Source organism: Mugil cephalus, chromosome 4, assembly GCF_022458985.1.
Source record: "Mugil cephalus isolate CIBA_MC_2020 chromosome 4, CIBA_Mcephalus_1.1, whole genome shotgun sequence".
Taxonomy (NCBI): Eukaryota; Metazoa; Chordata; class Actinopteri; order Mugiliformes; family Mugilidae; genus Mugil; species Mugil cephalus.
In genome coordinates this window covers 2645275-2703311 of record NC_061773.1, presented here as the reverse complement: position 1 = coordinate 2703311, position 58037 = coordinate 2645275, and the positions used below count along the sequence as shown (strand labels likewise).

The window sequence follows — 58037 nt, the reverse complement described above, 5'->3', positions numbered from 1 at the left end:
GACACCCTGTCGTGTTTAATTATGAGGAATCAGAATCAGCTTTATTGGCCCAGTATGTGGGCACAAACAAGGAATTTAACTCCGGTCACTTTGCTCACTTGTACAAATACACAGAACTTAGATAGGCATAAAAAAATAAAGCATCAGAAATAAGACTGTTCAGCTTAAAATAGAAATGAAAAATCAAGTGAAGAGCGTGTGTGTGAGTGTGTGTGTGTGTGCGCGCAGGGCTCTGGCAGGTACAGCATGAGCTGGATTTCCGCCATCATTAAGGAGCAGAGAGACCGCCCCATGTGAAAGCCACACTTCCTGGATCCTACACCGCAGAGAGCAGCAGCCTTTCAAGAAACCAGCCAAGTGTTGAGACCGACAGAGGCCGAGGGACACCGATACTGTCCCCACTAGCTGGTCCCCACCGTGTCCTACCTGCTGTGAAGGAAAGCCGTTCGTCAGGTATGTCATTGTTTTTGTTTCTCTTCTCTCTCTCTCTTTCTCTTTCTCTCTCCCCCTCTGTTTTTTCTCTGTTCACGTGTGGGCGTAATGTTGTCTTCAGTCTGGTCGGAGTTACCGTAAGCGAAGTAGTTCAGCCGACGATTATTACTATTACTGTTACTGTTATTATTTTGACGCCACATTGCGCAGGGTGAACGCAGCCGGTTTAACTTGTAGAGGCTTCACGTCGGGAACAGCTGACTGAGATGGCTCAGCGAGCATTTTTTGCACCGTAGGTCTTAAATGATATTTAGTCAAGTCTTAAATCCTTGCTTCCATTTACCGCTTCATTCGCGTTTTGTTCAGTGCGTTAGTGGCGTTCACGGTTAGTTCATTATAACTGTCAGTTCGCAGAAAAAGACTACAAAGACCTGGAAGGGGAACTTCCTACATAACAAGGTTATTAAAAGAAATCTCACCTCAAACGTCTCGGGGCAATTTGTCCAGAATAAATTTAGTTATCTTGAAAGGAACTCTGAGTCTCTGATTTTCCTTATTTTTTTTTTGTACTTTGTGCAGATGATAAATTTAACCACAATGGTTTTAAAAAGGGCTTAAAAAGTCTTAAATTTTACTTGTTGAAGATTCTTCTCAACACAATAAATCTCCCTTTCCCTCACTTCCAGCATGTCAGGGATGACAGCCAGCACCACAAACTACCTGTGGTCCCTACACGATGTCCTGGGTCAAGGGGCCACGGCCAGTGTCTACAAGGCCCGCAATAAGGTGACAAACAAGAAAACACACCTCGCATGTTTTTTCCAGCTCCACCGAGGCTCCAGGAAGTGTGACGAGAAAGTGCTGTGGCTGCAGTGATGTGGGCAGCTGTTGACGTTCACACAGCCCTGTGATGTACGGTGTTGTGAATGTGTGTGTCTGTTGGCAGAGGTCGGGCGAACTGGTTGCCGTCAAGGTGTTCAACGTGGTGAGCTACAACCGGCCCCATGAGGTCCAGATGAGAGAGTTTGAGATGCTCAGGAAGCTCAACCACAGCAATATTGTCAGGCTCTTCACTGTGGAGGAGGTAAGACAACCAAGAGAATATGAAAAACGCAAGGTCAGATGCCATTTGAGTCCATGGACAACGTTTCTTCAAATCCACTGAAGCCATTCCCATCACAGATTTCAAATTCTCAGCTGTTAAAAATTAAGAATAATAAATACAAAAATCAAATATGTTTAGATTTTGATGTGTGCTGGGTTCAAGTCAATTCAATTTTATTTATATAGCGTCAACAACCATACAAATTGCTTTACAAAAACTGTCCTGAAACCTCCAGATCAAGCCCGATGGTGGCAAGGAAACTCCCTTTTAACAGGAAACAAACCTGAGCAGAACCCAGCTCATATGGAGGGACCCGTCTGCCGGGTAGAAACAGAGAAGAGAAAGAAACACGATAAACAAACCTCTGTCATAGATACATACATCTGACTGAGATTATAAGGGGAATCATGGGCAGGTTGGACAATTGTTTATCCAGGCAGGAGTGGACAACTGCAGGCAGTGAAGACTGGGCAGGTTGATGAGACCACGACAGCAGGTTCTGTGGGAAATTTAACAGAGAAAGGAGAAGTTTTATGCATGCATGGGACGGGTAATCAACAGAGCAGCAGCACCTTTGAGTAATTTTCGTCTTTCAAACCTGAGTGGAATGATGGGATATCCACCCGATGAAAAGTCATGATTTATGAAAAGTGTGTACCTGAGCATCAGTGGCTATAAATAAATAGACGATATCGCTCCAGCTCCATTGAAATAGTTCTGATTAGAAAGGTTTATAAGACAAGAAGACATATAGCTTTACCTGTGTGTTTTCTTGCCTCAATCATAATATATACAGTCATTATATATATGGTTACATGAGGCATTGTTATTTTAATGATATAATGTTGGCGTTGTGGAAAAGAAGTTCCACTCACTGATCTGTCGTTTTCCAGCTCCCCTCTAAACAGAAGGTGCTGGTGATGGAGTATTGTTCAGGAGGAAGCCTGCTCAGCCTGCTCGAGGAGCCAGAAAACGCCTTTGGTCTGCCTGAAACAGAGTTCCTCACTGTATTGCAGTGCATAGGTGAGTATACTGTGATACGTGTGATGCTGTTCTGGAGTTCCATGGACCTACTTTTGAAATATGCTGACGTTGTTCTCTTCAGTGCAGGGTATGAACCACCTGCGAGAAAATGGAGTGGTACACCGGGACATTAAGCCAGGGAACATCATGCGGCAGGTTGGGGAGGACAGCAAGTCTGTTTACAAGCTGACAGACTTTGGAGCAGCAAGACAGCTGGAAGATGATGAGAAGTTCATGTCCATTTATGGAACAGAAGAGTATTTGGTAAGATAACGGCCTTACGAACAAACCCAGTATGTCTGAGAATATGTAGTGATGACTTTTTTGAATAATGTATGTAACAGTGTGGAATGCAAGATTGTCAGATTGTCACAAATCAACTTATGTAAAGTAGGTTTAATTCTATACATATTTTTCCTACTTGAGCGGGAATCAGGTTACCAATACCAAGGGCCCAACGGAGTTAAAATAGATGCAAAAACATCATACACAGTAGTGTGACATTATAAACTATTTCAGTTGTTTTCTAACATCTTTTCTACAGTTTATCATTTTCATATTCTATTTCACATTTCACAATTGTATGAAAGAGTGGGATCGGTTGGAAAGGATTTCTGTCCACTTGGTAACATTTATTTGCAGCTTTCCTGCAAGGATCTTTTAGTCATAATGAAATCAGGGGTGCAGTCAGCATGGTTTATTCATTCCACTAATCCAGTTGGTTCCTCTTATACCCAAGTTGTGTTCTCCCAGCCTTCATCTTGCTAAATAGTTTTGCTTTGCTTAATTTCCCCATGGAGTTTACTCAGTAAACTCTGACGTACATGTTACATGTGAGCGGAAGTTTATTATTCACTGCACGTGAATCTGTTCCAGGTTGATGGGAAAATCCTGTAAACAGGTCAGATTTCATAACAAAGACAACTCAACCGACATGGTATGAGAAATTCCAAGTCTTAATGCAACTTGCTTCATCGGGACTGGGTGGCCCTCTAGTGGTCAAATGGGTGAAAATTAAAACTGAACATTGAAATGTTCATGCAAACCTGGAGTGGGCTCACAGACCTAAACATATTTGTTTATGAAGCACACAGCAGCGAAATGATCAACATAATCAACACATGGTTAGGTACTATAAATATATCCTTCTTTATATTGTTTCTTGTGCTTTCTGTTCTTATTTTGTGTGTGCATTTCTTTGTGTGTTTAGCACCCAGACATGTATGAACGTGCTGTGATGCGTAAGCCTCATCAAAAATCCTATGGAGTGAGCGTTGATCTGTGGAGTATTGGTGTGACCTTATATCATTCTGCCACGGGGAGTCTTCCCTTCACGCCATACGAAGGACCCCGCAGGAACAAACCCACCATGTAAGCTGATACATTAAGTGCCAAACCAAAACATAAATCCAAACCAAAACCAAAACATAAATCATGGCACCAGTTGCATCTATTGCTGCCGTTTTAGACGATTAAACATGTCGACTTCGTAGCGGAACAAGTTGGAGGGAGATCACTCTGATTGGCTGATCAACCTGGAGAACCAGTACCGAGAAGGAGAAGTAGCTACTTAAATAAACAAAAATTTCAAAGTGCACAGAGAAGATTTTATCGTTTCATCTCTTTATCTATTCTGAATATTCAAAACTACTAATAGTTTCGAAACGACATCATGATTTAGAACAGAGTTATCACAAATCATACGGGCCATGAGCCGAAAACCGCCCCATCAGAGGGTCCACTCTGGCCTGTGGGATGAATTGGCAACGTGTGAAAATTACATAGAAGACCTGTAACTGCAATTAAAAAATAAATAAATAAAAGTAAATAAATGCTATTCTTATGTTATCCACTCAGGGTTGCACTGTTTTAGTGACCATTAAGGACATAACACAACACTGAGTTCCACAACTAAACAGCAGATGGCAGCATTGTGCCAAAATTGCACTTATTTTTCTGAGGAAATTTCAAGTTGTTTGGAAAATGTTTAGTAAAAGGATAGTTCAACAAATTATTATTAACAAGCCAGCAAGAGCTGCTATTAGCTAATAACATTTCCACTAAAACAAAGAGAGAGAATTGAAGTTGTCTTACTGATCTTGCTGGTCAAGTCCACTTGTGGACACCTCTGATTTAGAACGAATACACTACAGACCAACTGATCAACATGAACCAGGAGGGGCAGCTCTGTGCAATGCTTTCTAGCCTCCTAACTTCCCAGCAAATAGTAGATCTTCCAGTTTCCTAGCTAGCAACAGCATAGTTACTTTATTTCTTTAGTCTCAGACTGCCTCGGTCCACATCATTAAATCTGAACTCGGGCAGGACATGTTATATTTCATCCATAAAATGATCTGTCTGTGTTTTCTTGTGTAGGTTCAAAATAACTACCGAGAAGCCTATGGGGGCGATAGCTGGAATACAGCGGGTGGAGAGTGGACCTATTGAGTGGAGCTACCACCTACCTCACAGCTGCCAACTGTCACAGTATGTCCCTCAATGCAAATATTTTGAGCATCTGTCTATGTGATTTGTTAATGAGAACATATGATTTACTAGTTTCCATCTCTCCTTTTCCATTCCTTTGCATCACTTTCTTTCTTTTCCTATCCGTGCCTCTGGCTGTAGGGGTCTGAGGGTGCAGCTGGTCCCAGTCCTGGCAGGTATACTGGAGGCTGACCAGGAGAGGTGCTGGGGTTTTGACCAGTTCTTCAAAGCCACCACAGATGTATTGCAGCGACAACCGGTTCACCTCTTTTCTCTGCAGCAGGCTATAGCGCACTGTATCTACATACACCACTACAACACGTAAGACTGTCTCACTGATTATTAACAGCGATCTAAAATGATGCCGATTACACTAATGTTTGAACCATTGGTTACACATTTGCAGATTCCTCATCTGTCTTTCATGTATGACAGACTTGGGTACAGGAGTCATTAAACGTCATAGAAAGCAGAGCACAACTGGCTCATATGTATTTGTTTTTCAGCGTCCAGATATCACCTTTGAAACAATGTCGATGCCACAACTTGAAACAAGAGCAACTGGATTCCAGCTCAGTATTTAATTATGGTTGGCATTTGGTTTACTTTACAACATGCCACAGGAGTGGGAGGACACGTAGGTAGAACAAAGTGGATCAGTGTGAATGAAGCAGGGCAGAGTGGGATGTTGGCATTTTGATGAGAGGCTAAATTAATCATTAACAACATGACTTATTCATCTACTTAATCCGCCAACGTCCATTACACTTCATGATGTTTATACAAGAAATGTGAGACAGTTGCAAAATAATAATAAGTTATTTGTTTTAAACTTAAATGTGATGACGATGCTTTTAGAGTTTGTACTAGAGCTCTAGATTATACCATGCAACCCCAGATTGATTATATAAAGACTTTCTTAATTAACTTCCAGCAGCAGAGTGTGGAAATGCAGAGTGGATATGTGTGCTACATTTGCAAATTCTGTTTTGAGGATATGGATTTTGTGTGAGCTGAAAAAAAAAAAAAAAAAAAAAAAAAAAAAAAACCCAAGTCAAAATGTCAAGGAGTGGTGGTGATCTATCTCTCCATCGATTAATGTTTTACTGCTACATGCATCCTGCTGGGGATGGCTGCTGCCATCAAGGAGTGTCATCACTATGGGGTGGGGGTGTCTGGTCTGGTCTAGGTGGGTGCTACATGTCTAAGTAACATCCACATGATTGAATACCAGGTCCAAAAGTTTCCCAGCAGAACATTGTCAACATGGGCAATGTTACCTACTTCTCCTCAATGGTTTTAATGTTGTGGCCGATCAGTGTATTAGTAATCTTTGCACGTAGGGACTTTAAATTTAAACAAATTACAATTTCACATTATTAAATAAAATGTCCCTTCTCTCAACCAGCGTGTCAGTCTTCTATGAGGAGGTGGCGTCTCAGACCGGCATAGGGGTACAGCATCAACACCTGATGTACCTGGGTCATGAGCTCCTCCTGGAAGGCAACATGAAGATGGTCAACCTTCCACGTACCTCACCTTCTCAGCCCCTCATTCTGCTCAGCTACGCTCCTGAAGCAAACACTAGCCTGCCCTTCAGAGAACGTAAGACAGACAGAGACACGCACATCTTTCATATGAATCTGTTACATTTGGGGCTTTTTCTTCATTGCTTTGTCCCTCGGGGCATATGAAAATATGTCTAGCATCACACTAACAGCGCAGAAATGTTTCAGTTTTATTTAATACTATTTTTATTTGTCATCCACAATAGTGCTTAATAACGTATAAATGATGCATGCATAATGAAGTCATGTTGAAAATGGTGTGTGGGTTTATAATTACGTGCCGCATTTACTTGGACATTCTACTAACAATCAGACTAATAGCTTCATCATAATGAAAGTAAAAGGAACCGATCTGGCCTGATGGATTGAGAGCGATAATGCAACCGTTTTTCAGCCCAGTAATAGCCATGCAAATGCGCTATACAGTTGCTTCTCTGTCTTTATTCTTTGTGCTCATGTTTTCCCCATGTGGTAAAGATCAGCTGACGTTTCTAAGAGGAACAGAAACACGGTGGCATGGTTATTCCTACTATTGTTCCAGGAATCGATGTGGGCAGCGTTGCTGGGTCTGACTCATGCAAAAAGTCTTAAAAAACTGTTTTGCAAAATAATAATATTTAATAATGCTAATTTAGACTTTAGATTTTATTTAATATTGTCCTTGTAAATGTAGATTCCCAGACCCTACTATAAATCATAGATTTTTATTCTTGTGTTTGTAGCAGAGACACCTATCATTCCATCCAGATTTGACATCTTGGCAGACTACAGTTTCTCAAAGGTACTTGAACTCATTTTCTCTTCACACTTACTCTCCTACAGATGTCTTATGGTTCACGTTTCATGAATTTTATGTGTCACGAATGCCAATTGATCCCCTTTTATCTCTAGGTAATAGTTGGAGTGGTCCACCAGTATCTAAGGATAGTACAGTTACTGCACACTCACCGAGAGCTGCTGCTGCAGGGATACTACAGCTACATGTGAGACACAATACAAATCAAATAAATATCATTTGTTACCCCTACACTGACTTATGGATCTCTTGGCTTGTATCTTAGGATGAAATTGCGCAGTGAGTGTGGAGAAGCCATGCAGAATATAGCGATGATCACCATTAGATTACAGTCCTGCCTCGGTGCTGAACACAGGATTAACACATTGTGAGTACAAACTATTACAGGAAACGAATGAATAAATTTGCACGTTTTAGCATGTCAGTCAATATGAAATGACACTAGCATTAGGGGACCTGTACCTGAGTCATAAGATTGACTAATAAGGCTTGACCTTTTGTATAAATATAGTACATTGAGATCGAGAATATATTGACCACACCGTACTAATCTCACCTGTAAAATACCTCCTCTCCTTTCACTCCTCAGAGGCCCTTTCTCTTCAGAAAATCAAGGTCCAGGTGACAGTCATAGGCTACAGCTGGTGAGTACTGTCTGTAAGCAAGATACAAGAGATCCAGACTTAAAGCTTATGGCTCCTAATACACTGGCAAAAATGTAGTTGGAAAGAAACACCTTGAGTAAAAGACTGAAGAAAACATAATATAGACTCAGTAAGAAAGTGGCAACACCTGCTTTGAAGGCCACTGAGCACACCTGAACCCTGACTGTATGTCCTTGAGGGGGACACTGAATCACTACCTGGATTACAAGGTGCTGCGTTGTTGCTCAGATTGAGTTAGTTGGTAAATCGAGGTTTATTCAAATAAATGGTTGCATAGGTTTAGAAATATGGAATTTTGTTTAACATTGTTGTAGAGTGATCAGTTCCCTTGCAATTGTCTCCTCTTAAAGTGAAAATCACAGTGTCACGAGAAACTGGAAACGGTAGAGTAGACAACATAGCTGTGAACAGATCCTACCTTAAAATGAAGCTAGTGATTTTTTGATTAGAACTTGAAAGTTAAATATTAAAACTGCGCTCAGACATATCAAGTTTTGATCAAAACCAACTAAATTATAATACATTCCCTTACCATCCACTGAAAAATGAACTTCCACAGCTAGAGACACATCCCAACGTCAACTGCTTTCAATACTGTGAATACCATAAGGCTGGATTACTCATATATAGTCTTATTGTGAATAAGGTAACACAACCCCATCTCAAATGACCAAGGAGCACCTTATTTTGTAACCAGCCCTGAACACTGAAGTGGGAACGGCCTCTCTCTTCTGTATACTGCTTGTTAGAAGTATTAGAAGGAATGCAGACTCTGTGGCTGCTGTCTCGTCAGGTCCATGAACACCTGCCTGTGTACACTGCTGGTATCCAGGAGTTTCAGAAGCGACTGGACCTCCTGCAGATAGAACAGGCCAAACTAGCAGAGAATCTGGCTAATGACAAAAGGTACTGTGGGATTCAAAGCTTCAGGGTGACCAACACTTTTTCGGTATTTAAACTTTGGCCTGTTGTCTCCCACAGCTGTCAGAAGATGGAGATGCTTCTGCAGAAGATAATGGCAATTCATCAGCATTATCGTAAAGACCGGCTGACTGGCAGTAGGCATACGTTTCCAACTCTATATACTGTATTACTGTAGTGTATTAGATTGTTTACCTGATTATATTGTTATTGTTACCACAGAGCTGGGATATAACGATGAGCAAATCCACAAGTTTGAGAAGTGAGTGTGCGTCTTTTATTTTGAACTTGTCTGTCCACACAGCTGGTGTCCCAGCCTGTGAGGTATCTGAGCTCACCTGTAATCCTCTTGTCACTCCTTGGCAGAATCCACCTGTCGAACCACATTAAGCGAGTGAAATCTCTCTTCAGGGAGGACTGCGTGCAGAGATACAAAGAGCTTTTGGCCTCAACAAGAACGTGGAGCAGGTCAGAGCAACTAGTTAAGTGTAGAGACAGAAACTTTGGACCATTACTGGTATTCCATCTGTTTGGTGTGACAGCCAGTCAGACAGATGATGGAAGCTTAAACGAAAAGGATTAATACAGTAAAGTAGGACACTGGTGTTCTGCAGTGCTCTATTAATCCTCTCTTCAGTTTTGTATTATTTGTTATTTATGTTAGGCTTTACATTTTGTGATAAAGAACGAATACAAAAGCCTTTGTCTTCCCCCACTGGCAGTGAGAGTAGTTACACCAACACTGTGGACCTACATGTATGTCTACAGTCTCTTGACCTGTGTGTCAAGGCTCTGCAAAAGTTTGTCCTCACTATTGAATTCTTTCCTTTTTCCTCTTCTCTGAAACCATAGTTTCTCTTTCATCTGGAGCAAAGGATTTTTTTTCATGGACAGTTACTCAAGTCTCCTTTTATACTGACCACCAGAGATAATGAATTCATAAAACCTTAGTTACATTCATAACGCTTGTTGTTTTGTCATAGTCATCCATTCTGGGGGCTCTTTGCCCTCTAATTCAATTCAATTCAATTCAATTCAATTCAATTCAATTCAATTCAATTCAATTAATTCAATTCAGTTTTATTCATATAGCGCCAATAACAATACAAATGGTCTCAAGAAGCTTCACAAAAACCAGCCTGAAACCTCCAGAGCAGCCTGAGTGGCAGGAAAAACTCCCTTTTAACAGGAAGAAACCTGAGCAGAACCCAGCTCATATGGAAGGACCCATCTGCTGAAAGCCAGCCAGAGAGGCAAACAGGAGAAACAAGATAAACAAACTTCTGTCATAGATACATATATCAAGCTGAAGGAAACACGTAGAATCTAATAACGTAACACATAGCTGCTGATCTCATGTGACAGTTTGTGAATATAACAGGAATCATGGGCAGGTTGGTGAATTGTTCAACGAGGTAGGAGTGGACAACTAGAGGAGGACATGATGACTGGGACAGCAACTGATCCCTTCTTCAGTCATTTTTGGCTGACGTTAAGTGCATCACTAACAGAGGAAATGTCAGTGCCAACAGCAGATTTAAAACAGAAGTATATTGTGAAAATACAGAGAGATTTGCCTTCCACTGATCAGATTAATCTGCACAACTTAAATCTAACAGTGGTTCATTTATGAGTGAAAGTTCTGCACTATAGCTTTAAGTGACTGGATGTCTGCATTTTAGTTGGCCTTGCTCATTTATCTATTTATTTCATGCTGACAGTCAAAGGTAATGGGTACTTCACATTGACACCCAGGTCAGATGGAAATGTGGGCGTAGAGTTACCTATCCATGAATGTCCAGGATCATGCTGAAGATTCACAACAGAGAACCTTATTTAATTAATAGAATTTAAGATGATAATTTACAATTGAGTAGAATTAACACATTTATAAGTGACGATAGCAGGTTTAGTGTCTAATTAATCTGTATTCCATATCAACCCTCTGCCTCTTTTCATCAGTGTTCTGTCTTTGTCAAAAAAAAAACAAACAAACAAAACCAGTAGCTTTAAGGTATTCTGGGGTGTTTCCTGTTGAATTTGCAGTGTCACACTTGAGATGCAGACCCGACTGCAGGACTTCAGTTCTTTCTCCACAGGCTTGCTGGCAGACTTGGAGATGAACGTGCAGCGCCAGAATAAGGTCAGCATCTCACTTCTCATGCCTGGCTGGAAGCTGGGAGCTGTAGGCTTTCTGTCTGTGGGAAAGTCAAGACCCTGCCTCCATGTTATATTCACTGTTTAAACAGCCATTGTGCTCTCCAGTTTTGTTATTTTTGTTTTCATGGATCAATATACAGCCGGTAAAATAAGTATTGACCTCATCACAATTGTTCATAGTAAACATACTTCTAAAGGTGCTATTGACATGAAAATTTCCACCAGGTGTTGGTAACAACCCAAGTAATCCATACATAGGAAGAAACCAAAACAAATAAGTTCAGAAATGAAGTAATGTGTAATAATGTAAAATAACACAGGGAGGTGGAAAAAGGCATGGAAAGCCAAGACACCAGCTGAAATCTATCAGTGATCAGAAAGTCATATCAGCTGGTTCAGTCCAAACTGATGGCCTATAAAAAGGTGTGTCATTACCAAGGTGTCACACAAGGAACATCTTATGATGAGTAAAAGCAAAGAACTCTCTAAAGACCTTCACAACCTTTCTTTCAAAGTTTTGGTTTCTTTCTATCTATTACTTGGGTTGTCACCAACACCTAGTGAAATTTCATGTCAATAGCACCTTTAGAAATATGTTTACTATGAAAAATTGTGATGTGTTCAACACTTATTTTACCCGCTGTATCTTATCTGTCCTCCTTAGGTCTTGGACAGGATCCTTTATAATTTGCAGTCTCAGAGAGCAGGTCAACAGCAAGGAATTGCGCCAAAGGACAAGGACCAGATGGTCTCCAGGTGTGTATTGGTTTGTGTGTGTACAAGGTAAAGACGGTTACGCCATTGCCCTGACACCACCTCCTGCTTATATTATAGGATGCACCATTTAAAGGAGGAAATGGAGATTTTGGTGAGAGAGCTGCAGTGTAACAACAGCATTATTGAGAGGTCAGTAGAGTCTCCAACTTCCTGCCCATCAACCCATCTGTCAAAACTCTTACACACCATGATTTTGATGGTTTTTCTTTGGGTCCTGTAGCCTGGGAGCAGTGAACCCAACACCCTCTCTGGAGCCCGGTCTAGCCAGGCCCTCGACGCTGTGACCAAAGTGGAGCATCTTTGGACTTTAACTCAGAAATTCGCATGCAAAGAGAAAAACCTCAGTTGCCAAATGCCAAAACCTCAGTTTAACTGCCGTTAATGAACTGTGAAGAGAATCTTCTTTCAAGGAAATGTGAATTTTAGTTTAGAGATGACATGGCAGGTACCATAAGCAGATCTGAGTCTGTCTGTGTATATATGTGTGTGTGTGTGAGTGCCAACTGAGTACAGCAGTTCAATACAAACATCATTAATGTATTAAGTGTTATTGTATTTTTTAATAGGTTGCCATAGTGATTGACTGTCAGGATAAAGCACAATGAATGTCACGACAGCTACTAGAGTGTTTTTGTTTCTCTGAATCTAGAGAACCCTCAAAGATGCATTGAACCAAACATTAGTGCGTTTACATGTGTACTAGCATCACAGCTTCAAGTTGTATACATGTCCTGATCATATTTAATATAAGATGTGGACATGGATGAGGTAAGACATCTGGTCAAAGCAGTCAGCCATAACATTATAACCAGCACTGGTCAAGCGAGTAACGTGTCTTATTATCATGGCACGTGTCAGTGAGTGGGATGTATTAGGCAGCAAGTCAACCTTTTGTCTTCAAATTAGATGTTATAAGCAAGGAAACTGGGCAAGTAGGAAGGATTTGAGAGACTTATGAAGGGGCCAAATTTTGATGGCAGCTGTCGTGGCGTGCCCCCGGTCTGTAGTGTTTAGTACCTCTTAAAAGTGGTGAACCATCAAGGGGGTCATGGGTGACCACAGCTCATTGATTGTTGCATGTAGGGAGTGATGGGTTGCCCCTGTGGGTGGTCCAATCCTACAGCTACTGTATCTCACACCAGACCAGTTAGGGTGTCCATGCTGACTCCTGTCTACCCACCAAATCGTCTGCAACTGATGCATAAGATCACAAATGGCCATGGAACCACAGAAGAAAGTGGCAGCGGGCAGACGTCTATGCGTCACTTAACTGGGGGACACATGGGATCAAGCTGAAAGGAGTTACTGTATTCTAGGTGGTGAATCCCAGGACCCAGGTTTAATTACATTGTGATGAAGTTATCTGTTATTCACTTAAGGTTTGTGGTCGTAATGTTGATGTTGGCTGATCAATGTATACATGATCAGAATCATTATCAGGGCCACTGAGGGACTTTCTGTCTGTTTCACCTTATCACTCTGTGTCTGCTCTCCACTGCTGCCTTTCAAAGTAAAAGCATAAAAGCCCAAAAATTACTTAAGTTGTTTACATACAATAGTATCAGGATTCTGAAATGCAGGATACCGTGGGTCGTGTCAGCTTAACTAAATGAGTTTAAATTCTGTATCTGTGTTCATCACTTAAATGGTGTCATGTGACTTCATTAGTGAATTCCACGGCACATTGTCAGTTCAGTGATTGTCCAGAGTCTCCAGACAAACAGCACTGCAGCTTTTGTTTCTGTTCCTGATGATCTTTTACTGGAACAATAAGTCATTTCTGTGTATTTTACCACGGCAAAAAAAAAAAAACAATCAGGGAAACTTGGCGCTCACCACAGTGTCTCCTTCACTTTACAGAACTACATGGTTCAGTGACAGAATGAAGGATAATAACTCTGAAGTGACATTAGTGGTCTGACTGTGGGGGAAATCCCAGACTTTGTTGTTTATTACAGAGAGGTACGTGAGGTCAGGGAAATTCTTTGAATGCACTTCATTTTAGAAAACGGACTGCTGCATCATCTGTTATTTCTTAAAGGAGAAGTAACATGATCAGACTCGCTGGAGTCAGTTTTCAAGCTGAAAAGTGAAAGTAAAATCACTTCATTATCCCTCTTGTCAGCTTAGAGGCAGCATGGCTACCTCGGTAAATGTGAATTTCCTTAAAGGAAACTAAGGTCACAGACAACCATGTGACATCAGACTAAGCTCTTAAATACTCTGATAATGAAATAAAAACAAGTGTTGAGACACTGCGACAAGTCTCAGTGTGTGGGAGTAGTGTGGGCGTCCACGTGGACTTTCTCACATCAGTTGGGGGGGAGCGCTCAACTGACTGTGGTTTTCTCACAGCTCATATGACGTGCTTTTAGCAAAATGGAAAGTTTGATTATTATTTTTTCTAGCCTACACAAACACCAGCGACACTGTGCCATACCAAACGCTGAAATGATTTCTTAATGGTGTGATCTAATCTGTGTTGACACAACAATTTACCTGCACTTCACCTCAGCATGAATTGATAATTATTATGCAATAAATTTGTCACAAAACAAGACTTTACTCTTCAATATTTCCCCTAGCTAAATCTTAATTGTTCTAGTTGTGTGTCTTACCTATTCATTCCAGTCACTGTGATTCTGGGTTCTGGTTTATGCCAGTTCCTTTAAGTCTTAGAATTGGATTTAGATAGACTTTATTGATCCACAAGGGAAATTGCTTAGTCACAGTAGCTCGGTTGAACATAAAAAATAAATAAAACACTATTGAAAACTGCTAATAAAAAGAAAAGTGGAGTAAAGATAAATAATGAAAGAAAATATTATAGTATAAGAAACTGTGTTTACAATATTTAACAAGATTTGCATATATACAAATCTACAAGAAATAGAAGTAAATTCACACCACGATAAGGTGGAATTTTCCACTTTTAGTATTCACTTTACAGTAAACGTTTGGGTATTATAAAACAAACCACAGTGATTGATCGGGAAGTTTAATGTTAATATCCAGGGAAGTGAGTGTTAGTTCATCAACTCGTAGCTCAGCCCATGAACCAGGGGTTAGTGCGCGCTCCTGTTGATCGCAAGGGAGCGCGCTCCCGGTATTTAAAATCTGTCGGGTGCTCGGCGTCAGTACTACACGCGTAACAAGAGATGAGAGTTGAGTTTACATTCAAGGCACGGAGGGAAAACACACAGCAGACACACACACAGTCCAAACTGACAAACACAAGCGTTGTAAAGGAGAACGGGACAATGGCGTCTGTGAGTGTGGTGGGGCAGCACCCGGGTCCGCACAGGCTGGACTCGGAACCGCTGCTCTTCTTGAAAGTGTCCGACTGCAGGAAGAGAATCACCATGTCGAGGAGATCATCCCGGGAGAAGATGAGCTACGGGAGAGGTGGCACTTTTGAAGCGGAGTCAGCAACTCAGTCTTCGTCTCCGGGTCCTGCGCTGGAAACGGCGGCGAGAGGAGGAAGGATGCCCGCTGAAGGATGCGGGGCTCCGGCTGGTCACGCTGCGCCACGTAGCCCGGGCGGAGGAGACGAGGGCACCGTCGCGACACGGAAAAGTCAAAGCTGGCGCTCAACCGATGACTGCAACAGAAACATCGGCTGTGACACAAACTACGTATCGGCTTCTCGGAGGGGGACATCTTTGACGAGCTCGGGCATCACTGTCATGCCAAACGGATCGGCGGCGCACGGACACAGGAGAGCGTGCCGGCAGCGAGACGAGCCACACGGGAGACGGGACTCTCGGAATGGAGAGAGCGGCGCTCTGCTCCTGGAGCGGCTCACACAGGGAAAAACCGGAGTCGTGAAACTGGCCAGACCAGAACCTCGCCGCCTGGAGGCCTGGACCATCTTCACTAAGGAGGGGATGGACCCCCGGGTGAGGACCGAGAAGGGAGAAGGACACCGGTTCGTGACCAGGTCGGTTACGCAGGACTTCTGTGACGCCTGTAGCCGACAGATCACAGCGCAAGCACTCAAGTGTCAAAGTAAGTAGGTTGTTACACATCATGCATTCATCTTTTTGTGGAAATGACAACACTCCATTATTATATCATTTAGAAACGTGCATTTTCCTTATTTAAACAGGCCTACATTCAGTTAATGCTTTATTTGCCTCTGTGAGATGAGTGCAGACAGGGAGACTTGAAAGTCCTCTGTCTTCTTTCTATTGGATTATCAGGCTACGTGAAGGGCACGCACAGCCGGGCGCAGGACTCTTCCATACTGGTGTCTGTGTGTTGGTACACAAAGCAAAAATCGGTGCCTGTGTCTTTGTGAGTGAGGCAGCGTGACAGGGAAGGACATATCCAAACATTTCCTCTACAGGCACAGCCAAAAATCCTCCCATGGAAAGCTCATTATCTTGTCCCTCCAGAGCTCCCACTCTGTGATTTACAACCACAGCTCAAAGAAAGATAGTAGGGATCACAGTGGCGCATTGGTACAATCATAACACACACACACACTAAGGAAACATTTGTTTAAGCCACACTTAATAAGAAGGAAATATAATAAAATAGCTGAATAGAGTAGTGGTTTAGTGGTGCATGGTTTGAGAATGTATCTAAAGGCATTTTAAAACCTAATGTAAACATAACACTTGAATGTATTTCTGGGTCACATCTGTTCAGCCTCTGGTGACATTACCCCCTCACCTGCACAGCTCTAGTGCACAGAAAGTTTAGGCTAAGCAGGTTAATCTTCTGGCGTGTATTTAATCCACCTTGAATATACGGTACAACGACACACACGCACACACATCCCCTCAGCTGGAAACACTGAGCTCTGCCTGAGGAACGTTTGTGTGTGTGGCTGTGTGTTCATACTGTACATGCATTGCTTGTGTGTGTGTGTGTGTGTGTGTGTGTGTGTGTATGTGTGTGCGTGGATGTGTGTGTTCATGGGAGCATTCTGCTGCTGAGCTGGCATTGTGTCAGCAGCACTCAGGGAGGCTGAGGCTGCAGAGCTGTGAGAGATAAAGGAGGATTGAAGGAGGTTAAGAAGAGAGGGAGGAAGGAGATAGATCAAGAGTGAAGCAGCGGAAACGGACGAGCAAACATGAAGGGGAAAAGGGAGTAGGAACAACAAGCGGTTGGAAGCAGGGACGACAAAAATAGAGTGAAAGAGTCCAAGGGAAAGTGGACGTACTGTGGGCAGGGTGATTGGAATGAGGAGAGACAAAGAGCTAAGAGTGGCTGGGGAGGAAAGAGAGCCCCTGTGAGTGAGGGATGAAGAAAAAGAGCATGAGTTTGTCCAGCACTGCAGCGCCCTCTGATTTAGTGCACTATTAGCAAGGGCTCATTGAAGCGAGAGCAGAGATTACTGGAGCACAGCTCGCACACACACGCCGCTTCTTCACAGCCCCGCAACCCGCACCAAGTTTTCTCTTCTTCAGCAGTCTCTTTATGGATGAGGCTAATTAGCCGTGTGTCCCTGCCAGCTGCAAACCTCTGCTCCCTGTTCTCAAAAAACATCAGAGGTCAGAGTCAGTCGTGGGGGTCACCAGGCCGTACAGATTTTAGGCACTTGAAGGTATTTTTGTGGGGAGAAATGCGACCAAAAGTGCCAAAATAGAAACAGCATGCACGCACTCTCCTTTCAACTACACCCAGAAAATGACAGGGAGTGAAAGACGGAGGCCTTGCAACCATAAACAACCATCATTCTGTGTCTTTGTCTTATTGCCTTGCTCCCTCTGCCTAGCTTTAATTTATCACCCTCCGTCTATCTCTGCTGACTTTGCTTTGCTGCATATGAAACCGGTAGAAACAGCTATGCGGCGTGTTCCCCTGGGACAGCTGTGACCTTGTGGAATCTGTCCGTCTAGGCTCGAGCTCTCAGTCTCAAAGTCTGCTGCTCTGTTGTTGTAAAGTCTTCTGACTTTCATCTGTGTTTGTGGTTTTTAAATCTTCATTCCTCTTCTCGGGAGCGACATGAGAATGAGATTTGTGGCTCACGTCTTGATCTAAATGCATAAAGATGCAGCATATATGAGCCACATGTGCCTTAAGGAGGCATAAAATAATAAAGCATATGACCAGCATACATCAGCCACAACATTATGACCACTGACAGGAGAAGTAAATAACACTGACCATCTTGCGACAATTCAGTGTTCTGCTGAGAAATGTAGCACCCACCTAGACCAGACCAGGCACCCCCACCTCATAGTAATGACACTCCTTTATGGCAGCAGCCATCCCCAGCAGGATTCAGCCTGACACAGACACACACACACAAACACACTTTAGGAACAACTAAAAAATCATGAAGAACAGCACAAGTTGTGACCTGAAACTGATCAAGTATCTGTGGGATGATCCACAGAGGCCCCTCCCTTCAACCCATAGGACCCAAAGACCCCCACTAACAACATCCTGTTACCAGACACCACAGGACACCCTCAGAAGACCCATGTCCATTCTCTGATGAGACACAATTGTTTTGGAGGCACAAGGGAGACCCACACAATAATAGGATAATGTTATGGCTGTATCTGAGTGTGGCAGACTGGACGTCCATGTGTCAGGTTGACTGGCATTAATCTGTCTCATTTAGAGATCTAACTCCTCCCCTGTATTCACCGATCTCACATGTTTCCAGCAGTCCAATAACATCCAGGTCAAACACAAAGACAGATTATAAATGTATAAAACAACTGGAGGAAATACCTTTGTGTAGACATTTTATCAATTATTTTGTCATCTGTTTTTTATTTACTGAGGGAGGGGGGTGGCGGCATCCTTAATCCCAGTTTAAATCCCAGGAGTGGACGGTTAAGATTAGAGACAGAGCCAGACATCAGATTAATATTTAATTAAACCTTTTCATGCTGTTGTGGCATTAATGACATGGTGGATTTGTTCCTGTAATCTCTGTCAAGCAATAAGATGTGTCTCTTTGATTTATTTTACACAGCTCCCACTTAAAGGTGGCACTTACGCCCTAATGTTAGCAGCAGTTAAACTGTAACTGAATCATTATATATGATTCTGTCTTGCTGGGGTTAGGAGTTAAAGCTGCTGACGAATGCAAAATGAGCACTAAATGCTCAATTTTGTATTCTGCTGCATTATAGTGTGTTATAAACCAAACAAACTGCTCATTAATACTAACCAGACGGGATGTAGCTGTACACCTTCAATTAAAGCTTGAATAAATTACTTCTTACTTGTAAATATATATTTTTTATTGTTTAATCTGTGACATGGGTGGCAAACTCAAATACACGGTGTGCCAAAACTAAAAACTGAGGACTCGAAATTTATTGAAAATGTGCCTGTAAATGTGCATGTTTTCCCTTCTCTCCACATGTCTTTCATATGGAAACAAACTTTAGTTTTGTTTAAACACTGATTCTGGAACAAGCAAAGTTTAATATTATACACACAAGAAAACACACGTCAGTGGCATCTATTTCTTATTTAAAAAAATAAAAATAAATTCTTATGTCACTCTCTGTCTGTAGCCTTTTCAGTTATTTTTTAATGGAAACCTTTTTTCTAAGGCTTGTGGTGTTTGTTTTCATAGTGTTTTCTTATGTTCATTACTTTCACTGCAGCCCCGTTGGCTCTGCACACAAGACAAACAGGTTTGTCCTTTACATTCTTGAACAGATAATCCATCTCCCACTTGTTTTCCAGCTTTCGTTTGACCATTTTTTATGTGGCTTAAGTTTGCCCAAAGTGACCAATAGAACGAGGATGAATGTCAACAGAGGAGGAAGGGCCGCTTGCATTTTGCTAACACACTAGCAAAGCATTCTAGGGTTATAGTGTTGGCGGAGCATGTGCTCTATATGCCAAATAGCCAAATATAATTACACCGTGGGCAACATTTGGGCCGGAGTTTGACAACTATGTTCTATAAAATGTCCATTTTCCTCTCATGTTCCTTTTGTCCAACCACAATATAGTTTATGGTCATAGACACACAAGACCACATACCGTGGATTTGTCTTCCAGTCAGTGCACACGTTCACCCTCCTTCACAGTTGCCCTCCTTTCTTCATACCCATGACATTCCCGACATCTCTCCAGGGAATGCATTATTTCCTTAAACTTAAAAATGTCCTCCTTGTCCTGCCTCTTCCCCCCCTGGTCCGCACAGTGCAGGCCTTGTCTCGGGAACCTTCTCAAGACTCCGTTCACAGTGGAAGAAGAAAACATGGGAGGAGCGTAGTGTTAAATGGCTCATAACCTTCTTGTCCCAGCATACCATGACTGCTGCTGTGCCCGACCTGCCATGAATATAGCTTCAGTCAAAACATTCCTTTACAGCTCATGTCTGAAGCTGAAATCAAACAGTTTATAACGGAAGAGCTATGGGTGTTCCTCAAACGACCACATAATGCTTGTTTTTTGAGGTATTTTTCTTCCTATGAGTTGTGTTTTCATTTTATGCTCCACAGGGAGAGAGTTTTTTTCAGTCATTCTGCTTATTCTTATTTCGCTATGATGAAAACTAGAAATATGTGGCCTGAAGCTGGAGCTCTCTTTGCTGAGCATCGCTGCTCCTCTTTGTGTATGTATGGCAGAACAGTGGAGATTTTCAAGCAGGCTATATTTAGGTTGCCCTTGGTGGGTACTGATAGCAGGACTGCAGAGGAAGTGGCGGTTGGGGAAGAAAAAGAAGGCGACAGAGACGCCCTTCAGAACATCTGGGCTACAGGTGATTTGGGTCATATCAAAACCAACACAGGGAATGCAGTGGTGAGAAGAACAGATGGAAGGTGATGTCAGAGCAAGGACCTGCTTGTGCCACCGTTATGTGCCACAATTATGTCATGCGCTTGTGAGTGAAACTGGTGAGCACAACCTGTTCCTCCAGACCCTTCGCGTTTTAGAAGTAGGGCAGGAGGAGGACTCCCTCTCCCTCTTCCTCTTTCACACTGCATGTTGATGAGCCACGGACTGCTCATCACCTCAGCCCACACGTACACACACACAGGTGATGCTTGTTCTATGTCACCATCTGAGGGTTAGGCGGCGAGCTGACTCACTTCCCATCAACCGGGGCTGTGGAGTTTTTACAAAAAAGGGGGGACTGCAACGTCTCCGTGATGTGCTGTATGTGAATGAAGATGTCCTCGACTGCTGAATGGAGCCTGTAACTTTGAAAAAGAAAGGAGGGGAAGCCTCCTGTTGCTGGAAGGAGAAAAGAGATCAGAGAAGACAGGCCAGTGGTTGCATTTGGGGGTCTCTGTCTCTTTAAGCTAGCTGTTTGTTGCTGCAGAGTGTGTGGGTGCTGCAGTAGAGAGAGAGAGAGGGAGAGAGGGAGAGGGAGAGAGGAAAGGAGAGCAGAGAGAATAGAGAAACAGTAGGACGAGAGAAGAACAAGTAGAACAGAGATTCAGGGCTCATGTCTGCACTCTGAGGAAGACCGCTTGGGTGTAGAGCAGAGGGGGGAAAGGGTACGGCAAGTAGAAAGGTGAGAGCACTAGGTGGAGTGTGTGAGGAGTACAGGTGGAGGGGTGGCAGAGCGTGTGGAGAGGGGGCTGTTTATTCGGAGCGTGGCACCGGTGGCAGAGTGGCTACGCTGGGATGGCAGAGGGGGGCACTGGGGGGCTTGGCGCTGGGGCAGTCCCCAGAGGGACAGGGCTGGACAGCGGCAGCAGGACAGGGGGTCCGCCGACAGTTACACGCACAGGACGGTGCCTGCCGGGTGGCGCCACCATGCTCCATCTATGGCACAGATAGCACCCCTCATCCCGGGGCAGGAGGAGGAGGAGGAGGAGGCGAAGGGGGTGGCCGGGGTGGGGGACTTCAGGTCAGGCGCAGTTGAAGGCGTCGGAGGGGTGGGCAGAACGTTTCTCGGCCAGGTGTCGCTGTGCCTGGAGGAGGTGAGGGGGGATTCAGAGGGGGAAGTCGGCAGCGCCTGCTTCGGTCAGGTGTCCCGGCGGCTGGGGCGGCTGCTGAAGAGGCTGCCCAAGTCCCGCTCCTGGAGTGACAGCTTGAGAATCCTCCGGCGATCGTCCTCTAACGGATCTCTGCTTAACACCGCAGGTATGGAGTATGGAGAAGTATGAAAAACTGGATTTGAAGTGCTTGGCAGAGGGGTCAGTATTTCAGGAAAATAAAAGTGGATGAGTGGACAGGTTGAGCTGGGCCAGCCTCAAAGGTCGGCCACGGGCCAAAATGTTTGTGTATTGTGTGCACTAGTCTGTCTGTGTTTGAACTGCATGGCCCTCAAGCCCTGTTAGTCTTTGTCAATACCCCCTAACGGCTGATCAACCCCCCCGCCGCTTTGTGTTCGAGTACATAGCGTCTGTCTGTGTGTGTAAGATCGTGTGTGAAGCTGCAGACTGGTTGGAAAAAGCAGAATAGTCTAGTAAACAGGTCAAATGATCTATTCCCGCTCCAGAAAAGACGTCTCTCTGACGCACACAAACGCTCAAAATCCGTCTCAAGTGAATTATCATATTGACTTTCGTATTCGGAGCAGAAATTTGAGCTAAGAGCGAGCCTGCTGGAGGCTGCGTACCATCGATTTCCCCCCATGTTTTCTCCAAATAGAGGACTGGCTGATGACCCCCTCCCCTCTTTTTTTTTGATGAATAGATAATGCAACATTAGCACAAATGGCTGGGTGCTGCGCAATCATTGATTCATTCACCGGATGAGACTGACAGCTGAGTTAAAAAAAAAGGAAAACATGTGACCCTAGCTGTTCTGTGTGTGTGTGTGTGTGTGTGTGTGTGTGTGTGTGCGCGTCCTCCTGTGTATGCCTGATAAGATGCTGACCAAACATGACTCAGTCCATCACCGCTCCACCTGAGTGACGTCACGCTGCAGCCTTAAAAGCTTTAGAAACGGCTTCAACAGCGCAAGCTACTGCGGCCAGATAGTGGCTATATTTAGCCGGTGTTCCCTGTAAGGAAACCCAATTAATCCCTTTAAGAGCGAACTGGCCCCAACCGGATCCCTCACTTCCTCTTCTGCTGCATCTTCAAACTATATTTATCAGAGTGGGATGACGCTAGCTGTCTGGGAAATCTTCTCAGTCGCTCTACACTAATAAGAATTTAACAACTTTTGACAACTTGTCGGAGAGGACAGGTAACAGGTTGCGTGTGTTTAAGGTCAAAGTTAAGCTCACACAACTGTGGTCAATGTGTCAGTGTTACTGTACGTGAAATGTTTACAAAAACCTAAAGGGGGTTGTCCCTCAGTTTTACACAACTTAATGTCAGTTTACTCATCAGGAGGAACACTGAGTAATCCTCGATGTGAGGAAAGCCACTGGCTCTTGAGGAGAAAGTAATCCCAGTCCCAATCTCATCGTGGTTATCTCAGGTTGGACTTAGAGGCTAACAGGTTAAGACAGAAAGCTTGTGTTGCAAACTGCTTTGAAGGAATGTGGATGTTTACCAAGAAGATGCTGTAACCGGAAAAAACATCATCATTTGATTTATTGTAATATGGAACAGCCCCAGTCGTCATCTCTAACACTGGTTAAGAACTAAAATAAGACTTTTGTTGAACACGTTTCGTTTGACTGATTCATTTTTAAACTTTGAAGTAGTGAATAATTTGCAAATATGTCTTAATAAATCTTAACCCAAGGTCCATTTACATGAATTCTTTTAGAGCTTTCACCCATAACTTCATGAATTTGCTCCATTGTCATGAAGATATTTCAAATATCATGACCTATAATCATGAAACTCTGGCTACATAGTCACCTCAAACAGTTTCTCTAGATATTAAGGTCATAGGATGTGTTTGTACAGTAAGTAGACTTCTTTATGCCACATTCATTCAGTTATTTTATTTAATGTAGCCTGCATTTGCTTTATCGTCATACCACCTGCAGAATGATATTTTTTTCCACTAATTTCTGCTTCTTTTAACATTTATCATGAATTATCCTGCTGGATGGTTAGGGACAGGCTACTGCAAGATGATTAAAAAGCCTCACATCCATCCCTAGCCACAAAAATTAAATTTAAGCAGCATTTGAGCATTCAGCTTCATTTTATTTGCAGCTTCCTGGAGAGAAAACCCTCATGAAACCAAATAAAAGCCAAGCTCCTCTCTCTTTGTTTGTTTGGTTAATTTGGTGGAGCATCTGCAGTCGTACAGATGGAGGCACTGAGAGAGAAAAAGATGGACTTGATTCAAATATGAAGAGTGTTCAGTAGAGTATGTGAGTGAGGAGAGACGGAGACAACGTGAATAAATCGCTCAATGTGCTAGGGGATGGAAAACCGTAGTGTGAGTAGCTAGATGTGTCTAGGAGCCACACAGCAGGAGGATGTGGATAACTGCTCCAATTCAGCTCCGATGGGATCAGACTAACTAAAGACCCCACTAAAGCTGCTCTTAATTCCTCCATTAGACCCCCAGAGCTCCCTTTAGGTTCATTAGCGACTGTGTTAATATCCTCGCCCCTGTGTTATAGCTCTCTAACTCCTGACCCTCCATCAGCAAGCAGACAAGGAGTAAACACAATATGCTTCCCCACTATGTCTCTATCTGGTCCCACACAGACATCCTCCGTGACCTGAGAAACACTTCTAATCTGTCTTTTTCCCCACCCATGCCTGTCTCACACCCACTGTCTCACAGAAAAACAAAACACAACAACCACCCACATCCCCTATCTTCCAAGTCCGGTTTTTGAGTCCAGTGTTTGATAACACTCAGGAGCGTCTCGAGTTTCATTGGGAAGATAGACTGTGAAAAACGTCCCTGCAGCATCCTCATCCATGAAGGTGTCCCGTCTTTGTTAAACACAATATGACCAAAGCTCCTCCTTTCCTGGTCGTTATCGACCCGACTGCAGCAGGAGAAGTTAACACAGCCACCACATATAGATCTTCACATACTGTACGCTACTTTTTCCACTTCTCCCTGTCTGCATGCCTGTCTATCTGCATCATCATCCTGCATCTCTCCCCGGGCGGTTAGAAAGCAGTCGGACTGGAATGACGAGATAAAAGGGGGGCAGTCGCTGCATGCATCTCCTGCTTGTGGAGGTGCAACCGAGCCTGGTCTTCCATGGCAACACATAACACCAGAGCCCGTCTTCATGTTGAGACAACACTCTCTCTTCTCCAGACGCTGTGGCTCTGTGCAGGAGGAACAGATGCTGCCGATGAGCGTTTATGGCACATCTTTATTGCAGCATCATTACAATCTCTTGTAAGGTGCGTCCCTCTATGTATCAGTATCAACTTGTTCTCTCTTTTTTTGGTACTGGTGAAATGGGTGATGATTCAGATTCAAAAAACTTCCTTACTTCCTTAAATTGCCACTCCTGTGTGGCAATTTAAGGCATAACAAAATGGAAAATAAAACTATGCCAAAACATCCATAGAGGATTTAACATGGCTGTATGAATAAAGTGAATAGATTTTAAAAGGAGAAAACACAAAATAGAATGACAAACATCAAACACAGCTCTATAAAAGAAAAAAGGGAACAATGCACAATAAGGATATTACAATCATAGTCAGTATAAAGTGGAAGGATGACGACAGGTTAACTGGATAAGACTGTAAGGAACATCTATTAAAACTGACTGCTGAATTAGCTTGTCTTCAAATCATAAATGATTTTAAAAGAGTCTAATGAGAGTTCTTGAAATTTTGCAGAACAGTATGTGAAGCTTTTTCCAGTTAAGGAGAGCACAGTGAAGCCATCCTCCTTGATTCTGGGAAGTACTCCCTGAAGATAAGAAGTCAAAAGTCGTCCCTGCCCTTCTCTAGAATAAAAACATGGAAGTGTACAGAACACAAAATTCCCTAAAAAAAAGTCCCTGTCTTCAAATTAAAGCCAAACTTCTTCATTTGACAGTCTGCGAAACAATGTACTTTCCGGCAAACAGAAGAGGGAAATCCCCACGCTACAAGTTCCAATTTTGATTTGAGTGGGGTGGATTTGTTTACATTTTTGCTGACTCCTTCATTCTCTTCCACTTTCTTTTTCATTCACCCCCACACCCCAATCAGCTCTCCACCTGCTCTCACGCTCACCGCATCTTAAGGAGGCGCATGTCATTCAGGGCTTCACACCCTCATGGCTAGACATGAAACAGGCTGAACTAAAGCCAGTGAAGTGGTCTAAGCTGTGCCACTTGGTACCTGAACGCATCTGTGAATGTTTGGTCCTAAAAATGCTGAGGTGCCATTTTTCATGTGTGTTTATTTATGAAACATGATTTCTTATCGGTGTGGGAACTCTGGATTTTACATGAACCCTGACATGCTGACATTTCTGTGTCTTGTAGGGGTGGAGAGGGGAACAATTCCTCCCTCTACCTGTTTCCCATGCAGCTATCTGAACCTTACAATTAGTTATCAGGGCTGAGGGCTCTGCCTAAATGACCAGCCTAAACAAACACTCATTTCGTGTCATCTTGTCCTGATGTCGAGGCAAAGGCCGCAGTGTAATCTAGAATGAGGATGGATAGAGTGAATGAAGGAAAGGCAGGACAGGAAAGGAGTTTCTCTTTTCCTTTCCCTTGTGCGCTTCCTTTCTCTCTCTCTCTCTGTCTCTCTGCAATGACCTCTAAGCTGTCACAGCCAAGCATCCCTTATCTGAACTCTCCTCTTTCCTCGACACATCCCTCCTGTCAGCGAGGTACTCAGCCTTTCCTCCTCCCTCTGACGCTGCCAACCGGTCTCTGTCACACTCACGTACTTGCATTGTCAAACTGTCCCCTGTCTCCTTTTACGCTCTCCTTCTCCAGTAAACACGCCCTCCGTTTTCCATCACGTCTCATTCTGATCATTTGAAAATAGACCGTATTAACGTGGCGTTTAAGACTTCACTAATTCAATCCCCATGCCCTTTCATTCTACCACTGGCCTTATGTAAGCAGAGCTCTTCCTTCTCATCGGTGGTCATCAGGAAGTGTGTTGCCATGGCGACAGTGCTGATGCTGAGTAGTGGAGACGCAGTAAACGGGAAAAACAGCCAGGCTCATTCATGCTGCACTGTCTGCATGGTTGAAATGCTTTTGTATTTTGAATAAATCTTGCAGAATGTTGCCTACTGCTTTTTTTTATTTTATTTTAACATGCCAGAGAACCACAAAAGAGCTGCAGCGCTCCCTGTCTCTCTCTCTCTCTCTCTCTCTCTCTCTCTCTCTCTCTCTCTCAAGTTTTAAGATCTCTCTTTTCTTTAGTTGCGGATTATCTCACCAACTGAGATCTGAGGCTGTGGGAAAAGCCTGTGGCTACAGTAAAGCCTCCGGGGCATAAACAAGCAGAGGCTGACATAAGTGGAACCACCGAAAAAATTAAAGAACAACAGTAGAGTATTTTTGGGGAAGCTTTAGGGGAAGTTGCCGAAATATCTCTTTTCTGTCCGAGCAGTAGATGGGGCCTGAGTGGAGTGGAGTGAGTTGACTCATTGTTACAGCTCTTCATATCCATGTTATTTATTGTGCTGGATCTCATATGTTTGCGTGATGAACTTCATTTTCTTGTGAAAAGAAAGCCATCTCTAAATTATCCTGAGATGCAGGTAGACTTAGGTGTGTTTGATTGGGGTGTTTGAATGCATTTCCCATGGTACCACAATGTAGAGTCATGTGTTTCTGCAAGTGCAGGGGTCTATTCTTGATAATTCTACACATAAACATGTGTTTCCAATAATGTGTAGTTAACACTACTGTTACAAAGCTTATAAGTGTGATTATGGCATTGGCCACTAGATGGAGCTAGTTTTCTGTGTAACGCAAGGCTAATGATCAAATCAGAATTCTTCATTTCTAACTGTTACAGGTGATTAATCACCCTCTCACACTCTGACAGTTAACAGGCCACTCATTTCACCGTCCACTGTTTCTGTTCTCATCAGACTGCAGCTACACCTGCCACCTGGAGTGTGAGAGTCAGATCCAGCTTGACTGCAACCAGAGGGACAGAAAGCCAGAAGAAACTCCATCTCCCAGAACCCAGTGCTCCTCCACAGCTCCTCAGCACCAGGTGAGTGGTTTTTAAATAGAACCGTGGAGTACTCTTTGTGCCGTCTTCAGGGGGCACGGAGGGTGAGCTTGAACTCTTGTTGAGTCAGATGAGTCAGGGTTGGGTAATGGTAGTCCTCGATCTGCAGCCATCTCCATCACTACACTTTTACATAACCATCCTCCGCTTTCAAAACATCCTGTCTTTCCTTGGTTGCCTACTTGTGCATTTATTTATGCGCTCATTTGCTTTTTTTGTTTTGTGGTCACAGAACGTTCTCAGGACAGAATATGCTACTTAAGATCAACGTCTGACTGCCTCTTTCTCTCCTTCTCTCCTTCTCTCCTGCCTTACATAATGTCATGACATTCATTGCCACCGTCATCCTCCTGTTTTCCAGTGGGGCGTCCTAACATCCCCACTTTATCATCTCTTCTATTTCACCTAAAATCCAAATCGAGAATAAACGCCTCTGTAAATGTGCATCCATGTGTCCATATGTTGATTACAAGGTACAAGTCACATGATGCGCAGTATTACAGTAGCTGCGTAAGATTCAGCCTCACTCTGTCTTTGTGTGAGCACATGGTTGTGCACAAGGACCTGAAAGAGTGTGAGTCTGCATGCTGCTGTTTGTGTCCCGGCAGCAGTCACCCACGCACTGTGGTCCACACACAGGCAAGAGAAACGTGGATGACCACGCAGGCCGGTTGCAAAACGTTGGCAGCAACATGATTCCCAGAGCCCAGATGATAGAAAAATTAGCCCCCTGATAGTATTACGCTTCTAGAGATCAAGCAAAAATACACAAACTGGAGCAATGAGGAAGAAGACCAAAAGTCTGTTGTCATGTTTGGTGCCAAGCAGCAACTTCTCAAACTACAGTTCACACTGTAGGAGTTCCTTTAAATATCCCCAAACAAATAATGCCATGTCATCTTTGTTGTCATTTTTAGCTCAGCCACTGCCACTCTTCATCTTTAGCTTTTAAAACTATGCCGTTCAAGATAAGCTGCAAGTCAGAATTAACTGAGCGATGGTGAAGTCTGTCTTTGAGGTCTGTGAACTCAGTGACTCTCGCTGCACGCACTCTGATTTGGTTCCTACAGAGCCCCAGCGCTGCAGACTAGAGGAGAGATGATGTTTATTTCCTGCAGTCGCTTTTTTCTCTTTGCTCTGTTTTATAGCTGTGGCCGCATGTATGTGAGTGTGTGTGTGTGTGTGTGTGCGGTTGTGTTGTTCCCCTCTATTGTTACTTGTTGTGTGTGCATCAGCAGAAATTGATCCCCTTTTGCCCCAGTATTCACCACCACTGTCACACACACACACACACACACACACACACACACACACACACACACACACGGCACAGGCTTCATCGACTTGAGGACAGCATGAACATTGTTCACTGCACATGTGTGTGTGCATCCCACCCCCTGCATGCTGTCTTCTCCCTTAGCGATTACGCTGATGGAAGTGAAAAGCAGAACTGCAGGCAGTCGGTCTTCAGCTGACACAAAACTGACAGAAAGACGTCCACCACAGCTTATAATCTCCCAGATAATTGTGCCTGAGCAGATTTAAAATCATATTACATGCGTAGAAATATCATGTGCAGACAGACGTGCACACATGCAGTCAATCTCAGCAATGACGGGGGGCATTAGCTGTTTTTTGATGAGTGGGTCACTGCCAGAGTCAGAGGGCAGATTGCAGGGTCACTGTTAGGTTAGAGGTCACCCTAATCTCTATGCCAGGGCAATCAGTCATGATTTTGTTCCTGTCACCTGAAGCACCATGATCACATCCTTTCACAAAGGAATCAGCCGCAGATTTGTGACAGTGCACCTGTGTTTTTCAAGTATTAGCGCCGACAAATTAGCTCTAATTACAGCACAGCCCTATATAAAAGCTGTGTGTATGGTGGCTGTGATTGTTGCTAGTCAACCGTTGCAGGCTGCAGCAGAATGTCAGCAGCAGAGCAGCCATCTTGGCCAGCCTCTTCCTGCCCCTGCTGCTCTCACCAATGTAACACAGGAGCTGTGAGGCGTCCTATCTGTCCCTCATCGGCATTTCTCTTGCTGTTTGCCTGTGGCTTTCTCTCCAGCAGTGCATCTCGTCTTCTGTGAGAGGAAGTGACCATGCTCTGCAGGGTGCAGTTGCTGGCAGAAAGAGAGAGAGAAAGAGAGAGAGAGAGAGAGAGAGAGAGAGAGAGAGAGAGAGAGAGAGAGAGAGCGAGAAAGAGAGAGTGGAGGAGAAGGGGGAGGGTGCTTGCAGGCTGATAACACACTCAACCACAGATGGCTGAGCAAGGTTGCAAGAGAGTGAGGGAGGAAAGCGGCTGTAAAGACCAGAGGAGAGGAGTGGGAGAGAGTGAAAAAGAGAGAAGCTGAGTAGGAGGAAGCTGTCTCTCTGGTAGTTCTGCCAAAGCAACGGAACGAAGAGGAGAGACGAGCTAGCACAGGACCTGGGAACATCTTGTTGCTGCAGCCAAAACATCTTCTGCTGGCTCCTTACTCTCGACTCTGGGGACGGACGGATGCTTACACAAATAAATTCCAGCATAATTGACCTGCATCTTCAACCGGGGCTTCAATTAAACTGTTTGTTCCTGCGCAGAGGCACGGGGCAGGACCAAGGCAGGATGTGATGTAGCATGCATTGCTTTATGTGTGGTTGTTTGCGGCTATAACAAGCGCTCTCAGGTGAGCTGCGTTAACTTGAAACCACCCTGTAAACTGACTCCATGACACCACTGTGAGCCTATATCTGCGCGTGTGTGTCTGCATGTTTGGCTGCTAATGGCCAGGTGCATATACTGCATGGTCTGTGTGGATTTGTGACACCGGCATCAGAGCATTGAACCACACACACACGCACGTCAAGAGGAAGTGACACGTCTGTGCTCACTCTCGTATTTCCTGATCCCCTCTCCGGTAGCACCTACAGAGCCGAATCTGAGCCGAGTTCACCCGTTCGGCCCTCGCCGGTGGGACTGAAACTCTCTGGATGCATCAGCAGCAGACTTTTTTTGGATGAGCGAAGGACAGATAGATGCGTGTGGACTCTGACTGGGGCTGAGTGTCACTTCAGCCGTGCATTTCAAGATAACCCGGCACTTCCTCAAGTGGTCAGCGTGCCACGCTGGTGCTGTTCTGGTGCCAGAAGCCGTCCTTAGACCCCCTCCATGACCGTCAACACGGTGCTGACCCCCTCCATGACCAGCAGTAACAGCATGAGCAGCGGGTACTGCAGCCTGGACGATGAGACAGAGGACTTCACTTTCTTCACAGCCAAGACCTCATTCTTCCGCAAGCCCAAGCATGGAGCTAAGGTACAGAATCTGGATAAAAATCGCCCTTATAAGAAACTTTGATATTAGGACAAGCTCAGACAGATAAGACGCCTGGCAATTAAGTGGAGCTGGAAAATGAGCTGTCATTTATTTCGAAAACATGCTCTAAAAAGCAGAAGTCTGGAGAGGAAGTGGTAGAGTTGTGCATGTTTCAGAAGGCCTCAAACTCATGTGTGAGTGCGTGAATGTACGTGAGAGTGTAGGAAGAGGTTACTGTCATACGTCTGCGACGGGAAACATTGATCTGCCAGCTTGTCGGCCTTGCTCATCAACCTTGATGCCTCCGGGCTGCTCGTTTATCAAGTGAGCAGCGAGTATAGATTGAGGCGCAGCCTGAAAACACAGCTCCTGCTGCGTGGTTTCAGCTCAGACCTATACAGTCGTCAGATATAATGTGTTTGAGTAGAAATAATGTGTAAATGATCTGAACCTACAGGTTCCATAGAGGTGTACTCACTACTGTGTGTGTGGGAGGCGTTTCCTTAGAGACAGATCTGATACTTTTGCATTTGTGTGTGTGTGTGTGTGTGTGTGTGCGTGTGTGTTTGTGTGTACATAGGGGCAACTACTTAACAGTACTTTGTCGTAACCATGGCAACTCGTGGGTTTGCTGGCCCCCTTCACACTTCCTGAGATTTTATTTTGGCCCTACTGTACATTCGCTTCTTGCATAGTTGTGCAATAAACCAGAATTACAGTATGCACAGTGCTACTCTCTTTGCAGGGTGCTGCTAGTACATGTCCAGGCGTTTTAAAATTCCAATTTTGTTTAGCATAAGAATACAGTGAGAAGGTGTGAGACACCTGCATGGACCTAGACGTGAAATATTCTTAGCCCTCCTCTTGCTGTCCTTGTCATGCCCTGCCTTTGGTGTCTGACTCGGAGAAGGTATAATCTCTGAATAATTGACCAGCTGCGTTGTCAGCGTGTGGAGTCAGTGTTGTGGCCATCTGACACAGACGGGTATTGAGGTTAGCTTGTCTGACCTGCCAGCACAGGAGCTGCCAGCTCATTAGCCTGGCACCATACTGCTAGAGAAAAGCAGTGTAAAATATAACGTTGAAGCACTGTTGACTTGTGAACATAGGAGAGAATTGCTCTTTGTCCTCGGGAGTAACTGAACTGAGGACTCTGGCACTGAAAGTAGCTCTCAGACTCCATTTTTACAGAGCAAAGTTCTTCCCTGTGTTTGAATAGGCAAACAAGCTATTGTTTGAATGAGACTGCACCTTGAAGACATCATGTCATTTTTGCCTCGAAAGTTTTTTAATGGAGGGAAGGAAAGCTCAAGGATGAGAGGGCTCATGGTATTTTGATGAAAACAATTAGATATAAAGACTGGAGGTGGCCGTCTGATGGAGAACCCCAATGAGTGAGACTCAGGACCAGGACATGACTCAAGAAGTACCTGTAATTGGATATGGCAGAGGAAGAACTAAAAGAGATGGGAGGGGTTGAGAAGAGAAGAGAAATTGTCTGGACCTTGTATTCATTCCCCACCGCAAAGATTAGGCCTGATCAGTGAATATGGTAGGCACAGATAATAGGATTGTGTGAGGGTTGATCTTGTCCCTGAACCTTATTTTTACTAATTTCATTATATTTTGTGAATGTTAAAGATGCATCACAGTGTTTTGCTTTTATGTGCACCAAAACATGGGAAGACAAAGAGACGCTTACATTCACCAAACACACTGGAGTGTTTTGCTCCAGATTAAACAGCCAGCTGTAATGTGCCTGTGCGTGTGAGGGTACTGTGCCACTATTGAACAGCAGGGATGCGTGCACTCTCTCTGGTCTACTTCAAATGAATGAGTTATGCTGCTGTCAACTATAAAATGCATTGTCACATGCACATATTGTCTGTGCGCTCATATTATGCCCACTCCAGCCAACACAGGTTCTGCAGCTGTTGTCATCATTTTTATTAGAGCAGTTTCAAAATAAAGATGTTACTTTGTTTTACTCACTTGAATTTGTTGAGGTTGTTATGCCACATGCAAAATGTGGATACACTAAACACAATAAACTATGAAATATGATGCACATCTATACTGTACATTACAACACTATAAGAAGTAGTTCGATTAGACCACATGCTGCACAGCTGTTAACACCATTTGTCACTTCCGTCATAATAACAGGTACATTGACACATAACATTACATTTTCTGGTACTTAGGTAGGTTGTATGTGTGTCATGTGTGTTTGTGCACTGCTGGCAGCGACGGCACATGGCAGTCTCTGAGCTGTGAAATAGAATCAGCATGTGTGTTTTCGATCATGCATCTCCGCCTCAACACTTGACACAGTAAAGGCATCGCGCTAACACAAGCACTTATCACTATCTATGCGTATGTGTTTCAATTTTGCTGTTGTTTTTTGAATGTGGTTTGACTGCCTCAAAAACAAGAGTAAGTTTAACAGAAATGAGGTCGGGTTGTTTGGAACCAGGTTTAATGTTGACTACTTTGTTGCGACATTTCAAGCAGTTGTATGACCTCAGTTGTCTGATCTCATCAGAATGAGACCGTCAGTACTCACTTGTGTCACCCCAAGGGTTTGTGTGTCTGCATCGCGTGTATAAACGTGTGTGAGAAATTTATGTCACGGTCAAAGGCATCCTGAGTTCTAAGCTACATCCGCTGCTGTGGTCTCGTCAACCAGCCCAGTCTTCATGGCCTGGAGTGCTGTGTATCAGACCTGTGGAGCTCCATAAACTACATGTGCTCCTTCTCTTCATGGCCTCCTCTAGTTGTCCCCTCCTCACTCACCAACCTGCCCATGATTCCTGTTATACTCTCAAACTGTCACATAAGATCAATCATCAGCATATGTTATTAGATCCTATGTGTTCAGCTCGATATATGTATCTATGACAGAAGTTTGTTTATCTGGTTTCTCCTGCTCTTATTTTCTCTCTCATCTTCTGTTTCTACCCATCTGGCCTTCAGCAGATGGGTCCCTCCTTACGAGCTGGGTTCTGTTCAAGGTTTCTTCCTGTTAAAAGGGAGTTCTTCCTTGCCACCGCCACATTGTTGCCCTCAGGCTGCTCTGGAGGTTTCAGGATGGTTTTTGTAAAGCTTCTTGAGACAATTTGTATTATTATTGGCGCTATATACATAAAATTGAATTGAAATTGAATTGAATTAAAACCAGACAGCGAAAAAACATTCGGTGTGTGCACTTATTGCCAGAAGCTTGTGCGTCTCGGGTGCCGTAGACCTCCAGTTCTCAAGATTTTCATCCAGCAAATGAAACAATAGCTGTGAATCAAGGTTTCATCAGGGTCTGGTACCATAGACAGCATAAACATGTATAGCCTTTCCTCGAAAGTGAAGCCAAAGCAAGTAGAGCTCCCCCTAGTGACTGGCTGCCGTAAGCTCCACCTCCATGTTAATGGATGGGAATTGGGCCAAAATAAAACACTAAAATACATGTCAAATAGTTTTTTTTTTTTTTTTTCAAGAAAAGTTTCTGTAATTTTCGGTAGTCAATATAATGCGTAATACTGATGCGTGTTCAAGTGTCCATTTTTCTGATAAGCTTTGTTTTAGTTAGTTACTTGAGCTATAGGAACAGGGTGTAACATCATGATGATACGAGTTCCCATGCCAACCACTCAGTGAAGGAGTGAGAGTTGGAGAAAAGCAATAACAATAAATAGGTACAGTGTATAATTCAACATTTCCTTGTGACTGGTTGAGGTAGACCAGGGTGTAGTATTAATTAAACGAAAATGCGCGTGTGTCTGGCTGAAGTGTAGGTGGGTCATCAATATCGTGGCTCTACATGGCTCCACTCTTGGACCGTACTGATCAGACTCTGGCTTCAAACTCACAAGATGGCGCCACCCGCATCCCTGGGGAAATAGCGTCAGTTTGACCAGTGCAAGGAGGTGGGGACGCGTTGTCCATTTTCATACAGTGTATGGTGTGGACAGTGATTATTTTTATTTTAGCAAATGCTGATTAATTGCTGTGAAGGACAAACATAAACAAATGAAAACATGCTTTAACATATGGTTAGATGCAGTGGGGAAACAATTGTATCATATTTTTGACTGACTTTCCTGTAAACACAATGCTATCTCCGTACAGAGTGTACAGTTAGTTAACCATCTCTCTGCTTCTGTGTCCAGTCGGTCATTAGCTCCTCTGTGACCTGCTACAGTCAGGGCTTTGTGAAACTCTCAGGGACTAAAAAATTACATTATTGTCGTGCTCTATTGTCCTCCGGTCACTCTCACTGGTATGCAGGCAGAGAGGGCAGGGCACTGCCTCCGATACATTTAGAAACTCACATACAAACGCAGGAATTCCTGCGAAGTTCTTTTCACTTTGTTGCTCTCGACTGCGAGGAATTCTAAATACAAGTCAACTCCTCCAGATCCTTCAGATTCTTCCTCTGACCCCGGATTATCCAACACACAATTAACATTAATCTTGCAGGGCTTCATTAAATGTGTGTGTGTGTTTTATTTTATTTCAAGAAAAGAAGTTAATACTATTTATTGGAAAAGTGTTTGCAAAACAAAATAGTGCACCTTTTCTCGTTTTTACAATTTTAACAAGTGGAAAAATTGAAACAGCTCCCATTGCTCCCCCTCCTCCCATACAAATGACAATAATAGATAGCAATGAGTAACATGTACTGGAAATGACATTAGTTGTGTTAAAGATAGGATAATACATAAAATACATAGATAATTGAAACTGGGCAACCGTTCATATAGCAAATAGGCAGAGATCAGACATGAAGCTGCAGTGGTTTTGACGATCCTAGGATTGGGATCAGTGTGTTAAAAGTTTGCATGCACATGGAGCCCATGGCTTATCAAGTACATCCCATAGCAACGACATGGAGGTACTGGGAGGAGGACAGGCACGGGTCCCTCAGACAAATTAACATGATTAACTTTTTATTGTATTTAAATGAACAGGAATGTGACTCTGACTGGTAACTCAGTGGCTGTTTGTGAGTCTTCAGAGATACAGAACACACAGTTCAGATGTGACGCAGAGAAACATTCATGCAGACTCATACAAGAAAAGACAACAGCCTTCTTTCTCTGATGTTCCTCCACAACACCGCATTTCTCAGAGAGCAGGACCATAATGGCTGTGAGGAGTGCCCTGATGTTAAGTGTGCTGGAGACATTAAAGCAGCAACAAAGAGGATGTGGTGTGCAAATTCAGAGCTCTCGCTTCTCCATTCACACATATATCTCAACAGCACATTAGAATCAGCCTTGAATTGAAAAATGTATAAATATTGGATGGACTACACTGTGTGTTACTGTGAGACCTCTTATGCACCCTCTGCATCCATTGAAAGAAACAGCGGCTTCCCTACACAACCTGAGGACTCCCTTCCAGAAACAATCCCTGCTGCCCTCTGTTTGCTCTCTCTTTCTCTCTCTCTTTCTCTCTCTCTCGCTCTTTTTCTCTGCCCCAGAAAATGGAAAGGAACAGTAGAAGGGGGGAAAAATGCTATTGTGAGATAGCGAGGGTGCATCCCACTGTACTATAAATAACCAGTCAAACTCTGTGTTGCTAAGGCTGGCTCAGCAGCCGCTCTTTTCATCAGTTCTTACCCCTTAATTTGCTTCTTTCACTGCCTCCCACCGTGGCTCTCCCTCTCCTCCTCCATCCATTCCTTCTTTTCTCTCTCCCTCTCTCTCTTCCTTGCTCTCTCATCGTTCTCACCCATATCTATAGTCACAGAAGGGTAATGAGTAAGAGAGAGAGCCATAGCTGTCAATACTCTTGCACTATTGTGCTGTGAATGTGTCATGTGAATGCTCCATTCACAAGATTTGTGGTGCCGCAGCGTTGTGTAACCGTGCTGAGGAAGAAGAGATGGTATAGAGTGTCGTCTCTGACCGATTCCTATCAGGATGGCAAAGATGGAGGACAGGAAGGAAGGAAATGTCTCTGGTGTATTCCGGAGAGACCACCCTGCAGAGCTGGCTTACATTTACAGGCTGTGTAGTTCAACCACATATGACACCCAGTATTCCAGCAGATCAGTCAGACCACGCTTTTTATAGGGTTTCAAATTTCTAGAAGTGTATCTATTCATGAACTTGAGTAAGATGGATTAGTCATCTTGCAGGACATGTTGAAGCAGCACCATCTGCTGGCTAAGATCAAACCTCCACACTGTGCTTCCACACTGACATTTTTCTGTTTCTTTCACCTTTCAGAAGAATGAGGCAAAGGAGGAGGAGGTGGGTGGCACAAAAGACCTGTCAGAAGAAGAAGTCCGCTCCAGAATAGAGGACTATAATGCTCAAGTCTCTGAAAATGGCATGACGCTGGTGAGTTTTTAAACCAACACTGTTGTAGCTGTTGAATGCATAGTGTCAAATTAAGAATGAAACTGGCCTCCTCATTGAATATACGACCATTTACCTTTTACATAAATGTAAATAGCAGAGTATATAGCAGAGTTAAGGAATTAAGTTTGGGGACAACACAGCAAATGATTATAGAGAAGTTGCAAAGGCACAAAGTCAAGAAACATTAAAGTCATATGATATGAGCAAATAAAATATACACTCTTGATTTTCATTGGAAAATATGTTTTTTGAGTTGTGTGGACAAGAAAGAAGAAATATCTCCCATGTTGCTACTTCAAAGAAATAATTTGCTGTCTTGTCAACATGTAAATGAGTCAGATCTCAAAGTTAACCTAAATGTAAAGTTACAGCCAGCACAGTTAGTTTGAATGTAAACTGAAAATGTTCACCTGTCACATGCTGCCTGAGCTTGTGATTATACACTGATTAACCACATTTCATGTTGTGGTTAATCAGTGTATAACACAAGGCGTTGACATGATCCCAAACTGAAAGTATCTGTGGGATGATCCACAGAGTCCCCTTCCTCACCATTTTGGAGGACCTACACAATATTAGGAAGATGGTCATAATGTTATGCCTGATCAGTGTGTAATATTATGCTGTGAAAACTCAAGTACCAACGGTGCTTGGTGTTCAAGTGGTAACATCAGCCCTAAGTCACAAAAACACAGCTGCTATACAACTATTTATGCTCAAAAGCCAGGAAATACAATGGAAAGGACGAGGCAATTGGGCATATCCACATTTAGCAAATTATATCAAATTAGTTTCTAAAACATCCGGCCATTTCCAAAAACGACAGCAAACAAATGTCTAGGGCCACCAAGGCTAACAGATAAACAAGCTAACAATCAGGTACCTGAATGTTGGAAATGCAAACTTAATGAAAGGATGACATATTAGCAATTTATAATGAGTAATTACAATATATTAATGTACCATCCACGTGAACACCACAAGAGGGGGCCATGGTCACCACTTAGTACAAAACTAGATACATTAAGAGAGTAGGCGTTTTTGGACTACACTTTTTAATAGTTCCTATAACTGTTGCAGGAAGTGCCCGTTCATAGTTTGTTAGGGTCCTTTTTGGATTCTTCGTTTTGGGGACTAGAAGGCACCAGTAGGTAAAATGACCCTCAGAGAGTTCCCTGTACCTGAAGCGCTTAATGGAAGTAATTAGAGAGCTTATGAGTTGCCTGGGGGTGGATTATGTTTCCTTTTGAAGGACTTTCTCTATGCTAAGCTAAGGTATCCAGCTACTGGTTCTCATATTTACGACTAAATGAGTGGCATCAGTCCTCTCATCAGTCTTACAGTGAACTAAAATAAGAAGACTGAAGATTTTTTACATACACAGTTATTTTGCTTGGCTCTTCTCTGGTGTACATATTAATGCAGAAGGTCTCTCCCTTCTCGTCTTGTCTCTCCAGGCTAAAGATGGCTCCTACACAGGTTTCATTAAGGTCCACCTGAGGCTCAGTCGACCCGTCACCGTACCCGAGGGAATGTCCAGGCAAGGGCAGGAGTCAAAAGACAGCGGGCACACTGAAAAAAGAACTTCTTTCTACCTACCATGCGACTGTGTGAAGCAGCTCCACATCAGCTCTCTGACCACCACAAGAGAGGTCATTGAGGGCTTGCTGAAAAAGTTCATGGTGTTGGACAATCCTTGCAAGTTTGCATTGTACAGGCAGACGCACCGCGATGGACAGGGTGAGGAAAAAGACTTCTGGTTACTGGATTAAATGTTTGTTTAGCAACATGCAATACACTGAACAATACGTTTTTCTTTGTCTTTGTGCAGACCTGTTCCAGAAGCTTCCTCCATACGAGCGACCTCTGCTTCTGCGCCTGATTGCAGGACCAGACCCAGATCAGCTCAGCTTTATTCTTAAGGAGAATGAGACTGGAGACGTGGAGGTGAGAAGACACAGACACATACAAACATGTTATATGCTATATAAATAGTATATATAATAACAGGTTCTGCAATAGAATATTAATGTTCTCTCTTGGTTTTCCCTCTGCATCCCACAGTGGCATGGATTCTCAGTCCCTGAGCTTCAGAACTTCCTGGTAATTCTGAAGAAAGAGGAGGCGGAACGCGTACAAGCAGTGAGGCAAAAATACACCGTTTACCGACAGAAACTAGAGCAGGCCCTAAAACAACATGACCCCTGACCCCCTCACCTGTTACCTTATGACTTCAACCCAGGGACAGGTTGACCAACACCCTCCAGCCCCCACCCCCGCTGGTCTATTCAGAGAATGGAGTCTGAGCTGAACTTCTCGCTGCCCTCCACATATACACACAAATCACACACAAGTTGCATATCCTTTCTCAGGACGCATATGAGCCGCCCCAACCCCCTGCCCCCTACCCTCCCTCTCCACCACACATACGTCTACTCCCCGTGGAGAGGATCAGGAGTTAAAAGCGACTTGAAAGGCTACAGGGTGTGTGGTCTTTGCACTGATTGGACTACTAGTGTATTCATTGCCAAGGACACACACACACATACACAAACAACACACACACACACAGGAAGGCCTGTACTGTAAATCATCAGGGCCTGATTAGAATCAACGGTGTTTTTAAAGATTCTTCTGCTACCGCTGCTGCTGCTGCTACTGCAAGTGTTACTTATGCATGAGTCTCTCTCAGCTCATCTCCTCCGCACATAGACTTAGGATTAATACAGAAGGCATGATTACTTTTTTCTCATCTTGCTGGCATGGAAGGACAATCATACTGTGTGTTTCTTTACTTTTCTTTCATGGAAGTGATGTATTATATTTGTAGCCGGGATATGAAACGTATGTGAGAAAGGAGTCACGGCTTCGCAATCAAGTGGAGGCACAAGAAAGTGAGATTAGCTCTCTTGATTTTTCTCAGGAAGCATGTGTTGAGCTAAGAGAAAACTAAAAGGGGGAAAGAGAACCCTTCTTCCATTTAACAGAACCCTATTTTAGCATATCTATTCTTATTTGCCCATGTGAATGCCATGTGAAAAGAATGCACTGGCACGAGACAGATCCTCAATCGTGCCTGATTAGCGTGTCTCGCTCCTCCAAAACAAACACACAGTCTCCTTCTTAGATGATAACAGTCATCCAATTTCCCTTTGCTTAAAACCTGCAATCCACCAAATCCAACACACTTCATACGCACACTGTTATTGTATCCGGGTTTGAATGTGAGAGGACTTTTACACCAAAGCTCAGAGGGTCAGAAACATCAAGAAGGTTTGGAAGTTTGTTAAATTAAAGGTGGTGTATGTAAAAAAGGAAAAAAACAACCAGCCTCTGTTTTGCACATAAACAGTAGATGTACGTCACTGAACAGCCAACGTCTCTAGGCCGAGGCTTGCATTTATGCTTTTGTTTTTTTGTTTTTTTTCGCCTTCCATCCTAAACTTGGAAAAAAAAAGTATACATAAAAGCAAAGATAAAAAAAGAAACTAAAATATATCAAATTCCTGATAATAGCTATGATGTACCAATGACGTGTTTGCAATGCATATTTAACATGTAGACACTGGAGAAAGAGTGACACGTTTGTTGTTAATATGAATAATATTAATTTTATAATAGCAGGTGGCTGGTGTGTGTGTGTGTGTGTATGTGTGTGTGTGTGTGTGTGCTCATCCAGGGCAGAGAGGATAATGTGATTATTATTTTAAAAATGTCATCAGCGCTCCCTCGTTCAGCCCATTGGGTGCACATTCGGAGCAAAGTGCATGTATCATTAACTGAATTAATTTAACCAAAATGTTTGAAAACAATGTGTCTTCATTCCATAGAAATACTGGTATATGAGGCCTGTTGTCCATAAGCACATGCTTTTCTTTTTTCTTTCTTTTTTTTTTCTTTTTAACCATCACCACCCAAAGCCCAAGCTGTTCCTGCTGGCAGTGCCTTTTGTTTCATGTGCCCCTCTGTGTATCCATGTAAGGTGTGTTTCAGCACACAGGTGCCTGAGTATATGTGTGGGTGCTTTTTGCATGTGTGCAAATCTGTGTTTCTTGGGTGGTGTTGTCATTCTTCTTTTCTGTCTCCCCCACCCCCTGGCTCCACCCCCAACTCTCACCTCTTTCCAACAAATCCTCTGTGCGAGTGTGTGTGTGTGTGTGTGTGTGTGTGTGTGTGTGTATGTGCGAGTGTGTTATTTATTTCATAGTTCACACCATTCACATGTCAAGGATGCTGTTTTTCTTTTGTTGTTGTTTTTTTGTTTGTTTTGTTTTTTTGCAATTTATTTTGTTCTATTTGAAGAGGTGTGTATAAATATATCAGTGAGACTGTACAGAAAATTAAATAAAAAGGTCATCCCTTTATTAAAATGCTTTAATTTCCTTGTGTCTCTTTATTTCACTTACACTTTAAATTGGGCGTCCAGTGCTTGTGAAATCAGTCTGTTTCTGTTTATTTGTTTCCCTTGAGAGAGACAGCTGTGCACCACTCAGCGGGTTATTAACTTGATCTGAATGTGTTGTCGAGACATGACCCAACAGGAGAGTCTTGAGCTCAGCTGTGCTGTGCTTTTCATGTCTTCTGCTCAGAAGGCCAGCTTGCATTTCTTACAAGTCACCAGCAGGTGGCGAGACACTGCAAATTGAACCTCTACATGCAAGCTGCATGTGTTCACGTGCATGTTTGTGTGACTGTTTTTAACTGTTCTGATTGACAGGATAAAGTATTTGTATTTTGCCCTGACAGGCAGCTCTCCACAACACTTTCCCTGATAAGGCTGTGTTTAGCTGGAATGTCTTTTGAACAGCATTCAAAACATGGTGCTAAACCAATAAACCTGCAGGTGTTGGTGTCTGTCACAGGATCTGAGACCAAATACAGCTAGAACCCCCCACCAAGAACCTATAGGTAGACTTGCACCTGGTCCCATCTTTTGCTGTAGTTGTAAATGATAAAATTGGCCCTGGGTCCAAACTCTTACACCTTGAACCCCTTGGAAAGTTAAGTGCAATAAGCAGATCAGTTTATAGGCATTGTCACCCTACTCGCACTATACACCACCACCTAAGAATGGACAACATGGCTAAACTGGTCTTGGAGGGCTGGTTGCTGTCCATGGGGCTGCCTGAAACTGTGTCAGTATATGTATTTATGGCAGCAAAAATAGACAGACCCCTCTTCTCACCTCTGAGAAAGAGCTAAGATTAGCATCAGCCTCTAGCTAGCATGTATCACTGTCTGGATTTAGCCTGCTACCCTTCTCATGCCTGCCTGGCCTCGCTCCGTCTGTCCTCTGCCATGCTTCGAACTATATCTAGCTCTGTATAGCTCTCTATACCCTCTCTAGTTTCAATCCACAGTTTTCCTCATAGGGTGTGCGGAGTGAAGGACCAATAGCCACTGTGTGGGCCAGAGGAAGTCACAGATAACCAGACAATTATTGATTAATCTGATGGCTGTGGATTGCGCAAAACTAAACATGCAAGCAAGTACATGTGAGACAACATCAGACATATAGTACATAGCAGACTTATAGAAAGACTAAGCTACATGGAAACTGCATTCTGTATGAAGGTATTACATTTCACAATAAGTTTGGTATTTTCACTGTTACAAAATGACGAAGAACATTGAATTATTGTACACTGGATTATAGCCCAAAAGCAGTAGATTATTCTCCAGGATAGCAACATTTGTAAAGCTTTTATTGTTATGAAAATCATTGCATTACTGCATGATCACAGTGACCCGTTTCAGAAAACATGAGCACTTTAGATGATATTAACTTGTGAGAGTTGAATATAGGCACAGCAGTTCAACACTCGTTGTATAGATAGATAGATGCAGACTATTGATAAGAAAGCTTTCTGTGGGTTTCTCTGCAGTTCTCCATGTGGTCGCTGCGGGGCGCCATTTCGCAGAACCTTCCTAAGCGCCGCCCCGTTCCCTCCCTCTGTTCGCCCGCTGAGTCCGGGTTCAGTGAAGACGCCCTTAGCAACAACATACAGCTGCGACGAATAAGATACTCGTGTCACACAGAAGAAGGATTTAACAGTGCAGCTTCACCGTACTGTCTTTGGCGAAGTTTCTTTATGCGAAGGAGCGCCTCCGTTTGTTCCAACTGCAAACATGGGACATGAGAACAGCTAGTGAGCTAGCCTGCTCCGGCTAGCCATCACCGAAGAAGAGCCAAGCTGTGCCCCGAAGGAGGACACATCCCGGGGCTTCGACGACTGGTAGCACCGCTGTTCGCTAACTACCAAGTCAGCTAACCGGGAATAATCAACGGGAATGGTGCTCTGGACCGACTCATTAAACCGTCACAGAGAGGCGAGGGGCACACGGGTCAGAGCACCACGGTGTAATATTTGGACTCAAACTATTTTTAACCGAGGGAGCGGCTCTCGGCCGGACGGCTGTGTTTGTGGCGAGTGTAAGAGCTAGCTGGCTAACTAGCCAAAGGAAACGACCCCCACCGCCTGCCCAGGTCCTTCAACGGCTCGCCGAGGCCAGCGTTAGTCCCACTCAGTGTGGCAGAAAACACGACTGTGTTTGTTTTTTAATAAAAGAAGAATAGATCATTGTGGAAGAAGGTAGTTAAAGAGAAAGTACCCCGAGTTCCGTCGAAACCACAACTCAAGGCTACCTGGACTCTACTTACCCTAAAAAACTATAAGTTTTTTAATGCTACTAGCTAAGTGTGCTACGTGAGTTTTTCACTTTTTTACTTTGGATTTTTTTCTTTGATGCCGGCATCACACATTAACTGCAATCATGATGATAATAAGCAGAAAACCAGAGGGCCCAATAGCAACAGGTAACTATAACAACACAGTTGTTTCTTTTTGTCCATAATGTTGTACAAATGTTCTCAAATGTCTTCTCCTTACATTTAACGCTCAGGTGAAACGGAAAAAAAGATTTCGGCGCTAATGTGAAACCAGCTGTAGCCTCGGCTTGTCCAGGCTCTTTACACGAATGATCTTGTGCTTTAAATTACCCTGATGGACGCGTTTCTCTTGAAGCTCCAGCTTTAAATGTCACGTCGTGGCTTCCTGCCGCCAGAGAGAATGGACAGATGTAGCCGGTGTCACGGTGTATTTCGTAAACATGTTTTGTTTTGCTTTGAGACTGTGTCGATCATGACACTTCCTCCTGTGAATGTCTTGGAAAACGGCCCAGTGATCGCGTTGCTTTTTACTCCGTAAGCGTTTATTGTCATCGTTTTATAGCATTTCTGTGCAACTTCATGTGGAGTTTGAACCGTGGCTACTAGAGTTTTATTTAGTTCCGCCGCCTAGTATTTTTTTCTTTTTTGGCATGTGCAATATAATGTGACATTGCTCTCTAGACTCTGAGATGTTTAAAGAGGGTGTATTGTCTGCAGAGAGAGAGACGTCCTACCCCAGGATACCAGGAAGAGAGGGACAAAAAGCGTGACTTTACCCCGCCACACGTTTTATGACACATGATCCTGCTTGTCTGTTTGTTTGGACCTTGTTCTCTGTCATTTCGCTGTGTGGAGGGGGATTTTCACACAGTGGAGAGCTGACCTCCAGCTGCACTTAGTATTAGGCTGAATATTTGGGTACATTGTTTGGGCTCTTGTTTAATTGTTTTTCCCCAGAGAAGGAAAACAGCTCCTCAGGCAACAACATTTTTGATTTTGTTCAGAAGGTCCAGAACCCCTGCTGAGTGATTGTGAGTTTGCAGAGAGCTAATAGGGTCTGTGATTGCCTAATATTGTGCGTGGAGCACTAATGCCGCTGTTTGCTGTGCTGTGCAGGTTTAATGCGTCTGTATCCAGGCAGCAGGTCTAATCTGTCCCGGAGCAGGTCTGTTGACGATCAAGCGCCGGGGACTTGGGCTCTGACGCACCTGCACATGGTTACAGCATTCTCAGGAGCTGGTCAGAGAGAACACCAAACGCGCCACCGTGTTAGGCTTTTGCTAATGAGCTGTCCCAACACAGTAGCTCTCTCACTGACATATGCTAACAGGCTACTCAACCTAGTTTCAAGCTGTCAGCATTTATACTAGTCTACTGAAATGTCAGCTTTGTGTGTAAGACAGGCTACTGTCGAGATAGACAGGTGGCTGATGGTCACTGGCGCGCTCCCCTATATTGTTCTTCTTGTCCCCATCATCTTCCATTAGGAGTTTGGCTTGATGCCATAGAGGTGAGCGTGAAACACATCGCTATTGAATGACGGGCGCCATCATCCCTCCGTATTAGCTTTAATTCTGAGCACACCTGGTGTGCGCACGACATGACTTGGCCTGAATGGACAGATGGGCAGACGGAAAGATACTGTCGTCACAGAGGCATCTGTTACCCCCATTAGGCCAATAATACCACTTGCAGCGCTAGCGATCTGGGACCCTAAGCCCTGTCTAAGCTGGTCAGGTCAGAGCCCTGGCCACAATGTATTACACACAATAGACAGTGTATCTGCTAATAATGGCCCTTTTCACAGTAAATGTGGACTAGGATGTTGTGGCAAACAGTATTCACCCCTGCTGGTCTACAGAAAACATTGCAATGCAACATGCTTGCTGAGGTCGTCTTAAGGGGTGATTGTCAGCCCCTATCAAATCAATTGTTTGAGTCCCAAGGTAATTTTTGGACCTGATAGTGTGATTGATGAGATAATCAATGGGACTTTGTTCGGTTTTGACAAACGATGGTTTGTCTGTCTCTGTAGAGATTTAATTCCTCTTTCTAGACACCAGCCTCAGATTTAATCCAAGACTGTGTCTTTGTCGCACATGTGATGAACTCACATGATCACACTGATTATTATTATTTTTTTGTCCCCCTCCCCACCTTTGTCTCTTCAGCGCGCCATGGTGACGGTCTCTATGACTCGTACATGAGGACAGACCACATCCTTAAAGACGACACAGATACAAACAGTCCGTCTGGGCTGCCCCCAATGCCTAAACACACAGTAAGTAAACACACAAATACACACACATCCAGTTAAGCCCTATTTCCTGTTCTGTAGCACACTTTGTCTCCTGACATCCTGTTCCTCAGAGAGATATTCCCTATGCAGGCCTTGTTGTGTTTTTTATCATCATGTTTGTGCCTGTCTGTATCTTATCTCTTGCCTTATCTCCAACACGAGAAAATCAGTCAGGTTTTATAACCCAGAATGAGAGTACTGTGATCGTGTGAGTAATATTGATTTACAGCCTGAAGGCACACGAGAGTTTGTTGCACTGGGCAGCTCTCCATGAGGATGTAAGATAAGTGAAGTAGCCATTAGCCTTTAGGTGGAAGTCAATCTGAGATTCCAGTTACCATCCTTGAACTTTGAATGTTTATATTTACTGTAATGTCTCCACTTCCTTCATGCAAAACTGCCCCACTCTGCCCAGTCAAATGACTTGACAAAACAAAACATAAACTTGTTTTGTCCTAATTTTTTGACTTTATTTGGATTTCAGTTGCTTTACTTGCCAAGGTGCAGTGAATAAGCATCAGTAGGTTGACCCACATGTCATTCTATGTTTCTGTTTCCCTGATCAATAGGTGCATTTGGGTTGCAGTCAGACAACATGAGCATATTCAAGGCATCTCTTTTTGATCCGACAACAACTTGCGATAGGCTCAAAAACTAGTTTTAATGTATTATTTAAATAAAGGATTAATCTAATTATTAACATATACAAATGATTTGGTCTGTGTTTGCCTTTCTGAGCAGCCCTTTAGGCAAAACACACAAACATGCAATGACACTTGACAGTCTCCCATGTGAGCCGAGGGTTTGCTAAATTGTAAAGATTTATTGGGCTTGAAAATGTGACCCACAAACAAAACCACTAATCAACACCCCCCTTCTCCCCTTCCTCCAACACGTTTCTGTTTCTGTGGGCTTGTGCTGAGGTTAGGCCCAGTTTTCTATTCCGTTCCTTTGTGTTTGCTGTCACGCTCGCAGAGGTACTGTCCTCTGCTGAATGTGTCTGACAGTAACTTGTCCTGGTTCAGTACTTCAGAGAGTTGCCTCTCGCTCTATTAAAGTAATAAACTGACGTCACCCCTGTTGTATGTAAGCAAACTGGATGAACTGCTATATAAAATTTTCTAGTATACTTAGGTGCAGGGCGTGATCTAAAAGTTTGATGGAGATAACAAGGCAATAATCTCTAAGGCTTCTGTTTTCATTGTGACTGTGATCCAAATTGCTTTTTTTATTATCAAGATTTGCTTTGTTTTTAAAAAGGTTGCTACACGTGTTGAGTTGCACAACATTGTGTGAAGGAGAAAAGTATACTTAGGAGTTTCTCCAACAGCAAAGAGATTAGCTCTTCTCCATCTGTTGCACCATACAGATTTGCTCACAGCTGACTCTGTCTCCGCCCTTAACAACTAGTGCAAACCCTAGAGAAGACCCACATTCCCTCTTCCTATTTCCATGTTTTGCCACTTTAAAATGTTTTTTTTTTTTTTTTTTGCCAGTTTCAACTCCCCTATCAGTAATCAATGGGGCTGCACATGGGGCTGTGTTGCAAGCTTTTGATTTTCATATTGGTATATGTGTACGTGTGTATGGGTGAATGAGCTCGATCAATGACATTCACTGGGTTTGCAGTACAGCTTTGGGACAACAGCTGCATGGGTCCCTGGGTCAGCAGCAGGGCTGTCGTAATGAGCTGAGACTATATGGTTACATGTATGGAAACCCATCCAGCATTCCACCTCTATTTTAGGATTTAAGCTTACAACACAAACACACTCCCAGCTGAGTCCTCTTCCAGTGAAACATGTCAACACCCATTTTTAATGTGAGTTTCCTTGTTGTCTTAATGAGCGGACTGGCCCACTTGGCCTTGAAGCCTTAGCCTTAAAGGATAAACTGCAGACCAAAATCTCAGTTTCACTCCCGAACCACTCTGCCAATAGAAGAAGTGTTCATTAAAAAAAAGAAAGAGACAAAATGAATATGCTTCCCCAGAGTTACTTCATGTCAGCATGTCTTAACAGCCACACTGCTTCTATGGTTTAAGAGTATAATCTAACTTTAATGACCGTCATTTCCCATGTGCTCCATAATCTTGTGGAGGGCTCTTTCCGCCAGCGAGAGAGCGAAAGAGAGAGAGGAGAAGACGGAGAGTGGGGAGGAATGAATTCCTGGGGTTGCTGAGACGAAACTGTTTACTGGCAAGAATCTAGAGCTTTCTATAAGCTCTTTGAACCTGACACGTTAACCAGGCAGAGGTGGATCCACTACTATTAAAGTTTGTGGGCTTGTTCTAAAAGGATCACAAAAAGTTAGTCAAGATACTAAGTGGTCACATTTGATCAAATGAAATTTCATTGCTCTTATTGAGCATTTGTGATAATCTGCAATAGCAGTGTCTGACCACAAGGTGTATTTAGAAAATATTCATATGATTTCAAGAAGTTAAATGCTACACTTCATAAGTTACACAATTATTGTGGTAGGCCTAAGATGGCTTATACCTTACACCTAAGTTTAACAACTAGTGGACAAACCAGTAGGAGGGGAGGTGGGTGGTTTTGCATAGGTTTTGGTTGAAGGGAGAGGGCCTGGTCGCTCATCAGCATTTGCTGCCAGACTGGATCTAAATCCAGTTGTGCCGGTTCATCCATGCTGAATGTGACTCTAAAGATGGCCGTTAGGATATTTACTTGTGTATATATATATATAAAAAAACAAAACAGAACTAGCTTTTCATTCCTGTTATGATTGTGGTATAATTCCAGCTTTTAATTTGAATCCCATCCCACAGTGCCCTTGGTCACATTTAATGGTGATATGTAAACCTATCCAACGGGTGCAGTTAAGTGTTTTTAGCAGTTTCCCTGTTTGTTACCTGGAAAGATGATCCCGTAATTGTCTTTCCTGTGATATCAGATGGCTCCTCTTTAAACCTTTGTTCAGTTCTTGGCTTAACAGACCTAGGAAGGACAGGTTATTGTACTCACCGTGTTTGTCTCTCTGAATAGTCCATTTAGCAGCGAATGCAGACACAAACCTTGATACTTCACTGCCTCCCACATCAACAGAGTAAAAGGGCTTGTTTTATATGCTGTAAAGATTTGATGGCTTGAAAATGTGACCCATTATTCTCTTCTGTGCCATCTCAGGTAAAGCCTGTGGAAAACTAAAAGCCCATTTTTAGTTAAATACACTTGTGTATAAACAATGTGTTTCTACTGAGTTTCCTAAATTTCTTAATTCTCTGTTTCATTAGGTTGTCAGTAACAAGGCTGTCATGAGGGATCAGGTGGCTGTGCGAGGTGGCCAGTTGAAGGTCAAGTACCTGTATGAAGACTCAACCAACAACCGAAAGATCAATGCCATAGCCACAGCCACCACCCAGAACAGTGGGACCACCGGCCAGACGCCAAGTAAATCTGCCCCTGTCTCCAGCCTGTCCAAGGAGCACAGTGTAGACAGGTGAGAAAGATGCACACACGAAGATACCGAAAGCGCTTCTGAATCTCAAAGCACCTTAATTGGCCACAGACTTGAAAGTTAACCAGGGAAAGGAACGCCACCTGAGTTGCTGATCCATATGTTTCTGTCACAGCACTGAATCCAGTAAGGGCTCCAGCGAATCCTCTGGTCCTCACGGAGGCAACAGTGGCAAGATGTGCGGTCCTCTCACTCCTGACCAGGCCCTGAGACTCTACCGATCTCAGCTTACCTCCCTGGAGCAGACGGAGATCCACTCCTACCCAGACGTCTACTTTGTGGGACCCAATGCCAAAAAGAGACCTGCCATTGCTGCAGGCAACAACAACTGTGGCTATGATGATGAGCAGGGTGGTTACATTAACGTCCCCCATGACCACCTGGCTTACCGCTATGAGTTCCTCAAGGTGAGGCACATATGTAGTTGAATGCTTGTGCAACTCATAACGCTGTTTCCCGGATTTTTAGCTAACACCTTTTTTTTCTCTCCCTTCGTCCTTTAGATTATTGGCAAGGGTAGCTTTGGTCAGGTGGCTAAAGTGTACGACCACAAACTGCAGCAACACCTGGCGTTGAAAATGGTGCGTAACGAGAAGCGTTTCCACCGGCAGGCGCAGGAGGAAATCCGCATACTGGAGCACCTGCGCAAGCAGGATCGTAATGGCAACATGAATGTTGTGCACATGCTTGAAAACTTCACCTTCCGTAACCACATCTGTATGACCTTTGAGCTGCTGAGCATGAACCTGTACGAGCTCATCAAACGCAACAAGTTCCAGGGCTTCAGTCTGCCGCTGGTCAGGAAGTTTGCACACTCCATCCTGCAGTGCCTGGAGGCTCTCAGCAGACACAGAATAATCCACTGTGACTTAAAGCCGGAGAACATCCTCCTCAAACAGCAGGGGCGTAGTGGCATCAAGGTAATGCATCTGGTACATTTCCATCCTGTGAAACTGAACCGTTTAACAGGTCTTGTACATTTAATGTTCACCCCTACAATGTCTTCTGTCTCTGCCAGGTGATTGACTTTGGCTCCAGCTGTTTTGAGCACCAGCGGGTGTACACCTACATCCAGTCTCGTTTCTATCGAGCTCCAGAGGTGATCCTTGGTTCGCGGTACGGCCTACCTATCGACATGTGGAGCTTCGGCTGCATACTGGCTGAGCTGCTGACTGGCTACCCGTTGTTCCCCGGCGAGGATGAGGGCGACCAGCTGGCCTGTGTCATGGAGCTACTGGGCATGCCTCCGCAGAAGATCCTAGAGCAGGCCAAGAGAGCCAAGAACTTTATCAACTCTAAAGGTCACCCCCGCTACTGTGGAGCCAACACCCTGCCGACCGGGGCCACTGTCCTGACGGGGTCTCGCTCTCGTCGTGGTAAGATGAGAGGCCCTCCAGGTAGCAAGGAGTGGAGCGCTGCGCTCAAGGGCTGTGAGGACCCCACCTTTACTGACTTCATAAAGAAGTGTTTGGACTGGGACCCTTCATCTCGCCTCACCCCCAGTCTGGCCCTCAGACACCCTTGGCTGTATCGCAGGCTTCCCAAACCTGTACCTGGGACCGAGAAGAGCCAAGGGGCTCCTGTGAAGCGACTCCCAGAGCACCACAGCACCTCCTTCCCCTCTATCCTGGCCAAAGGGGGGCCTGGCTTAGGCACCGCAGCTGCCAACAACAAACTGAGGAGCAACATGATGGGAGATTCAGGGGAGGCCATACCTCTGCGTACGGTCCTACCCAAACTTGTCTCTTAGAGAGAGAGAGAGAGAGAGAGAGAGAGAGTCCTCTTATCTCCTCTCTCTCCCTCCACTTTCTCCTGCTCTGCACTCCTCAGGAGGAGACAGAGTACAGGAGGCAGCGGAGTCTAGTTTTTAAAACTTGTTTGGTTGTTCTTTTATTTGTTTTCTACTGAGAGGTGTCGACACCCCCAGTTCTTGGTTTTTAACATTAGCTGATCAGCGAGAGATAATAAACTCACTCTAAGAAGTTTTTATACGGAGGATTTCCTTGAGCGGCTGTGGATTTTATGTATACAGCCCATTACTGAGGTTTGATTTTAGATTATGCTTTTTAAAAACTTCCTCGTGTGAGTGGACAGCTTCGTAAGTGGAAAGAAAAATAACCTGTTTAACCTGTGTGTGTGATGTCACGTAAGGGTTGTGTTTTAGCAGAACACACTCAAGCACACCTGCACTGTCACTTGCCTCACCCCACACTCTTAACACTTATTGGACGCCCCCCTTTTCTGGGGAAAGTGTTTATATGAGTGAAACTTGAAAAGGGCTGCAGAGATTACTCTTACCAAGTTAAAGATGGCGAGAAAATGTGCTCAGAATAATTAAATAGAAGAAAAAAAGAGTCACGCTCTAGTATTTGGGCCTTGCAAACACTGACACATATTAATCCTTGTTTATACGACAGAAATGACTTCATACAGGTAATTCAGAATCGGTTTTATGCAAAGAATGATTAAGAAAACTTTACTAGCAATAAGTCTTCATTTCCTCCGCCTCCATCTTATTCTCTTTTTCCCCTGCCCGTCCTGATCCCTGGTGCTTGCATGTCAGCTCAGTATGTGACAGTAAAATGTGTTTGCTTTAGCTCTGTGGTGCTACTGTGGGAGACATCAAGAGGACATAGGACAACCTATTTACAGCCCCCTCTTCCTCCTCCCATACGGGTGCAAAAAAAAAAAGAAAAAAAGGAGGGCGAGGAGACGGCAGCACCACTCAAACTCTGTCACAAGGGTGTCACCAGAATGTCATCTGCCCAAGGCCGTTATAGGCCGCTGTGGTTGTTGGCAGTGGAGGTCCTAATGGAAGAATGGTGCGAGGTGAGAACGAACATGGGGTAAATACGAGGGGCGGTATGTTTAAAATGAGCCAGGGTTACCTTACCTCTGTGGGAACTGCAGAAGAAGAGCCAGTGACAAAGAGTTTTTAATGGTACCGAAGGAAGAAAGAAGGAAGTGTTTCTCAGGGAGACATACTTGATACATCCCTTAATCTCACATTTACTGTGTTTCACTGGCAGTTATCTGTCCCAACCATGGATGAACATGCATGCAGTTCTGTCCACTGACGAGCGAGAGATTGCATTCACGAGTGAGTCCGCAAAGGGGGTCTGCATGCTCCACTGTCTGACCTAGATTCTCTCTCCTCCCCCACTATCTCTCTGTCTCATATAGACCAGGGAAACCTCTCTAACACTCACACATATATAGTGAATTATGGTGCTGTCCAAAACACAAACACACAAAAACACGTCAGGTGCATGTTGGTAAGGACCACACTGCTCAAAGAGTTCTTTCTCTTGTCCCTCATTTTTTAAATAGAACCGTCAGGGATTTCTACTCTGTCTCCATTTTTATAATGGGAGTGGTTTCTATTGCTTCAGAATATCAGAGGATGTGAAATGCTACAGTGGAAAAAAAGAGGAAGTCATATACTGTCATGTTGTGTGAGTTAGTAGGAGGGTTTTTGGTGTTAGGCATGAAATCACCACCTGTTATCAGACCGAGTGACTATGAGAAGAGAAACTGTACAGTAATCAAATGAAGTTGTGATAGTTTCTTTTTCTATAAAAAAAATAAAAATGACTATTAAGTGAGATGTGTGTTGCTGTGGCGTGATTTCTGGTTTGACACGTGTATATTTCATTACTGCTGCAATATCAAAGCTGAAGCCTTGACGGAGATCTGGAAAAGACAGTTGACGAATCTAGAAACGGCTTTTCTTTTGAAAGTCTGATGTTCACCTCACAGAAAAGCTCTGTTCACTGGGGAGATTTGCATAGAAACTGAGACAACAGATAAAACGGCTCTGGTTCAAATGAAGCTACGCCCCCATTCGTCTGCTAACCTGGAGCTCTTGTATCCAGCGGTAACCAGTGTTGTCTTTTGCCATCTGACACCTGGGGCCCGTGTTATAAAACGAAATGGCCTCTGGTCCAGTCGTTACTGTGAATCACTATTAGGCAAATTGGATCTCAGACGGCGATTGGGTTACACATTCAGTAAACGGTAGGACACTGATGAGTCAGTGGCCTGTGATACTGACACGGCCTGGTTATTATTCACTTCCATGAAAGTGCTGAAAAATAAAGACCAGGCTGAAGAGAGTGTGTAACTTGTGTCAGAATCGGCTTACGTTGGCCAAGTGTGCTCACAGACGCACGCTCCTCAACAATACACCCGACACAGATGATTATAGAAGATGGTCAGCCACAGCATTATGAGAGGTAAATAACATTGAGCATCACCTGGGGGGCAATTTAAAGATCATGACCTGCAAAACAGGATACTTTTTTTCTATAGCATTCACAATATATGTAAAAGCTATAAATTTTTGAAAGCGTCCACAGAGGATGTAAACATGTCTGTATGAATAAAGAGGATAAAAAGTTCCAACAGCATTCGTAAACAGGAGTTACAAGGAGTGTATATTCACAGAGGTAGTATGGATAATAAATAACAACAGAAGACGGGTACATAAAAAAAAAAACAACAAATTAAGTGTCATTTCCTGGAGAATGGACGTGTGAGTGCCAGTGACCTGTCGTTCTACTGGGTGGAGGCCATTCAGTCATCCAGGCCATAGAATTTGTTTATTGTAGATAGTAATAAAAAAATGAAATAAAGCTGTGGTCATATTTTTGTTTTGTTCTTGTGCTGGGCGTTAGGGAAAGGACAGGTACAGGTGTGTGCGGGGAATTCATGACCCAATTCTTGACGATATTTGGGATGATTTTATAGCTGTGCTTTCCCCCATCCTGCTGTGACATGCAGTCTGTTGGGTGTACAGTGATGTCAGTTCCCGTCAGCTTGTAGTCTCAGGTGCTCAGCATTATCATCCTAGGAAATCTTAGCGAGAGCTGGACGTCCATTGTGACAATCTTGGCACGAGCTGATTAACCAGTGTCAAGTAACCCTGGCTAGAAAACTGGACTGGTGCCTCTTAATGCCACAAAAGAGTTTTATCCCATTTAAATCATTTTAGTGTCAATTTGCCACGATTATTTGTGGTGCTTGTCAAAGAGTCATATTCACAGCATTGAAACCACTGACAGAAGAAGTAAATAACATCACACCATCTTGTGACAACTCATTTTTTGGACCTGACATTCATCTGTGTGGATGTTACTTAGACATGTAGCACCCACCTAGACCAGACCCGACACCCCCACCCCATAGCAATGTTACTCCTTGATGGTCATCCCCAGCAGGATGCAATCTGACACAGACACTTTAGGGACAACTCAGAAAACATGAAGAACAGCACAAGGTGTTGACCTGGCCTCCAAATTCACTAGATCCCAAACTGATCAAGTATTTGTGGGATGATGACCCCTCCCCTCAACCCATAGGACCCAAAGACCCCCACTAACAACATCCTGTTACCAGACACCACAGGACACCCTCAGAAGACCCATGTCCACTCTCTGATGAGTCACAGCACAATGCGAGGAAGGTGGTCATAATGTTATGCCTAATCAGTGTATGCCTTTCACTCCATTACTGTGTCCCTGTGTCCAACACAACAGATGCACGGAATACCAGAAATATTCTCGCAAAAAAAAAAATAGAAATAGAATGACTATTCAGCAGCAATGACGACAGCCTGGTCATCAACACTGATGATTCAAGGATGTTTGGGCCTGAAGGCTGGTGCACAAAAGGAAGGGGGAAAAAGTCAGGTATTCATACAAGAGAAGGAGGAGGAGGAGGAGGAGGAGGAGGAGGAGGAGGAGGAGGAGAAACCGGTTGAGCGACATCAACTAATGCCGTAAATGAGAGAGGTGTCATCCGGGTGTTTGGGTAATGTGTCAGAGAATTTGACCCAGGTGTTGAATGCTAGCTGATCTGGAGGTACAAAGGATGCTTTAACAAATGACACGGCAAGAAAGTCGGGTCCGTACAAACCTCCTCAAAATAACACTATCCAGTAACTTGATTGTGTCTACTTCTCTTTCTATTCATGTAAAAGAAGATTAGACCAATCCCATTAGACATCAGCCCAGTCACCTCCTGTCCATATGGTCTGAAGCTCCTCTGTCTCTAGATCCACTTTGACACACTTCTATTCCTCCTCTCCTCTCCTCTCCTCTCCTCTCCTCTCCTCTCCTCTCCTCTCCTCTCCTCTCCTCTCCTCTCCTCTCCTCTCCTCTCCTCTCCTCTCCAGACCATATGGAGCCACAGCAGGATTTCTGGTCCTCGGTGTGGACGAGTCGGGACAGAGTGCTGACAGGTTTCTGATTACCACTCAGACTAAGATATTTTGACCTGCTTTTTGCTCCATGTGTGGCTCAAAGTTTAAGCGGCTGCCTCTCTTTTCATTCTTTACTGATTTGCTTGTTGATGTCATTAGGAAGATACCTGTGATTAGGTCTAACTTGACAAGACACCGTGTTTGAGATAAATCACGAGCCAGCGTGCCAGACACCAAGAGCTCCATTTTTAGACTCAAAGGTCAATTCAGATTCTCTCCTACCTCTCCCCTCGCTTTGTTTTTCAGCCATGCAACCATTGCATTCATCTGTCCACAATTTAAGACATACTGTACTATGTGTGTTGGATTTGTGGCTCCAATACACCCACAGGATAGGATTTTGTTCACAGTATAACACAATGTCTCGGTTACACTATATGACACTGAGGCTTTGCTCTGTTTACCCAACTACTTCTTACCAAACAAATATTGTCTATAGAGAGTATAACTGTCCCAGCCTAAGCAAACAAACCAAACCGGTCAGCACTGATAGATTGTCTGCAAAGAAAACAAAGGAAAATACTGAACCCAATATTTGATTGCAATATGGAATACTATAAATGAAACTTTTTTAAAACAAAATTGGTTTATCTAAAGTTCTGGATGTGCATTTGGTGTGGATGCAAGACAGGGATGTTCCAGTAAGTATCAGGAGATCAGTATTGGGACAGATCCAGGTTGTTGATTGATTTATTTAAGATTGTATCAGGTTTTCGTTGACTGAAACCCAATATTAAAGTATTAGGATCGGTGAAAACCGTTAACCCCTTTAAACCTGGAGGGCTCAAAGTGCAGTGACAACCACAACCCTACCTAGGGGCCCTTCTATCCACCCTATAACACATTTCACCAGTCTTTGCCTGGGGCCCCCCCAGAACCTAGGATCACTACTGAATGCGTAGACCGCGTAACTGAACAAAAAAAACAAGCCAAAAGCTACTAAAGGACATAAATCTGAATGATTGTTTCTCACGTTGCTGTGTGTATTTTTGCTTAATGCCTCAATAGTCTGTTTCAAACATGAGAACGTAACCTGTATTTAGGGATGTGACAGTGTGACTGATGTGTGTTGGCAAACCTGAAACACTGCCCCGAGAGTTAGTCGTGCTTTTTAAATACTTTGTTCACAGACATTGCATAAAAAAACAAACATATTTATGTGGCTTGTCTGATGTCACTGTCAGCACAGTTGGGTTCCACCACAAGAACTCGTGTTGTCTGGACTGAAGCTATCAGTGACTCAACGCTGATAGGCTCCAACGCAGGAACCTCCAAACTTCATTTCTGCAGTGTTACACAAGCCTGTTTTTGCTCGATATTGGAAGGGACAATACACTCACATACGCACACACACACACACACAGGGCTCAGGTCACAGAGTGCAGACGCACACCAGAGCTATGTGTGTCGTCTGGCTTCGGCCCAGCGGGACAGCTGAGGTACGAACCAGGCGATGGAAGCAGCAGGAGAATGCCACTTTAGCCCCCCCACCCCTACAATACGTTCACAGCACAACACAACACATGCCCCCACATGCACAAAAGCATGCTGCAGCCCACTGTTCCTTACTCATGTGCACACAATGACACACTCACAGCTGAGCTCACAGTAGTCACACACACACAGACGCACAGCTGAGCACATGTCCATACAGGCTGAACAGATGCAGATCGTTGGGAGAGGTGGGGTAGCGCTCCAAGAACATCAACCCAACAATCTACATTCCACACAGACTGTAGGCTGCAAGAGATTCAA

At 43.9% G+C, this 58037-nt stretch overlaps 3 protein-coding genes across 3 annotated transcripts; all 3 read left to right on the top strand.

Moving 5' to 3' along the window:
- Positions 1 to 292: 292 nt before the first annotated feature.
- ikbke (inhibitor of nuclear factor kappa B kinase subunit epsilon) lies at positions 293 to 12545 on the top strand. Its single transcript, XM_047584068.1, has 21 exons — positions 293 to 453; positions 1119 to 1218; positions 1379 to 1516; positions 2431 to 2560; positions 2643 to 2824; positions 3771 to 3931; positions 4937 to 5047; positions 5189 to 5368; positions 6456 to 6652; positions 7338 to 7396; positions 7507 to 7598; positions 7677 to 7778; positions 8001 to 8055; positions 8870 to 8982; positions 9058 to 9134; positions 9220 to 9259; positions 9364 to 9465; positions 11044 to 11140; positions 11822 to 11913; positions 11992 to 12063; positions 12155 to 12545. The coding sequence occupies exons 2-21, from the start codon at positions 1120 to 1122 to the stop codon at positions 12216 to 12218; spliced, it is 2163 nt and encodes a 720-aa protein (XP_047440024.1). The 5' UTR covers positions 293 to 453; position 1119; the 3' UTR covers positions 12219 to 12545.
- A 2515-nt stretch (positions 12546 to 15060) lies between these two features.
- rassf5 (Ras association domain family member 5) lies at positions 15061 to 41784 on the top strand. Its single transcript, XM_047583887.1, has 6 exons — positions 15061 to 15942; positions 27766 to 27893; positions 37437 to 37550; positions 39029 to 39311; positions 39403 to 39518; positions 39636 to 41784. Exons 1-6 carry the CDS (start codon positions 15093 to 15095, stop codon positions 39777 to 39779), a joined length of 1635 nt encoding a protein of 544 aa, XP_047439843.1. The 5' UTR covers positions 15061 to 15092; the 3' UTR covers positions 39780 to 41784.
- Positions 41785 to 43529: 1745 nt separating this feature from the next.
- Positions 43530 to 53625, top strand: dyrk3 (dual specificity tyrosine phosphorylation regulated kinase 3). The gene is made up of 6 exons (XM_047582855.1): positions 43530 to 44388; positions 46413 to 46522; positions 49797 to 50002; positions 50136 to 50427; positions 50524 to 50940; positions 51039 to 53625. Exons 1-6 carry the CDS (start codon positions 44346 to 44348, stop codon positions 51768 to 51770), a joined length of 1800 nt encoding a protein of 599 aa, XP_047438811.1. The 5' UTR covers positions 43530 to 44345; the 3' UTR covers positions 51771 to 53625.
- The last annotated feature ends 4412 nt before the right edge of the window (positions 53626 to 58037 follow it).

Excerpts from the sequence above, each read along its gene's own strand:
- ikbke (XM_047584068.1), top strand. The coding sequence starts at position 1,120 with ATGTCAGGGATGACAGCCAGCACCACAAACTACCTGTGGTCCCTACAC. Across the intron at positions 1,517-2,430 it reads GGCTCTTCACTGTGGAGGAG|CTCCCCTCTAAACAGAAGGT; the intron begins GTAAGACAACCA and ends GTCGTTTTCCAG. Across the intron at positions 11,141-11,821 it reads ACGTGCAGCGCCAGAATAAG|GTCTTGGACAGGATCCTTTA; the intron begins GTCAGCATCTCA and ends TGTCCTCCTTAG.
- rassf5 (XM_047583887.1), top strand. The coding sequence starts at position 15,093 with ATGAGAGTTGAGTTTACATTCAAGGCACGGAGGGAAAACACACAGCAG. Across the intron at positions 15,943-27,765 it reads GCAAGCACTCAAGTGTCAAA|ACTGCAGCTACACCTGCCAC; the intron begins GTAAGTAGGTTG and ends TGTTCTCATCAG. Across the intron at positions 37,551-39,028 it reads CTGAAAATGGCATGACGCTG|GCTAAAGATGGCTCCTACAC; the intron begins GTGAGTTTTTAA and ends TTGTCTCTCCAG.
- dyrk3 (XM_047582855.1), top strand. The coding sequence starts at position 44,346 with ATGATGATAATAAGCAGAAAACCAGAGGGCCCAATAGCAACAG. Across the intron at positions 46,523-49,796 it reads CCCCAATGCCTAAACACACA|GTTGTCAGTAACAAGGCTGT; the intron begins GTAAGTAAACAC and ends CTGTTTCATTAG. Across the intron at positions 50,003-50,135 it reads AAGGAGCACAGTGTAGACAG|CACTGAATCCAGTAAGGGCT; the intron begins GTGAGAAAGATG and ends TTTCTGTCACAG.